This window comes from Melospiza georgiana, chromosome 9, assembly GCF_028018845.1.
Source record: "Melospiza georgiana isolate bMelGeo1 chromosome 9, bMelGeo1.pri, whole genome shotgun sequence".
Taxonomy (NCBI): Eukaryota; Metazoa; Chordata; class Aves; order Passeriformes; family Passerellidae; genus Melospiza; species Melospiza georgiana.
In genome coordinates, this window is record NC_080438.1 from 23,514,900 (window position 1) to 23,585,114 (window position 70,215).

The 70,215-nt window shown below is 45.4% G+C and overlaps 3 protein-coding genes across 3 annotated transcripts; 1 reads left to right on the forward strand and 2 right to left on the reverse strand.

Annotated features, from left to right (window-relative positions):
• Window positions 1-1,008: 1,008 nt before the first annotated feature.
• Window positions 1,009-10,102, reverse strand: TAL1 (TAL bHLH transcription factor 1, erythroid differentiation factor). The gene is made up of 4 exons (XM_058030222.1): window positions 10,089-10,102; window positions 7,005-7,433; window positions 6,166-6,257; window positions 1,009-2,010 (listed from the first exon to the last, which is right to left on the reverse strand). Exons 1-4 carry the CDS (start codon window positions 10,100-10,102, stop codon window positions 1,592-1,594), a joined length of 954 nt encoding a protein of 317 aa, XP_057886205.1. The 3' UTR covers window positions 1,009-1,591.
• A 3,525-nt stretch (window positions 10,103-13,627) lies between these two features.
• STIL (STIL centriolar assembly protein) lies at window positions 13,628-31,047 on the reverse strand. Its single transcript, XM_058030067.1, has 15 exons — window positions 30,941-31,047; window positions 30,497-30,612; window positions 30,208-30,395; window positions 28,995-29,242; window positions 28,117-28,200; window positions 27,919-28,005; window positions 26,137-26,284; window positions 24,913-25,022; window positions 23,993-24,107; window positions 22,152-23,204; window positions 20,717-20,867; window positions 19,760-19,985; window positions 17,722-17,914; window positions 16,872-17,125; window positions 13,628-15,087 (listed from the first exon to the last, which is right to left on the reverse strand). The coding sequence occupies exons 1-15, from the start codon at window positions 31,030-31,032 to the stop codon at window positions 14,274-14,276; spliced, it is 3,879 nt and encodes a 1,292-aa protein (XP_057886050.1). The 5' UTR covers window positions 31,033-31,047; the 3' UTR covers window positions 13,628-14,273.
• Window positions 31,048-32,650: 1,603 nt separating this feature from the next.
• Window positions 32,651-47,347, forward strand: CMPK1 (cytidine/uridine monophosphate kinase 1). Its single transcript, XM_058030022.1, has 6 exons — window positions 32,651-32,846; window positions 41,565-41,711; window positions 42,585-42,737; window positions 44,243-44,319; window positions 44,404-44,500; window positions 44,974-47,347. Exons 1-6 carry the CDS (start codon window positions 32,772-32,774, stop codon window positions 45,013-45,015), a joined length of 591 nt encoding a protein of 196 aa, XP_057886005.1. The 5' UTR covers window positions 32,651-32,771; the 3' UTR covers window positions 45,016-47,347.
• Window positions 47,348-70,215: the final 22,868 nt, after the last annotated feature.

Consider the following 70,215-nt stretch of genomic DNA (forward strand, 5'->3'; position numbering starts at 1 on the left):
CGAGTGTGGTGGAAGGTGTCCCCACTCAGAGAGATTTATTCCCTTCAGAAGGAGGTTTGTGTGTGGGTTTGGGGTTTTTTCCTGCTGTATCATGGTAGGGATTTCTGTGCCCTGACACGTGTGCAGGGGGACAGGATGGGTTTGGGGCAGTTGCTCCATCAGGCTCAGGAGATGGGCTGGTGAGAGGTGGCCTGATGCAGCAGGGGTGGCAAGGTGTGGCTCTCAGCTCCCACTGCAGCAGCAGCAGCCTCCTGCTCCCCTGCTCTCCCATTTCCCAAACATTGTCCTGAGGGGCAGCAGGGTCAGGGGATCAGCCAAGTCACAGAGATCAGCTTTGCAGCAATTTTATCACTCAGGAGTGCAGGCTAATCCCACCACTCTTTTACTGCTTCCCCCAAGATTCAGCGAGGCTGTGGACTCCCACCAGCCTCGAGAGGAGAGGACCTTCCTAACACCAGAATAAATCCAGCACTATTGTCCACACTGTGGGCATTGGCACAGCTGAACCACCATTTCACAAAATAAAACCAAAAAATTCAAAGCATACCATCAAAAAACCTTTTTATAACCCTATGTACACGCACACTGTTGATACATCATTGACTCCTTTTGACCTTTTTTTTTTTGCTTTTTTGAATTTAAAAATCCCCCAGTCCAAAGAGATACTTCACTAGCAAATATTTTCTTCCTTTACCAACTCTGAAATTCATCTTTCTGGAGAGAAGCTCTGGCCCCACAGAAACCACTGGAAAAACCCTAGAAGACCACAGCAGGTTTGAAATTCACCTGCTGAGTGTAACCAGCAGAAGAATCGGGGACTGGGAGGGTGGCAGAAAATACCTATGTACCTTTTCATTCATGGATATTGCATGACAGTGTTAAACGGAAGTAATCCCACATCATAAATACAACAAGCCCAAACAATCCAAAATCAGATAGAAGAGAAAGGAAGAAAGGGAAGGAAAAAAAAAAAAAGAAAGAAAGAAAAAAGAAGAGAAAAAGAAATAGTCTAAATCCTTTTAATAGTTCTTTTGCTGAGGGTTATTTTTTCACCTCTTTAAAAAGATAGAGTCAAAAGCTCTCGGACAACGGGAATATGTGGCCAAGCTCCTGCTCAGACCAGCTGGATGTGCTCAGGCTGGAGGAGCGCTGCAGCACTGGTGTGATGCAGCAGTTTCCAGCACCACGTGGAGCTGGAAAGCGCCGGCGGCCTCCGCGGGCAGAGGAAGAGGAGTTCCATGCCTCACCCCGATGGATGTTTGCAAAGAGACGCTCACCAAGCGGTCTGGGAACCCTCTAAATGCCGGAGAGGCGCCAGCCACGTCTCCTTCCCCTCCTCAGAGTCCCATCCCGAGCAGTTCTGTACAACAAAGACGACCTCAACGCTTTTCTCCTCCGTACGGTCGCGTACCTAAACCCCCAACGTTCATCTGGGCTGGGCTGGTCCTCAGCCAGCGCGCTGGGCTGGGCTGGGCTGGGCAGAGCGAGCTCCCGGGGAAAGGCAGAGCCACAAACCCCACAGGCACAAGTTCCAGCCGCTGCACAGGCCCGGCCTGTCCCCCGTGGCCCTCGGGGAGCAGCGTGGGTGTCATCACCGCTGCGCGCTGCCTTCTACGGGGAGGATGGCGTGGTGCAGGCTGCGCGTGTGCTTCGAGTCCAGCGCCTCGTGCTCTTCCGTGAAGCTGTCTGGGCTCGCCGCCCCGTCCAGAGAGCTGCCGCAGCTGGAGTTGGGGGACAGCATGTCCTGCAGGAGGTCTTCCTGGACTATCCCCGAGTCTTTGCTCACCTTGCCCCTTTGGTTTCCTTCTTCCTCCTGGTCGTTGAGCAGCTTGGCCAGGAAGTTGATGTATTTCATGGCCAGGCGCAGGATCTCGTTCTTGCTGAGCTTCTTGTCGGGCGGGTGGGTGGGGATGAGCTTGCGCAGCTCCGCGAAGGCCCCGTTGACGTTCTGCTGCCTCCACCTCTCCCGGCTGTTGGTGAAGATGCGACGAACCACCTTCGTGTGAGGGCCTGCAACGCCAACCACGCACAATTAGGAACTGGGTTCAACACGTATTGCTTTGCAGAATGGGTCACTGCTTTGCAAATTAACTAACTCACTAATTTTAGTGAGGTTTAATCAGCAAGGCAGTGAAACAAGAGTTTCTAGCTAAGTGGAAGCTGACCCCATGAGCTGAGAATGCCATAACTTCTGTTCAATTCAGTGGAAGGGAAAAATGGAGTTGCATCTCTTTGGATGTCTCCTCAGGTATTGAAATTTACCTCTCCAAGGAAGAAGGCTTAGGCCATGATATGTGTGCAGAAGACTGCTGTAATTTTAGAGTATCTCATCTCATCAACAAGGATAACTCAGCAACCAGGGTCCTATTAAAAGTTTATCTTACTAGATGGCTTTATTTTCTACCTCAAAAATTGTCTAAAGAGCACACCACTGGGATGGGAGGAAATCAGCTTGAGCAGAGGTTCTGACAGCTCTGAGATCCAGAGGTCTTCCCTGCTGAGAGACACCAGGGGGTTGGAGCAGCCTCTGAATGAAATGGGGTGGTGGGATTTGTCCCATAGCAATGAGGACAGGTAGGAAATGACCACACTGACCACAGAGTGGAGGCAGTGTCCTGCTGGAAGGGTGATCCCTGTTTGGAACAGATTCACAGCTGACCTGAGGGCTGCCTGCTCTCTGTCATCACTGCCACAGGGCAAAAACTCCCTCTGACAATGATTGGAGAAGGGGCTTCAAATTGCTGGAGGTGTCTGCTTGCCCTAATTACGTGTGACCTCAAATTACACCTTGAAATTTTACATCCATGTTTCTGAGAGGGAATGCTACACAGGATGAAGGCACAAAGCACACCAATTCTCCTTTCAGCACATCAGGGCACCTCCTGGTGTGCATGAGAAAAGCTTTGTCTCTGTGCTAGGAGAGACCCAAAAGCACATCTGCTGAAAAATACTGTTCTGCAGGAGCAGCAGTGCTGCAAATCAGGATTGCAGGTCCTTAGGTCCATGGAAACCAGCTCACGTGAGGGAACACTACCACAAGATGCTTTTATTATTACATCCTTCCCATCATCTCCTCCAGGAGACATCAACAATGGAAGGTCACATCAATCTCATGAAAATCTGGAAGAATGACCAGGGCAGAAACTCCCATGGGATAGGAAGCATCACATACAATGAAAAATCACCACAGAGTGGGAAGCAAAGCCTTGCAGGTTACATATTGGTGAGATTTACCCCAAAGGACCATGGAATTCCCATTCCCCCATCTCTGTCCTGTATCCCCCACTCTGTGACACCTGCCTAACTTCTCCCTCCCGGTGGGAGCAAGTCCCTGGCCTTGGTGAGCAGTTCAAGCCACAGTTCTGACATCACACAGCAGAACCAGCCCTGCAGGGCATATTTAAGCACCTTTATTCTTTTCTACCAAAACTCCTGGCTGCCTTGGCTGTGGCACAGGATCCAAACAGGTGTGACTTTTTGTGAGTATCCTGGGCAGGCTGTACCTCAGCAAATCCCACCTTGCACAACAGGAGAAGTGGAATCCCTCATTCCAGCAGATCAGATACCATCAGATGCCATCACACTTTCCTGTCTTTGGGGGAAGCTGAGTCCCTGCAGCCCAGCGCAGCCCTCAGAACCCCCTGCCCTGCAGGGTTTGCATGGGAACACACTCCCAAGCAGCCAGTTAAAGCTGCCAGCCTCTCCAGTGCGTGAGCAGCCTCACAACTCACTCCTCCTCACGGTGTGCTCAGAGCTGGGAGTCCCCTAAAGCCACAAAAAGCCCCTGGGACAAGCTGGGGCATGTAGAAATGGCAAACACCTCCTTGATCTCTAGGATTCCAGTGTGATGCTTCAATAAAGGCAATATTCACCCCCAAACAGCCCCTAATGCCCTCGGTATCAATTTAGGTACAAGAGCTCATGCAAAGGGAAGGTTTTCTGTCCCTGGTGTGTCACAGCAGTCTGCTGTGCCACAGGATTGTGGGGAAGGTGACAGGGACCGAAGGGACCTCAGCAGCACTGCCAATTAAGCAGTGAAGAATGTGATACATCCTACTAGAATAATATGACATTTTTATCACTTTACTGCTCCTTCCAGACAAGACAAAGCAACTGGGTTTGAATCCAGATGGAGATGGAGTTCAAAAGCTATTTACTCCCATAAGGGTATGAGAAATAACCACACCTTGGATACTGCTCCTTAAAAAAAAAATCCTCAAGAGGCTTTCAGTCTTCAAATATGTGTTTCTGTTCACTGAAAGTTGATAACTAAAAGGCATCTATTAATAAATTGGTCAGAAATCAGAAAAAAAAAACAAAAAAAAAACAAAAAAAAAACCAAAAAAACAAAAAAACACCTGTTCATTTTCATCCATAGGCACCCAAATCAAGCTTCAGTATATATAAAACAAATTCTAACACCAGTCAAATTCTTGATTCATGCACCAACTGAATTAAACATATCTTTCAGAAAGAGATCAGGCTTTGGCCAAAACATGTCAAGCAGTGGAGGAAATTAAAATGCCCCATAGCTGTGTTATAATAGAAAATCTACTTCTCATTAAAAAACTTGCCTCATAATTAATTCAAGCAAACAGATGAGAATTTTTGCCTGGATTTTGTTCTAATGGATTGACTGATGCTTTTTTTTTTTAAAATTAGAAATATGAGGGAAATTAATAAAAAGAAGATCTTCCAAAGTTCCAGGATGTACTTTTTTAGAGATACTTTTTTGCATTTTTATCCTCACTTCTGGATATTTTAAGAGAGATATTAAATGGAACAAAATTTCCATAAAATAGATAAAGAACTACTACAAAAACCGCACCACTTATTCTCTCACAGGAAAAAACGAAAACACAAAGTGTCTGGGAAGACTTTCCTGCCCTTCTGCAGCTCCCAAGGACTGAGGACCCTCGAGAGTGATGCTCCTGGATGTCACCCATCAGGTGCCCATCAGAGCAATGAGCAAAGCGCCTCAGACCACACAGGTGCCTCAGCATGGGATATTCCATCCCTACAAATTATTCCTGTTTACACAACATAATCTGATACCCTTTTTGCCCCTCAAAAAATGTTGAGTCCAATCTTGGAAATTCACACGAACCAGAACCTGCAGGATTGGGCCCAATCTGTACGCCTGCATCAAAACTTTATGTGTTCAAAAACTTGGTTACAACCGAGTATTTCTGTAATCCTTAATACGTAATTTAATAGCAAGTGCAAAGCTTTAGTCAGGCACCGAGATTTGATGGACTTTTCCCCATAAATGCTAAAACCCAGACAAAAAGCCCTTCTTGCACTGGGGCTGTAACATGCCCTGTCCCACGGGGCTGCAGTCTGAAAGGAGCGGGAGGGGAGAGGATTCTGATTAATGCCGATAATACCCTGAGCCTGTCATTTCGGGATGCATTATTTTAGACTGATGCACGTTATGATTCGATCTTAGATTAGCTGGGTAGAAGGGAAGGGACAGCTAGCTGGATAGGAGGAGAATTAATTGTCCAGCAATTGAAACAAAGTGTTTCCAATCGCTAAAGATCAAACGTGTTTCAGCGAATCTCGCTGTTAACTGCAGAGATAAACAGGCCGGCCTTCCACGTGCAAATCGTTCTTGCGAGTGTCCCTTTGCGTGGGCAGAGATCCCCTTGCACACCCCAAACCTGCTGCCAGTAGCAGGCAAACCCTGAAACGCGAGCAGGATGCCCAGGAGCTGGTTCAAAGGCAGGTTATCCTTTCTGCCCAGGGCTGTGCTCTGCAGGGCGAACGCCTCCGGGCTGGAAGGGTTTTACAGACCCAACATCTCACCGCAATGGCAATGGCCCTGATCCGCACCTCAACAAAGACACGCATTTATTGTCTTCTTTCGGATTTAATCTCTAAGTAATTCGCAGAACGGGGATGTAATTAGCCACAGGCATCGCTGGGTGCTGGGTGAAGGCAAACTCGGCGAGCACGCTGCTGGGGATGGCTGTGGGCTCTGCTTACCGGAGAGCCCCCTGCCTCCCTGGGCATCCTACTCGCGTTTTACGCTTTGGGGTTTTGGTCCATTTATATTTCGGGTGTTTAGTCCCAGAGCGTGGCATTGTGCAGGAACTTTCCCCCCATGGCAGACAGAGACACCCCTTCCCCCCAAAATGCGGCGCAGGAGCGAAATTCTCTCACCGTCGGTGATCTCCATCTCGTACGGAGAGGGTCTCCGCTTCACCCGGTTGCTGCCGTACATGGAGAAGGAGTCGGGTTCGCCGAAAAACCCGCTGCAAAGAGAGGCGGACAGGCCGTGAGGACACACCGACATCCCCTTGGCCCGATGGGGCTGCCCAGGGCGGGCGGGAAGCGGAGCCGCTCCGTGACCTCGGGGCGAGAACGCGGCTCACGAAGCCGGGCCGGGGTCGTGCGGTGGCAGCACACGCGGCCAGCCGGGGACACGCAGCGAGAGACGCCAGCCCTGCGCGGGCAGGGCGGTGTGAGCGGCGTGGGGAGTCCAGGATTGCGGATTTGGGCAGAATCCCCCCATTCCCGGGACTTCGGGCACGCTCGGTCCCCCGACCGACCGCAGCTTTCCCCGGGAGGCGAGGTGGGGTCCGTCCGCACACCCCCGGGATGGCTCAGCCCCTGTCAGAGCCTTGCTGTCCCTTCGCTCATCTGCGGGACTCGTCGGAGAACAGAGAGAGCCCGGGGAGCTTGGCAGAGCTAAACCGGTTCTCGTCCGCTTATTGCAGGACTTTACCCCTCAAATTATTTTCCTTCGAGGAACGAATTTTTCGTTTCTTTTTTTTTTTTTTTTTTTTTTTTTGATTTCCCCCCGCATTTCCCCTTTCTCTCTTTGCAAAGTTTGCGTGCAAACCCGCGATGATTTTAGCGACGAGCCCCGCGCAGACGAAAGGATGCTGCTGCTTCTGCCCCCGCATCTCCACCCCGCGCCTCCCGCCGCTCCAACACCGCCCAGGACACCCCGGGACACCGCTCCGGGGTGGGGATGGGACAGGGGGGGACACACGGACCTGTTGATGGTGGCCAGCGGCTGGCCCAGGTTGTAGAGCATGGCCCTGCCGGGGGGCTGCAGCGGGAGCGCGGGGGGGCTCAGCTGCACCATGCGGGCCTCGCAGGCGGCCTCGGCGGCGCGGCACGGCTCGGCTCCCGGCGCTCTCTGCATCGCCTCGCCCGCCGCCTCACGGCTTTTTATGTCCAGGGAGCCCCCCCTGCGCACCAGCTCGATGACGGGCACGGCGGCGGCGGGGGGCCCGGGGGAGGGCCGGCCCGCCTCCTTGGCCGCCCCGTTGAGCAGCAGCTGGGGGTCCGCCGGCGCCTCCATGCCCCCGCGGCTGCTCTCGGGCTCGCTCGTGGGCTCCGCTTCCGAGTCGTGCCGCCGGGCGGGGCGGGCATCGCGGGGGTCACTGGGGGGCGGCGGGGCGGGCGGCCTGTCCATCGTCCTGCGGAGAGAGGCAGCGCTCAGGGCCGGCCCCTGCACCGGCACCGCCCGACGGGGCCCGCGCCTCGTCGGGGAGAGACGGGGGAGCTCCCGATCACCCCAAATAACTCGGGGTTTGCTGGCGGGGGGGGGGGGCGATCTGTCCTTCCACCCCGCCGAGCCGTGAGGTGCCGTGACGTCACGGGGCGCCCCGGCCCTGCCGTGACGTCACGGAGGCTGGCGGAGCGGAGCTTTGACGTCTGGCAGCGCCCCGTTCCCGCACGGTGGGGACGGGCCGGAGCCGGGGATTCACAGCGGCACCGACGGGCAGAGAGCGGGCTCGGGCAGCGCCCGAGGGTGCGGGTTAAATTGTGCGGCCAAATTGTGCGGCCAAATTGTGCTGCCAAATTACAGCCGAGGCCCAGCACCCATCCCCGCTTTTCCGGGGGTATTTCTCCCCGTTTTGGGGTCCCCCATCCCCGTTTCGGCGGTGCTCGCTGCCCTGCGCAGCCAGCCCGGTCACCGCCCGGCCTGCCCGTAGCGGCCTTATCCTCACGGGCGGCCCCTTCTCCGCCCATGATTATTTTTATTGTTATTTATAAACTATCGAAATGAAAGCACTTTTTGGGGGAGAGGGGGTTAACGCAGCCCCTAACGGAGTCAATCCCCCCGTGCATTCGCTGCCGCAGGAAGGAGGAAGGGGCCCGGCCGCGGCCGCACGCTCAGCATTGTCCCCCTGCTCCCGCAGAACAAACGCTGTCGCGACAGGGCACCTCGCGCCTCGGGCACATATCGCGATTATTTCTATGCTTTATCTCCCACTTACGCCCTCGTTCGTTTTTGGATTTTTTTTTGTTGTTGTTGTTGTTTTGGTTGATTGATTATTATTTTCTATTTAAATAAGGAGCTTCGCGGAGCAGAGAGCTGCCACCCATCCTTCTCGCTCCTTTGCCCCGGGTTATTTTTTATTCCGTTTCTGATAAACTGACTCGCGAGGAAAAACAAAAAAACAAAAAACCAAAAAAACCCAAAAACCGAACACAACCAAAACAAAAAACCACTTGGCTTTTTTTGCCATATATCGCTATCTCTCTGGAAAATAAAATAAAAATAATTACAACCACCCAACCTAAAGAACAAGTTCTCCTCCTTCCCTCCGGCCACCTTCCCGCCAGCCCTCTAGAAAGAAAAATCTAATTGCCTATTCCGATATTGTATAGGAAGAGATTACTCACATGTGTCATATTTAAGTAGGGACACCGCAAGTCTCTCCTGTTTCAACAAAAGCGCTCTCAGTGTCAGGCTGAATTTACTCCTCCCACCTCAAGGTACTTACGACTTTACAGAGAGGAAGGACACCCGCATCGGGATAAAACTGCTAAATCCTGGGAGGAAGAGAAGGGGGGGAGAAAAAAAAAAAAAAAAGAAAGGAGAGGGTGGATCTCGTGGGTCCGGATTGCCGGAGATCAGTGGAGGGAGAAAGGTGCAGGGGAGAGGGAAGGAGGGGACAGCACCCCGGGGAGGCCCCTGGGAGAGGGGACAGCGGCCACCCCCTGGTCCCCCCCCCGCCGCCGCCGCCTCGCACACGGGGCCACAGCGAGCGACGGCCATGGCCTGGCGTGGAAAAATAAAAATAAACAGAGAAAAAAAAAAAAAAAGGCGTGAAAAAAGCGCCCTATATTTGGGGCGAATTGGGCGGTTTTTTGGACACATTGCAAGCCCGGTCTTCCCGGGAGGAAATCACAGACGGGGCCGGACACGGGGTTGTTTTTCTCCCGATGGGCTCGCACGAAGCGGCGGCGGCGGCGGCGTTTCTCCCACGTCCGGCTGGAAAATTTAATTCCTAAAGGGGCAAATGAAATTCCTCAAGGGGCCGGTTACCGGCCGAGGAACCAACCGAGAGAGCTCACACCGGCGGAGTGAGCCCGCTCCCCGCCGCCCGGCCGCAGGAAGGTGAGGCCGGCTCAACCCGCCAACGAAATCACGAAAAATTAGGTTTCCCCTTCGTAAAAAGACGAATAATCCCGATGCCGTCTGTTCCCGCATTTGTTAAAAAACGAAATACGCAAAACCGCAATTATATCAGCAGAATTTTGCCTTAAATTGGGGTGGTTTCGTTTAGAAAAAAATGGAGGGGGGGCATTAAATCCCCGCCCGCTGGTTTCAGCTTCGCAAAATCCTTTTGTTTTCCAGCAGCCGATCGGCAGGAAATTTCCAACCCTAAAGCGCACCTCTCCTTTGTAGGGAAATCGCCCCAAAACGAAGGGGCGGCGGGGAGCGGGGTATGGGGGTTTCGGGGAGCAGCGCTCGGGTTGCGGCCGTGGGCCGGGCCGTGTCCCGCTGTCTGTCCCTGGGGAGGGCAGGGGCAGCCGGGCCCGGGGGTCGCTTCGCCCTCAGCGCCCCCAGCCCGACCCTCGCTGCCGCAGCCCCGGCGCCGTGGGGCGGCCGCACCCCGCGATTTCAAAGGGGAAAGCGGATTCCCCTCCACACCGGCCCCGCATCAAAGAATAAAACAGATTAAAACCCAACCGCGGAAGAGATTTTGTGTTTTTTTTCTCGTCTCTCATGTGGGGCAGAAGCCCCCAAAAGCTCCCTCGCTGCCTCCGGAGCCCCCCAAACCCGCATCCCGCCGCCCCCAGCGCCCAGACTCGTGCGGAGCCGATTCCTCTTTACTCACCATTTGCTTTTCATTGGGAAAAGTGAGTGGAGCCATTTTGTGGCCTACGCATCGCGGCTATATTTGTAGTAAGTGTTGGGTGGCTTCAGCTGGGTAGGCTCTAATTCCACATCACGTCCAGTTTCCTATTTAGTATGGAGAGCGGAACACTACTGCAATGTGGCCGAGAGAGATAAAACCCCAGCAGTGGCCCGCCTGCCCTGATAAGCTTCTAAACCCATTATTTATGAAATGATTCATTATTATTTGGCAATTTTATCGAAGGAAAGCGGAAAATTATTGCAGGGATATGCATAGGAATAACTCCGGAATGCATGCCTTCTAGCTTTTTATGTGTGTGTGCTTAGATGCTCTTAAAAAGACACTAAAAAAAAAAAAAAAAGAAGAAGAAAAAAAAAAAAAGTAATAAAAAATTGCACTGTGGCTGCCCGCATCTGAATAGCGATTCTTTATTTTAGTCCTCTTGGAGGTTATTATGCCCCTAGGTTGTTGTTTTTTTTTTTTTCCTTTTTTTTGCTGTTTTATTTTTTATTATTATTATTAAATATGGAACACCTACTCCGTTCTTAATTAAATTTAATGAGCCAAAATAAATTGTTAGAGATGTTGAGAGAGGGGGAAAGGGTGTGGGCTGCTTTGGGACAAGAGGAGGTAAATAAAGCACATCGAAATGAGATGTTTTGGAGAAAACCGGCCCCAGTCACCAGCCTTGCCCCCCAGTATTGTGTATTTTTGCTGAAGGGCTGAACTGGGGCGAGCTCCCTGTCTCGCCTCCCGTTCTGGGGTGGGAGGAGGCCGAGCCTCCCTGCCGAGCTGGGGGATGCTGGGCACCGTGAGCGGAGCGGGCGCCGAGCCGGCACCTCCAGAAATTTGGGGTGTTATTGGCGGACCCTGGAGGAGAGGGGCTTGGGGAAGGGAGAAAAGAGCCCTGGCTGGGCCTGCAGCAGTGCGGGGATCCAGCGGGGCTGGGGCCGGGCTGCGGGAGCCGGAGCTCGGGGCCGGCTGCGCGCCCCGTCGGGGCAGGGGCTCAGCCAGGCCCGGAGAGCTCCGGGCCCGGGCGGACCGGGACCCCCGGGCTGGGCAGGGACCCCCGGCTTGGGCAGGGACCCCCGGGCTGGGCAGAGCCCCGTGCCCCCGGAGCGGGCGGTGCGGGGGTCGCGGTGCCCTGCGCGGCGGTCCCAAAGCGACGGGAGGCGTGAAAAGCTCCCCGAAATGCCCGAGGGACCCGGCATGGACGGGGCAAGGCAGGAGTGGCTGGAGGGTCCCAGCCCCGCTCCTCAGGGCACCCGCGGGTAGCGCGGCCCCAAAGGCGGCGGCGGGGAGCGGGTTTGGACAGCTCGGGCACCGGGAACCCGAAAATCAACGAAATCACGGCGGGCGCGGGGCGGCAGGGAAGGGGCCCGGGCCGAGCCCCTCCCGGGACACCCCCGGTGCTCTCTGCGGGGCCCGGGGACAAGCGGCGGCCCGGCCCGGCCGCACCTGCCGTGGAGCGGGGCCGGCGGCGGGGCCGGGGCGCGGGGGTCGCCATTGTCTCCCCGCCACCTGCGCGCCCGGCTCAGGGGGAAATGCCGGAGCTGTTATTCTTCCTTTCACTCCTTCCCCTCAGCCTCCCGCTCTGGCCGCGGCCGTGGGAGAGGTTTGCACGGGCTCGGGCCGTGTCCCGGCCGCAGGAGCCCGCACGATGCCGGCGGCGTGCGGGGGGCGGCGGGGCCGCGGCGGTCACGACGCGCCGGAGAGCCCGCCGTGCCTCCCGCCAGGAAACACGACCGCGCTCGAGCCGGCTCCTCGCGGCAACAGGAAGCGTTAAAGATAGAACAGCCGGGGCTGGGCGGCGGAGATTAGGAAGCCGAGCATCTTCTGAGCACCGAGGGCCATTCCCAGCCGTGCCTGGGCCCGCTGCGCTGGGAGCCGGGCCGTGCTCAGCCCACCTCCGGCCCGCATTTTTATTTTATTGAAGAGGGATCAAACCCTTCAGTCAGGGTGGGGAGCACCGAAATGATCCCAGGTGAAGCAGTCAGTGATGCTCCGAGCAGGCCCAGCACCTTTTCAGCTAGCACTATAAATATCTTCCCTTAATTATAATAAATAATAGCTAAAAACAATTTAAAAAAAACAAACCCCAAACCCAAATCAATAAAGCCTTAACATTGCCCCATTAGCCATGCCATCACCTCACAAGCCAGCTCTAGAGCTTGGGCCTCAGTGCTCAGTCAACAAAGCCAGACCTGGCTTAACGTGTATTTTTTTACCTCAAATTGCAGTGGATGCTTCAGGGGGAAAAAAAAATCCAGACATCTTGAAATTACTCAGCACCATACTAAGAAAGGAAAATGCTGCTTAAAGGGAAGGGTGTTTTTTTTTGTTTTGGTCCAGTAAATTGACATTTTGCTTGCTTGGAGGTTGCTATCCAGGATTATATGCTTTGTGTAACTTATTATAACACCACACCCTTGTCCTGAGCTGTGTGCAAGTAGTTTGGCTTTTGTTTTCAAATTGTTTCTAGCCCTTGAGCATTTGAAGAAAGTCTTTAAAATATTAACCAATACAGCTGTCATCTTCCTGTGTTTCCAGACATTTTACAATAGGAAACAAAGAACAAAACCCTGCAACAATAGCTCAGAGGTATGAATTGCCTCATTCATCTCACTGGAATGTTCAAAAACATTAACTATTTTTTGACTGATTCAGCAGAAAATGTGCTGGCAGATAATAAGCTTATGTCTGATCCAGGGGAGATTCAGGGACTGAGAAAGGTTTTATTTTTCAGCACAGTAAAGCAGCACCTTTCCTGAAAGGAAGCAAATACCCTTGTTGATGGAAGAGGCTGCGTGAGAGGAGAAATTCTGGCTGAAAAGGAGCTGCTGCCTTCCTCTCTCTGTACTGCTTCAAAACAGCACATGGTTTATCTCAGCCCAATTCTGTAATAAATTAATTAGCAATCAGTGCCCACTCAAACATACCAAGAACACTGCAGTCCCTAGGATGTGACTGGGAAAGGCCCAGGATTTCAGGAGAGGGTGTTTTGATCTCTGCTTTAACACTCAGAACAGGAAAGGCAAGGTCAGCACCAGGCTGAACTGCTGCTGAGACAATGCCATCACTAAAACAAAGTTTGTTCCAAAGCCTGTGAGAGAATGCTGATGCACCTAAAAGGGCAGTGAGAAAACACATGGCTCCACCATCATCCCACTGTCCTCCCACCAGGAATGGTGGGAATGGGAATGAATCACCACTTCCAGCCAATTCTTCACCTTGTGCAATATTATCATCACAAGGTTATGGAAAAGAGCTGCTTCATTAATAGACTGGAGTCTTGGTGACAGAAATTTATGTGTTCATTCAGAACAAAGTAAATTATTTCTGCTTATCCCACCACCCAGTATCAGACTCCTGATGAGTTCAGCAGTAGGTGAACCACTGAACTTCAAGTTAACAATTTTTAACAATGACTGGAAAGCCACATGTGTCTTAAATAAAGGCAGCATTAGTCAAGTGAAGATTAATTTTTTTTAATGGAAACTTTGACCTTTATCAGCAGTATGTAATTTTAAATAAATAGAAAACAGAGATGAAAAAAATTACAAGTCTTAAAAGTGCCAGCTTTCCCCTGTTTCCTTCAAAGATTTCATGATACAGAGAGTTACATGTGCCATTTTGGCTGAATTCAAAATAATTTTATGCAAAGTAAAGCCAAAGTTATACTTCCCTTCCCCACAGACACAACCCACAAACAGGAATCCAACCATTTCAGCAAACTTCTAAAAATTAGTGCTTTAGATCTGTTACCCCTGCTCTGCCACACACATTATCAGTGGCTCACAGTTGGCACAAACATGGAAAAAAGTCTGTTTTAAAAAGTTAACAAAAGAACACTTAAGTAAAAAATCACCACTGTTAAAAATTATATAAAAATACATCTTGGGCTCAGGTTGATTCACCTTCAATATGCTCTAAAATCACATTTAGCTGTAAACAAAAATGCACACATATGTCTGTGCTGATCAGCACTGCCTCAGCCAGGCACTTTGAGGTGGCTGTCCCTGAGCTGGCTGAAAGTTCTGCAAGTTTTACACTGTACAACAGAGTGACCTCTTCAAAGAGAGCTCAATCTGTGGTTTCCTGTGCTCCTTTACAGAGAGGGCCCTCTTGATTTGAAGCAGTGGTTGCAGCCATCTCAAGGGATGTTCAGAACAGCTTTGGTAATTGCCTGAGTTGTTTGACATCAAGAATGGTGCCAACAGAATTGATGCTGTTTGACTGGTTTAACATTTCAAGGGTTGGAGTGTGCAGATTTCCACGAAAGGCCTGAGTATCTCCTTCATCTTTCCTGACAGGTTGTTCAGTGAATTCAACCCTCCCAGGTAACAATCTGGGTTTTGATTTTAAATCCTTCAGGAACTGAAGTGGGTTTTCATTTGCTTGATCTGTTCTGGGAGGGAAAATTTCATTTGTAATGTTTCTTAACACAGGGTTGTTTAATTCTGGTGAAGCATTAGCCAACTCTCTGCTGTGACTTTTTAGGTGTATGGGAACCCTTCCATCCACTCTTTTGGGTAATTCAGTCTGGTGGCTGAAGCTGTCCAATGCAGGGGCACAGTTTTTGTTTGGCATGCTTTTGCTTTTGGCAGTGCCAAAATTGCCATCTTGAGCCTGCAGCTCCTCTTCATCCTCACTGCTGTCACTGCCCTGTATCAGCCCATATCGCTTCATGTACTTCTTGGTTGCAAAGGACATGTTGTTGGGAGAAATTAAACTCAGACCCACCATGCTCTTGTCTGCATTTGTTTGCAGGATGTCCTGGAAGGAGAAATCTGTGGGAGGGTTCCGGCCTGAGCGGCTGAGGGACAGCCGGGATAACTGATTCTCACTGAGGTACTTCAGGGCTATGGCATTGGCCTCCATGCTCAGATCAACAACGTTGGGACACACGCTGACATTGGCAAGTAACATGGAATTTAACCCAGGCACCACTGCTTCAGGACTTATGCACGCCAAGATGCTGAAATAAAGCAGCAAAAAGTTACCTTAGCATTACAGGAAAAGCATCAATTTCACAGTTTTGCTCACTGTACTGATTTCTCCTTTTTTCCTGAACACGGCCTCATCAGGACTGAGATCATATTATCTGCACATAATTAAATCTAGCTACTCACCCCCATAAGTATCTAAACACTGCCAGAGGATGGATGATATTCCCTTCTCCTTCAATGCACACTACTCTCATATGAGCAGTCACCCATCTCTAGCAGGTTACAGTGCTGGTTTTTGGTTTTAAAGCAAGTTTGAACTCTTGGTCTTTTCTCACCAGTGAACGAGACATTATGTGTGTCTGATCCTACAACTCTAAATTCTACCATTCAGCCCAAATTTTATAGCTAGAAATACAAGCCAAATGACTGAGACCAAGAATATCTTTCCCAATGCATGGTAATTCCAGGATTTTTACAGAAACTCTGACATAGCATCTGTTTCCAGAAGCCTACAAGGTTCTAGTTTTTGAAGTACCTTCAAATGAGGAATGTTCATTTGTTCTGTTGCCTGGTGCAGCAATTTCTTGTATACATATCATGTGTTTGAAGACCAAAAGAACAAGCTCTGGTGCACCAGTAATGGTTGTAAACCATTGCATTTAGCTCACACATCATATATTAGTTCATAAACCTAAGCTCCTCATATTAAGAATTAAGAGGCTTCCTATTTCACTGAGCACAAATTCTGAAGTTTGCCCAGGGAAAATAAACTGGCTCAGCAACAACAACCACTTATTATGCTATGGAGCTGCACTGTTGTTTCCTTCTCTACTGAGCTGTAGATCTTTTCTCAGAATTGTTTATCAGTCTTGAAAGTGGCAGAAGGAAGAACTCCACCCCACTCCCCAAGTTTGAAGGAAAAAACCCCAAGAGTTCAAGTTTTGCCTTACAGGTTCACATGTTAGCATGTTATTCACATTAAAAGAACACTGACAGACTCCAGCCAGGAAGGCAGTCCAGAAATCCCAGAAAATCACCCAATAAAACACAAGTGAAAAGGAGAGAAAAGAGGTTAGAAACTGTATGACTACAAACAGCTTTTGACACATGGCTGAAGAGAAGATTAATTAGGAGGTGGTGAGATTTTTTGTTTACATAACAGCTACACACTAGGATCAAGAAGACAATAAGGATGAAAGTGAAGCTGTACCAGGCAGTCAGCCTATGCCTACACAGCTATGCAAGTAAATTCCTGTGCCTAAAAACCCTCCTTCAGAAGTTACTTCTCTGTTCCTTCCTCTGTTTCAACAAGGCTGTTGCTTCCCTCCCCAGCACTTTCTCTGCTCAAGGCACAGCACCCACAATAACAAGCAATTAGGACAGAACCAGTTTTGATTAGATACCAAAGACACAGTAAGAATTTCACTGGTAAAGAGCAAGACAAAGGTTAAGAAGCAATGACAAAATACCAGGTCCAGAGCTGCTCTGGAATACTTGGAGACAGACCAAAGAATTGCCCATAGCTTCCTTGTTATTCTAGGGAATTCCCTGCACAGCCCTTTAAGAATCACCAGATGCTCTAACAGCAAGAGGGTTGTGTGCTATTTAAATATTCTGAGTTTTTCTAGCAGATCTCTTAAACCTATCTGAAATGCCCATAGCATGAGCCAGCATTTCAATTTTGCAGGAAATGCAGATCAAGGTGCACCCAAATCCCAGTGGCAGTGAGCAGTCTTCTTCTGACTCATTGAGCCAAATCTTCATTTTCAGTTGGATCTGCACATTACTACTCAAAACCACCAGCATTTTTTACCTGGCATTGTCCACTTTGTGTGTATTTTCCTTCATACTGCCAGGTGAGTTCACAGTCACTCCAAGGCTCCTCAGCTGTTTGAGTGTTGCACTAAGGACACTTTCTTTGTCCACCTCTCCTGTGTGAGTCTCTGAAGCCACTTCTGCTGTACCATCAATATCCTGATATGTAGGACCATCATCAACAACAAATTCTGATTTTAAAGGCAAATGATCTTGCTCTTCTGAGGTCTTTAAGAGGTGGTTTACTTGGCCCTACAGAAAAAGGAGCACATGGCAAAAACATAATGACATACAGGGACTGTCAAATACAAAATTCCTGACTACACAACTTCAAATACAACTTGATGGATTAATAGCTTATTCTAACAAAGAAGGCAAATTCAGATATAGTTCAGATGCAATCACTTAAACTCACAGCAGTGTAGTCAAACACTGCAACATCTTACACTTCAAGCTTTCTAAAAGAGTCTGTTCTGAATTTAAACACATCACATACTGATATTCTTCAAGATGAAAATATCTGCCCTTTAAGGGACTTGAAGGTAAAATGCTGTGTTATTTTAAAGGCCACTAATTTGGGAAGTTATCAGCTGAGGCCCTTGAATAAAAAAATATTATTCATTAGATAATAGAAAGTAATCCATGTATGCATGAAAGAGAAGTACAAAATAACCACTTAAACATTCAAAAAAATTGAAGAACCACAAACTCAGAGTTTTCTGTAGAGCACAATGTGAATCTGAAAACCACAAGCAGCTTTCACTCCTGCCAACACCACATCATAAGTTCAGCAGGGTGCTGTTCTGACTGTTGCATTCAGTGCAGAATATAAAACGTGCATGAGTTACCAGTAAGTCCTGGTAAAGCTTCAGCTCCTCTGAGGGCTGCTGAGGCAGCAGCGGGGTGGGTGCCTCCGAGCTCTGCTCGCTTGTTACCACCACCTGGCTCCTGGCTCCCTCCGATGGCTCTTTCTGTAAACACACACTGGCACTGTCCTCCAAGGATGAGCCATGAGCAAGTGCCTGGGAAACGTTTCCAGTTCTGGAACAGAACACCAAGATAGCTACATATTTCCTTGAAACAGCAAAAGCATCGTTATTACTATATGTACTTAGTTTGTTCATGAACATCAGAAGAGGAGAACAATCGATCCTAAGGGGTTTTAGTTTTGCCTGCTGCTCAAGGCTTTGCCCCTTTCTGCAGTCAAAAGTTTCAAAAGTAATTTGAAGACTGAAGAAATAGACTTCCAACTGTGGAACTACAACAGCCTGACTAGTTTTCCAAAACATGATTTGAAAGTGGCAATGGCATCTCTGGACTAGCCAAAACTCAGTGACACACCATGACTTAAACCTGATGAAAGGAAAATTATTAACAATTTGGAATTTATGTTTTCAGCAGACCACTTATAAGCCTTTAGAAGCAAATATCTTCTGTATGCTCTGACACATGACTTATTTAAAAAGCTGCTTTTACCAAGGTACATAACTTCCCATGGGATTCCTGTGGCAGTTTAAAAACCTCTCAAAGACAGTTACAAGTACACACATGCACACTGAGCATCACAAACACCTAGCTGAAATATTTTTCAACAGGAGATGTGCAAGAGGAGCTACAAAGGCTAAACACTGAATGAGTTACAACACAATGCTCTGCATGCCCCTCACTGGTGTGTGCATTGCATAAGCCTTTGGAGACCAGACATATCAATACTACTATCATCCCAAGAAGATCCTCAAGCAACCTCCTCCCCCTTCCTGTTCCTCCTGAGGAGACAAGTGTAAGATAAGGGAATTTCAGAACTCAACTGATCAATTGCCTGTGTTGAAAGTGATAAGATTTAAAGCACGTGACATACCAGATAGTCAATGTAGGTTATCAGCTACTGTTACACTAGCAATTATTCATCATTCCCAAAAAAGTTCCCCTCCTCCTCAAAGGAATCTGGGTGATGCTCTACATTCTCACAATAAGATACTTTAAAGCTATTTTACTGGTTTATGAATCCAAGTTGAAGAGAACCTTAAGATGGCATTGTCCAAAAATACAATGTTCATAAGACTGATCTGAATCCATAAAATTTCTGGTAGCAGTATATGTTTGCAGACAGCACTTTAATCAAGGACTATAAATAGTTAAGTTATAGATTCATTACTATCATTTTTCCCAATAGGACCATTTTAGGAGCCTAATTTAACTGGAAGGGCATTCCCCCTCCTTTGGCTTTTTATTCTTAGGCAATATTAGATCACTAAAGTGCTAAATTGTTGAGCTATCCCTACATAGAAATAGCATGCATATAGATAATTAAAAATATTTCAAAAACCACTTCCCAAATTAGTCTGAGATTAGTCACTGCACTATAAAGCAACTGAGCTCAAAAATAATTAACAGCAGTGAAGTCAGTATCTGCATGCACCACTCACAAAGTAATCAGGCATAAAATAAAGAGAAATTCAAGGAACAGCCACATATAAACACCTCATCCCAAGCCCCTCCGAACTGGAAAGGTTCTGAATGCTGACAAGGAAAAGCCACTGTAGGAAAACAACTGAGTATAGCAGCATCCCCTTTTCCAGTCAGGATTTAAGGTAAGAAAAGGAATGCTGCCAGCACAGTGCATGCTTTTCTAAGTTAAAGGCTTTTGCCATCAGCTGCTGCTGACAGGTAGCTAAACCTGCATGACTGATAAATGCAGACTCTAAAGGCAGATGTCTTTGGTGAGCTGTACAATTCAAAGCATAATTAAAAAATACAGAAGGGAGAGAACACAACAGCTGAGGTCAGACTATTTATAACTCCTGAAGGAAAAAATATTACAGAAGTAATAACTTACATAAGGCAGTCCAGCACATTATGTGAGCACAGGGTGTTTCTGTTACTTACTGGGGAGTGTTCTGATTAGCTCCTTCTTCCACAAGGTGAATACTCTCTACAAAGCTGGGCATGTCAACCACCCTTAAGGATGAAGCAATGCTTGTATTACTTGCATCTTGCTCAGCATTAATTGAAATGTTTATGTCCTCCTTAGAAATCTCTCCATCTTCTTTTTTCCCTCGTGGTATGGAGTTGCCTTGTTTTTCGGAGGCTGTATTCCAAAATAAACTAGCACCTAGGACAAAATTAGAGGTTTAACTATTTAGGAAGAGTCATTACTTTTTTTGAGACTCTTTGGCTTTCTACAGCTAGAGGAATAACTTTCTCCCATTCATGTTTCTTTCACTATTTAAAAAGTGATCTACAGTTTAAATCAGCTAAAAGCTGCCAAAACATCATTCAAGTCCTAGTTTCTTCCAAAGTATACTTGATGAAAATAAATGGTTGCATTAAATAACTTTAATGCATTGACCTTGAGCCTGTTTCAAAGTTTCCTCCAGACTAAGCACAACATTTCCATGGATTTAGCAGGAGCCAATATGTTAATATGCAGCTGTACAGACACAGCTGCATAACTCTCCTAAACTAAAGCAAATACAACCTCCTCTTCATGCATGATTTACAAACAACATCAATAATGTATATATTGGCATAGAAATGATTACTTTACAAAACAGTGTATTAAATAAAAAAAGATGTGGAGTTACACGTCAACAAGACAACATTTTAAATAAAACAGCTTTCTAAGCCTATTGGAAAAATAACTCTTTCAGTGATGGCAATCAAAGACAAAAGTAACTCCAGCCTAAACTTGCAAATAACACCTCAACAACTTAGGTGTTTTTTGGATCTAGGCGCATGTTTGCACAACTCCTTTCTGCAAAAACATTTCCTTCATGGCCCAAGGAAGCCCAGAAACGTCCAGAAGGAAGCGGTGCCAGTCTGTGCTAACGAATGAAGCGTTACCTGTGCTCACGGCAACGCTCACGCTCCTCCTGGGGCGCGGTGGTGGCGAGGTCTGGGTTTCCATGGACACCAGCTCCCCGGCCTTCTCCCCCTTCTCAGCTGCCTCTGAGGAACCCTCCTGGCGAGCCTGAGCCTCCAGCAGGCGCTGGATCTGTAACAGTCACCGCAAAGTTAGCATCTGCACAAGAAAATATCAGCTGTGACAGGCAAAGGGGAATTAATCGGGTTCTGCTAAGATCTGGATTCAAACAGGCTGCGCTGCCACAGCAGCCTGAACACCTTCCAGCTGTCAGCAGTGCACGCAGCATAAATCAAAACACCAATTTTGATGTTGGCAGAGGTAGCAAAGAAGATCTTTAAGCACATTGGCAGAGGCAGCACCAAGACAAGTTGGGTAAAGCCGGTTTGCACCACACTTGCTGGAAGTATTCCCTCCCTTTCATTCACATACAAAGCCTATTAACCGACTTACCAGCCAAGCATTTATGTGCCAACTGTCCCTACACCAACTTTGTATTAATTACAAAGCTAAGCAATTAAATGATAAAATTAAGGTTGCCAGGCAATCTTCTCTTAGGATTTTCATCCACCCTGTTCAACGATTAGCTTGCAGCTCCAGGGAGAAATACAGTAACAGTGAAGGCTGCAGTAAGGAGGGGTTTCCCACATGCACAACCCATGCTTCAGGAGCTTGACTTTACAAACAGGAACTATACCAAAAACAAATTCCAGCTGTCATTTTCTAGTTCAAGTACTGCAAACTTTTCTGTTTGTATTATTCATCACCAGCAGCAAAATTTAAACTCTGTCTCTTCAGCCCCAAATCATACCCTGCAAAATACAGGGCCAGTAGGTTCATCAAGGGACTGGTGTTTTGAAGAAACTTAACTTGGTGAGGCAACAGAGCACAGCAAGACCCCCAAGGTCCAGTTTTCCAGCATAGAAAAGATCTCGTGAACCAGGAATTGATGTAGACAACTTAAGTTTTCAAAGCAACAGCTCAGGGAGCTGCTGGTTTGAAGGTGGAAAAAGCAACATATGAGAACATTCTGTGCTTCATTATTTACAAAAATTCCAAAGCCTATAGTCGATGCAATATTTTTTTTACATGGACAAGCATGAAAGCAGAAAAGCATTTATACAGAAAGTGTATCAGTTTGCATTACAAACAATCTACTAAAAATAAACGTTCATGTTGTGGAAATATCACAGAAATAAACGCAAAATTTAATTAGATAAAAGTAAAATAATTTTTAAAGGGACATCAGTTGGTAAGGCTAATTAAGTCCCCTTTCCATGCCCAAACTGCAGCTGGTATGACAGGCTCCCTTGTTCCAACACGGATAGACAACAGTTAATTTAATTCCTTTAGCAGGGGAACTATCAAAGCATAGTCACTGAGAGGGCAGAGGAGAAAGCTGACATTTCCACAGACCTGAGCTTGCAGTAATTTGAGTTGTCTGTCCTGCTGGGTGAGGAGCTGGAATGCATCTGGAGATAATCCCATCATGCCATTATCTGATGGAGCTGCAGGAGCAGGCGTGTGCAGGCACGGGGCGTGGGCTGCACAGCACTGCACGCTCGAGGGGCTCGCACTCGATGCCATCCTCATCCCAGCTGATAAGCCATTGTCATGAGAGCAGCTCCCTGTTTTCCCAGGATATCTCACATTTATAGGGCTGCTCGTGGCATACGCTGGGTTGCAGCAAACGTTTGGGCAAATGATGTTTTGATGGAACACTGCACAAGGATTTTGCTGAGCCACCTCCGGTGGGATTTCCGCTCCGTGACCGGGGCTCATTTTCCCAACTCCTTGCCATGGGGTTATGGGATTGTACTGGACAGAAGCAGTGCACTGACAGCTGCATGCTGGACAGGAAGGCGGCACTTGAACTGGCACCTGCAGGTCTGGTGGCTGTCTGCAGCTCTGTGGTGACAAAGCAGAGTTGTGCAGGACTGGCTGTGTGGCAGCAGGAAGCTGCTTGGAACCAGACACTGATGCTCTCCTAGGCAGAGGCTCTCCCTGTGGTGTGACACTCTCAGGATTTAACACAAGTTTTTCCAAAGGCTTTCTGGGGTGGTGCACAGACGCATCTGGGGAAGGCCCACTACAAGGAGTTGAAGGAGAAGATGATCCTGAACTTTTTCTTGATTGGGGGGAAGCCTTTTTACACTGCACCTGCTGCTGTAGTAGAGCTTGATTTCCTCTGCAAGGCATTGAAGCTGGAATTTTCTGGTTTATAGGATTTGGTAATCGTCTCAAAGAGGGATCTCCCACATTAGCAGGAAAGTTCTGCCTGTCTTCAGAGTGCTGGCTGGGGTGACACGTAGGTCTCATGCAACACTTCTTTTTCACAGGCTGATTTGGCACTGTGGGCAGACTTTTAGCACCTGAAGTTCCCACAGGCTTAGATGATTGTCCTGGTTCTATGAAACTCCCATCCAAAATAAGTGACAGCTCTGGCACTGAAGGAAAAATTCTGGTAACCTGCAAGGACAATTACACACATAGATGATAATTTAAAAATATTGTCTGCTCTTTGAATGCATAATTTCCTCAAATAAAATGTTTTCATTTAAAAATCAATATATGATGATTATCAGCTTCCAAACCAAACACAAGTCAAACACATTCCTTAAAGACTGGAGAATCCAGAAAAAGCAGCAAGATCTCTAGGACCATTCTTAAAGGAAAACTACTTTTATATAGTGTAACAGCCCTGTCAGCCAAATGAATGCTCCATGTCATTTGGGAGTACATGTCAGAATATGGATATTTCCCTTCTAGAGGTGGACTCTGTGTCCCTTCTTACTACTCTCAGATCCAAGAGATAGCTGCAATAGGACATATTTTATACACAATTATCACATCCTTCTAGACCTATGCTGTACAAGGGCTGGTATTTATTGTATTTGTACACATTTCAGTGAAAAAAGGACAGAGCAGATCTTTTGGGTAAATGAAATAAACCACAAGAGCTGGCTGTCTCTATCTCAGACACTACAGCTCTTCCATTCAACAACAGTGAGATTCCTAAAATAGAAACTACTCTGTTTCCAAATCACAGCATGTACAGGAATTTAAAATGTCTAAAATCCTGGAAAATGGCAGATTAGCTACAGGAGTGGGACCCATGGTTAATTTCTTTAATTCTGCTTTCCCTTGCTAGGACATTGAGAGAGAGAAGCTTTTCTCTACAGTTCCCTTACAATAAGTTTTGCTGCTCTAAGTGTCACATCTGAGATACCCAGAGCAACTATTTATTATTTAGTTACCTGTTGACTCACTGGGTGAGGACTTGGAATTGGTCTGGGGGATAAATCCTCATCTTCCACACCAGAGTCATGATCACTTGCTGACAACTTGCTGGGTGAAGAGCCTTGGGGAGGACTGAAACCAAAATAAAGCAAAGTAAAAATGCCTGCTTGTTAGAATTGGCAGCAGTAACATGAAACTTCACATTTTTCAATGTGCCATCTACAGTGCATAATGTTTTTAAGAAGCAGCTGCTATCCATCTTCTCCCTGGTTAGCTGGGGAGTTAACCAAGCAAACCGTTCTAAAACCAAACAATGAAAATAGAAAAGCTGCTTTTGGGCAAGAAACCCTCCCTCCCCACAGCATCACACAAACACAGCTTTTAAGTGACATTCTAACAGCAAAGCAATGATATATAGTAAAAAAATAGGAGGTGTTACAGTAAAGATTTTAATATTGTTTGAAGGAAAATAAAGGCCATCTTCTAGTCATAGATAAAAATTTGATGGATAAGCCAGGTTCTTAAAAAAAAAATCACTAAGTTTCAAACTATCCAGGTCTTGGAGCTCTGAAAAGTGAGAAGGAAAAAAAGAAATTTTTTTTACTTAAGTAGATTTCAATTAGAGATTTGCTTCAAAGGACAGAGCTCACTTAAAGCTTAATAGAGTGAACTAAGCCTCATCAGTGAGGAAGCCTTTTTAGAAACATCCACTGTATAAATTAAAACCACCAGTACCAAGTAGTTTTTTTTGGAATACAGACATCTTGACCATCTTACTTGAAAAATACTAACTCTAGGAATAAATAAAAGCACATACACACATTTTAATGCAATAGAATGTATGCACAGCACAACTGACACATAGCACAGATCAGATCAAACTCCTCAACCAATAAATATTTAATTTTTGCTCATAAATGGCATTGCAGAGATTTACCTTTTGATTGGAAGTTTCTTGCAAATTCTGCTGAAGAACTCAGTTTCTGCATTTTGGTTTTCTGCACTCAACTCAAATTGGATAGGGCTCTTGTCTGATGCTTCAACGTTCTGGAATGAGATGTTCCATATTTGTGAGGCAGGAAACCTTCAGACTTTTAATCAGTGAGGTACTACTCCCAAAGAAACAGCTTTAAAGACATTTATATGATTATTTGCTGCTTGTCCCCTACTTGCAAATTTTTCAGCACTACAAGGAAGCAGACAACTTCCCTTCCTGTTTAACAGTGTTCCCCTGCTACTCTGTAAAGTAGTTGGGCTAATTATAGCCATGAGCAGATGCTTCCTCACTGTAACTGCTCAGATACTCCTCCAGGGCTGCCACCACTACAGGAAACAGCAAACGTTCCTGTACTGCCTCACACACCACAGCTGGGCAGCTCCTGGAGACAACAGCAGTGAGCTTCTGTGGAGAGATGTGTCATCTTAGAAAGCTGAGCTGGCCCTAGGCTAAAGGGAGAAGGCAGCCCTGACAAGGAAATTCAGTTGGGAAGAGAGCTGAGCACACAGCACAGCACACACATTACACTCACTGCTTCTGACAGAGCATAGCAGCATTTACTGAGCAAATTAACAGCTCAACTTCATGTTCTGCACAAGCCTTGGAAAACACATAAGGAACTGAGATTTCCTAGAACTTCCTCAAGCCTTACTAGCCATCTCCCAGACTTCTACCATCAAATTCTTTCAGAGAGTTACTTTGCACAAAGATAAAATTCTCCATTAGTAAAACCGATGAAATTAGTAACCTCTGAACTCCTTTTTGCATTCAATTTCAAGCAAAGCACGACACTCAGCTTTGCTCTCCAGCAAGCATTACCCACAGCAGCTGTCAGATGTGGCCAAGCTGAACACAGCACATCAGAGTAACAAATGCTGCAGGAAGTCTGAGTCTCTGCTCACAAGGCCAGAAGGTCACTAGTAGGAAGGAACACTAACCAAGGCCAACACAGCATGATATACTTAAAAGACAGATGCTTAATGCTATTAGAAAAGTGAGCAGTGCTGCCTTTGGAAGTAATTTCGCAATTTGAGGGACAAATGATGTAGCTTTATAGAGCTACATAATTTTCAAACACTGCAGATCCATTTGGGACACATCATAATGACTCTTTTAAGGCAAATTTTGAAGCACCACGGTGCAGGAGGAAAGCAAGACACTTACTTTGAACAGGTGAACTGTTTCATGGCAAGTTATGATCTGAAACCCCAGCTCAGTCTGCCCACTGCATGGAACACACTCATAAAACTCTGGTTCCTTGTGTGTCAATGAATAAAGCACAACAAGAAAACTCCTAGATTCTGAAAAAACCCTAAAATAGAAGAAAAACACATCTTTAAATAACTTAAACATGAAGAAAGCCCTTAGATTTACAATACAGTGAACAAATTTTCACATAGTTTAGCAAATTGGTGAATCATAGCATTTTGAGTGGTGCTTAGCTAAAGATAGTGCAAAGGGATTTATGACTGTAGCCACATGCAAGAACCAAAGAAAAGTAGAGAAATAGGAATAATCCAAGTCCTTTGTATTTCAAACCTTTACTATCACTTAGTACTTTAAATGAATTCCTGGAAGAGTTCAAACATAATAGAAGAAAACATCTGTAAGAATGATATTGTGTTTTATTTTCTTTTTAGTTTTCAGTTAAGATGCATTATAAAGACACTTAATGACTCAGTTACCCCTAAATATTCAAAAAACGTTAATTAGCAAAATGATAATTTTTTTTGGAAAATTTTATTGAAGGGTTTTTTTTCTATAAGTTGAGACTAGTGAGTAACAACAATCAGCATTTAACACAATTTCAAGGATAATGACAACAATGTGTGCTTCCAATAAAAGGTAGGACTAATTTCAGAACAGTTTTTCTTTTTATAGTACTTGTAACATGCTTGTTAATGGCTTTTTTTGTTTGCTTTTTCATTAAATAATATATGCAATAGAAAAAGCAGTAGAAACAGGATGCTTGAAAAACACATTCATGCAACTTCAAAGTTTACTTACAACTTAAAGAGTTAAAAATGTATGATGCACAGATTAAGCAGTTAGCCTGCAGAGGTTAATGCTGTTTGCATGGTTCATCAAATCCCCCTAATCCACTTCCATGATGGCATCAGTTAAAGTTAATGAGAGTCAAGCATCCAACTTGCCTATCTAATAATCTAATTGGTCTCTTATCTGTGTTTGGACATATTTCAGTTGTTAAGGGAAAGAAGTCTATTTTGTAATTGCAGACACATCTGTTCAGCAAACATGGTTGCATTTCACAATTTAAAAACAAATATGGGCAATCAGAAGAAGTGCTTATGCATACAGCATATTCTAGAGTCTCATTTACCTGAGGTGCAGTTTCAAACTACTAACACCTGAACTCTCTCCCAGCTCCACACAAATAGAACTCAGCAAATGTTACAAATGAGAAAATCTAGACAGTGAGGAATGATTATGCTCTAACATCACAATCAAAAAATACCCCAGAATGCAAACACTCTTAAAAAACAACCTGAACATTTAACAGGAAGTCTAACAGGATAGCATAGGTAGCAAACCAATATGTTTCAATATGTTGGTCAGACACAACCAGGAAGACAACTTATCTCAAAGAAAATACCCCTAAGAAAAGCTCAAAAACAAAACCCCATCACTGTTCAAACTACTGTTTCCTGCTTGTGGCTTCTCATTTAAACCAAAATGCAGTGACCTCAAGGATATTAATGTTCACCCTCTCCTGACTTTGGGATATCAGCTCAACTTTTCAACATTTCAGTCACAGAAAATTTTTATGCAGAAGCCAAAACCAAAACTAACATTTAAACCAGACAGCCTTACCTCTATACAACACAGAATTTCCTCAAATATCTTTGAGCAGAGCCTATGCTGTCATGCATTTCTGTGGAATACTTTTTTAGGTACTTCTATGTTTTACCTATAAAAGTGACTTGCCTTTCTTGGATTGAAGAACTGAACAAATACCGCAAGCAACAGGCCCAGACTTGAGGACTATAGATATGAGTAACTCCACTCAGCCAACTAGAAATAAGAAAAAAAAATCTAATTAGAGACAGCTGTGGTACCAAATTTTTGCTATGTAATCCCTCAGATACATCTCAAATCAATGTGTGTATTAATCTGAACACTTACACTCCAACTAATGGCAGAGCATAAGCCTTGGGATCAGACTCAAGCAGTAAAATCAATTTCCTTGTTTGGTCCATAGTAAGGTAGCTGAAAGAAAGCAAAATTTGGGTTGTTTTACTATTTTGGAAGGCAGTTTTTCAGAAAAAAAAAATCTTGAAAAGTACAAGTTTAGAAAATACTGTGAAAAAAATAACAATTAAAGATCAAAACTATTCTTACTCCACACTTCACAGCAGCTCCCCAGCTTTTCAGCAATTCCCTGTGTGTCAAAGAGTTATCAAGGACAAAACTTACATAGTACTATTTGTAGTATTTTTGTGAATACTAGAATTAGTGTTCATAACAAATCCCCAAGTACAAGCCATGTTAAATTTGAAGAGTAATTTGCAGAGAGGCATTCATAAAGTCCCTGTCCAAATAAAATGACATTCAGTTATTTCAAATTATTTCCCTGATCTACCCCTGGTTCATCCTCTTAAATTAGTTACCAGTCAGAATGATGACTTCTCAATACCATCTCAGAAGCACAAAAAGAAAGCTTTGGTTTGCATTCATCTGCTTTTCATTGTAGGGCAAGCACCTATGGTGTTTAAAAAGCTGGAAGCCATTTACATTTATTATGTTAACTAGAGGTGTGTTCTGCCACTTTCACTGAAGCCAAAAGAATTTCTACTCAGCCAGTTAATGTTTTTGCTCCACCCCATTTCCTGTTTCTTGTTCATAATTTTAATACATTTCCAAGGCCAGAACACATGCCGTGTTTATGCCAGTTATTTTACTAAAAAGCAAAGTACAGTTGAAATCTCTCCTACCCACCTCCTTTAGGAAAGGCAAGAAACTGACAGGCAACTTTTACAGCTTTAGCACCACGCTTTACTCACCCACATTTGTAAGTTCCTTGAACTTGTGCAATATTCATAGGACTGGTCAAATTTCTTGCTAGGGCTGTTGGAATAATCGGGACAGACTTCACAGGGGTGTATTCCAAAATATTGGCCAGAGTAAGAGAAGCCCAGTAAAAATTAAAGTGTAGATTATCCAGGTTTTCTGTGAAAAAAATGTGAGCTCTAACAGTGAGCAGTTTAGAAAGATCCAGAGATTCTTTACTGCACAGACTCTGCTGCAGACCCTAGAAGTAAAAAAAAAAAGAGAGTTAAATACATTAAATTATTTCTATGATTATCATGATTCAAGATGCATTACACTAGGAATTCAAATCATTCATCACAGCTATTATTGCAGTAGGTACTATACAAAAACCCATTACCCCAGGTCTCCAAAGCTCACTGCTCTAGTGAATATAATGAATAATGCAGAATACAGTTGAAAATTAGCTATGCACACCTCAGCATTGTTTTATGACGTATTAGAAAACATGGGGTTACTAAATGCTATAAAAATTAATATAATAACAGACAACTGAAAAGCTCAAGCTGATTTTCCAAAGTTTTCTTACTTGCATTCAAGGAATATGTAATTTAATATCTGGATGTATCATCATGAGAAAGTGCAGATGTGAAGCAGGCTTAATTTGCATTTTAAATACACACTACAACAACAATAGAGAAAAGTCTACAGGAGTGGAAAGCATATTTAATAGCTTACAGCAGAGCACACATTTCAGCTATGGCTGTTAACCTACATAGGGCTCCACACGTTTTGGGCGGGTCACTTGCCTAGCAACACTTCAGCAACAACTGCCCAATACTGCAACTGATTAATGATAGTTTTGAGGGGAAAAAAAGACAAAAAAAAAAGCTGTTTTCTCTTGTTTAAGTAAGTTTCCTGCAATTGCTGTTGCTTTGCTGGTTTTGGTGGTTAGACCAGCTGAAACACTTTGGTCAGCCAGCAAGATTTTCATCCAAGATTAACGACTGTGTGATCCTTAAACACCTGTGAGGATTAACTGACTTTACCAGTTTCCAATACACTTTTCAATGACACTCAAGCAGCTCATTTCACACAATTAACTACATGGTCTTGGTTCAGCCCTAACCTTGCTGTGCTGGAAATCAAGCTCTGTGCATAGTCCAGTGTCCTCCTGGCAGAGAGTTCACTGCTTGAGAGACCCAAAAGCTGCTGAGAGCTGCCTACCTTGAAAGCCAAGCTGATATCTTCAGCACTGTGCACTATTATATTATCTGAACAAGGTCCCCAGGCATTAACTGTACATGGAATCAAGAAGTCTCCAGGAAGGGATGCAGTTGGGATTTTGCCTGATCCATCAGCAACTTCTCGGCCAGGATCAAAGCGATCTACTGTCAGCGTTACGCCTTCCCCATCTTCAAAATAAAGAAATAAAGTCAGAGTCCAAGAGAAACAACTCAGCTTAACTACAGCTTAATCAACCAACACTGCCTGTCTACCTCATGTCTAGAATTACCTTCATCTACTGTCAGGGTGCCAAGCAAAAAACAGGACAAGGATTTCTTTTCATTCTGCTTAGCATGGCGGTAGGCAAGCCGCAAGGTTTTCTCCACCAGACATATTTTGGGGTTTCTAAAAAAGAGATAATAAGCAAGTTTAAGTCACAAATTCTTTTTAATGTTTTTTTTTTAAAGTATCACTTATCCATATGGGGAGAAAATAGAAATAAATTTTAAGTTACTTTAAATTGATGCACCTTCAAGCCACTAGACTGTGTTACACAAAGGAAAGGAAACTGAAATTTTTCCAGAGAAAATCCCTATATGCTAATAACAAACACACTGCTTCATCTTCCTTTGGGCCTTGCCATAGAACAGACTAAAAAGACAAAATGAGGCTTTGCATCACACACTCCATAATTTATTTTAAGCTTTAGCTTGCCCCAAAAGGGTATCAATACCTGTAATAGGTGATGTGTGTGCCAATGACATCGCCCATGGGGACTGGGTCCCAAAGTGCACACTTGGACAGAGGGAAACTGAAAGGGACCATCCTTTAGGGAACCAATCTGGGAAGATCAGAGATAAAAAAATGGATTAAGGTACATTGTTATCTTATGATGTTTAAAAGAAGGAAAACAAAGGCATGACACAGTAAGAAAATCAAGAAATAGGATACATAAACTGTTGGTACTTTTTTTTGTTCAAGTCCAGGCAAACAAAGCAGAAACTTTGTCCTATGAAGTTGTCAGAGTTACAGTCAACACAAAACCTTTACTGTCCACCTGACAGTTTCTCTGTGGAACCTTGGAAGACGTGTAGGCCAAAATACAAGCTTGCAGATAAAGCTTAAGGAAAAACTACTTGGATATAGTTTAGGGAGAAAAAGAGTCACCACTGATTTAGCAAATTTAACATTAGATCAGCTTCCCAAAGCCCTGTTTTAGTCTCTGTATTTCAAGTGAGCATTCACACCACTTAAACTTTGAAGATTTCTGAAATAAGGCCTTGGCCTAACTCAAATAGTAGACTTCAAAGAGCCCTGAAGAAATCACTATGTAATCACATTAACTTATTTACACTATCAGGATTAGATTTTCTTGAGGTGCCTAAACAAAGCAACATACAAAACAACTGACAGCCCATATAATTTGGCAAATACCTCAATACCTTTTAGCAAATAAGCAACAAGTCTTTTTGTAGTTATCTCAAGCATGAAACTTTGCTAAGCAAAGGTGCTTCCTCTGCATTTAAACTTGCCAGGAAAGAACTTTACTATAAAGGCAGCCTTCCAAGGAACCAGCCACGATGCTTCCAGCAGCAGTTAATTAACACCCTTTAAAAACCAAATGCCAAACAAGCCTTAAACTTAAATTTGTAGAGGAGGACATTTTTTAAAGCATCAGTGTCTCAACTTGACAAGCACGAAGCAGAAGCCCTCTCTCCCTCCCTCAGCTCTGTATACCCCGAGCCGTGCGCGGCGGGGCCGGAGCGATGCGGTACCTCAGATCCGGGCAGGGCCGCAACTCTGCCCGCTCCTCTTCTCCCTCTCCCCAGCGCGGAGTCCGCCCGGTGCAGCCCCCGGCTCGGCCGGGCAGCGGCCGTGAGAGCGGAGCGGCCCCGGTGACAGCGGCCGCAGCTCCAATCCCAGCGCAGCCGCTCCCGCCGCGTCCCGCTCGCCCCGGCGCCTTCTGCAGCCCCGGCCGGCCCCCTGCCCCCGCCGGCCAATCAGAGAGTTGAACCCGCCCCCGCTGCCTGACGCAACCCAATCGGCTCGCGGCGGGGAACGGCTGGCTCGGCCAATCAGGGCGCGCCCCGGGGAAACCAACCGCCAGCGCGCGCGCAGGGGGTTTAAAAATGCCAGGGGGCGGGGAGTGCGCAGGCGCAGTGCGGCGATGCGGCGGCGTTGCCATGGCAGCGGGGGCGCCGCCGCTGCTGCCGGGCCGGGCCATGCCATGCCGGAAAGGGCGGTGGCGGGGCCAACAATGAACCGACACTCCCGGTCCCGCTGGAGCGCCGCGCCGGCCTCCGCCTTCCCCAGTCAGGGCCTGAGACCGTGAGTCCCCTCAGAGCCGCCGCCGCCAGCCCCGCGCCCACGTGCCCGCCCCGCCCCGCCCGGACCCGGAAGCACTTTCCCTCCGCGGGGACAGCGCGGCGGCAGCGGTGCCTCAGTCACAGCCCCGGCCTCGGCCCCGCCGCTCCCCGCCCGACCTCCCTCCCTATCGGCCGCCCCACGGCCGCCGCCCCGCCGCCGCTGTCCTGCTGCTGCAACGCCGCCGCCTCCTTCTCCTCATGAAACCCGTCGTCGTCTTCGTCCTCGGCGGGCCCGGGGCGGGCAAGGGGACGCAGTGCGCTCGTATCGTGGAGGTGAGGTGCAGGGGGTGTGGACCCCGGCCGCGGGGGCCCTGGGAGTTGTAGGATCCCCCTGTGGGGCCCGGGACCCTATTTGGGGCGGTCGTCTGTGGGTCGTGTTACACAGACAGGGGTGGCGGGACCACTGTCTGCCTTTCGATCTGGTCTCTTGTCGAGTCTCCATCTATTCTTTGCTCCTTCTAGGCGATAAATACAAATAACTGACTCACATCTCCCCTTTAGCAGGTGAAGTGATGGGGCAGCCCTCAGTCTAGCCCCTCGGTTCCCCTTCCACCCCTGTCAGGCCGCCTGGCCCTTTCCCTTCTCCTGCCTTTTCCCTCAGCCCCGCGGGGCCACACACTGCGAGTGGTTCCTGTGCCGGCATCCACCCTGGGGACACCACTGGGGTTTTACATCCACCCCGGGGACACCACTGGGGTTTTACATCCACCCCGGGGACACCGTTGGGGTTTTGCATCCACCCTCGGTGGTCCGGAGCCCGCTCCGGTTGTGCCGGGGCCGCGGGCAGCCCGGCGGCCCGGCAGGATTCGCGGTGCCCGGGAGGCGCTGCCCTGCCGGGCCGGTCCCGCAGCCCAGCCCGAGTGGGAGGCTCCGTACACGTCTGCACGGCCACGTCGGAGCTGGGGCCTGGCAGAGGAGGTGGGTGAGGTGTCTGACAGCCATTGGGATACGTGTGCTTCAGATGGATCAAGGTCCGCGTCCCCCTGAGGCCTGTCCCATAAATGTTACAGCTGGCACAGCAGGCATTGCAGGGTGTTGGCTTTTTTACCCAGTGCCATCTCAGTAAGTTGTGGAAGTAATATGTTAAAAATAGAACAAATTTTTTTTTTTTCTGTGACACAATGTGATAGAGGTCAAAGGAAATCCTGATCCTATAGATTGTTCATCTTGTTCCTTCTTTTTAAAGAGCCTAAGACTGACAGTATAATTTGACTAAACTTGCAAATTTTCAGTTTTCCAAATACATTTTTTCCAGCCTTTTGAGACAACAAATATGTAAGAAAGAACGGTGGATGATACATGCTGTAGTACTGTCCTTTTAAACACCAAAAACCGCAGGGATAATTACAGTGTGTCCAGGTGGATAATTACGGAAGTAGTTAGGGATGAATGCTTCCAAACATGTGCATATGTTGAATTTGAAACAGCTCTTTTATCTTTTTTTCCCCTTTTTTTTTACTGAGCAGTTGCATATACTTTTCTTATTAAAAGCCGTATAGGATCAAAGCTTATGCATACCCTCATTGAAAGATATGGCTAAGAACTGTGGTGATGGCCATGTTCCTGAATTTGCTGGTGGGAAAGAACCCCAAAACTCCTGGAACAGCCACGTTGTGTGTGTCCTCTGTTCTGGGAGTGCTGTTACAGTTTATCCATGCTGCTGCTACATCCTAGACTTCAGACTTGTATAACTAAGTTAAGTGAATTTGGTCCAGACTAAAAAATGCCGTTATGACTTTAGTTCTGAAGGATTTAAACCTCAAATTACAGACTTGCGTTCAAAGCAGCATATTCATTAAATTAAATTGTGGCATGGAAGGTTCACAGTGCTCATAAAGCCTTTTTGGTAAGGTCAAATTCAGCCCCTGGCACGTAGAAAATAAATGAGCTTAAACTATAGGGGAACCTTGTAGACTGTCATTAATGGCTTTCAGCAAACCATCAGTGTGGCCTCGGGGCTGAAGTACCTTGTGTGGCTGCTGGCCCTGTGTTTAGAAGGATAAATGCCTATGGCTGGATAGGCTGATATAATTGGATAAAGACCATTTTATTAGGAGGAGTTCAAATGAGCCATTGCTATTCAAATAGTATTTCCAGCTAGAAAGGAAAAAAAAAGAAAAACCTTGCTTACGCAGTATTTATTTTCTTCTCTAAGCCTGGAAAGGGAAATCCAAATTCGGAATGCAAATTTGCTTTAATTCTGCTAATCCTGTTCACTACATGGAAAGAAGTTTATTGAAGTCAGTGAGCTGACAGTAGAGAGCACTCAGACCTGTTGAATACAAAGAACAACCTTCCTGCTGGCTCAGACACCTCCAGGAGAGTCACTGGCTAAACTGGGAGGCAGAGAGGGTCTGAGGTAGTTTAAAGAACAGTTGGACTGGTGCGGGTGTGCTGGAAAGCTTTAAGAAAAGGGCACATGAGCAGGGAAGTGTGGGTGAAACACAGCAGACGTACTGGAGAGCAGGAGCTTTTCTAAGCACAGATCCTCACCATGGCCCCTGGCAGCCCCCAGAGAGCTCTGCTGCAGGCAAGTGAGCAGCCTGTGTGCAGTCAGTGCTGCCTTTAGGTTGAAAGTGTGTTTTTATTTGTGTTTGAAGCCCTGTTGGCAGTTTGCCACAGAGAAAAGGGGGCTGTAGCTGAGTAATAATAAACCTCATTCATCCTTGTTGTAAATGGATGGAATAATATTAGTTTACATTTGGAATGAATCTGACCCAGTATCTTACTGTAGAGCTTGAAGGTTGTGCTGAACAAAAAGTCAGTATGAGCTATAAATATGTCTTGGTTGCTATTCATACTGGAGATTTGGGACAGAGCACATCACATGTGGAAGAAGTCTCATTTGGCTGAAGTGAGCTCTTGTATGAATTTAGCATCAAACTATTTTTATTAAAAACCAAGGGTGTCTGTGTTTTGTACAGTAAAGGGGATATTATGTACTTAGTACCTGGGAACAATTTCTCAAAGAAGTTTTGTAATTTTTTTGCAGACTTTTGTGCTTTACATTCCCAAAAAAGGGAGATGGGTATCCCATGTTGTAGGTGAAATATGTATTTGTTAAATACTAGTGTAAATCATAACTACTCAATATGTGTGTGCTGGAATCCCTAAACGTGGAGAAGGCACGTGTGCATGCCAAATTTGGACACAAATGGAGAAATGATTTGAGGGAAGACCTAATAACAAGTGGAAATGGGTATTGACACAGTGTAAGAAAGGGAACAGTGGGTGAGTGATTAGGATTCTTTATCTCCACAGATAAGGTTGGATGAGACAGCTGAACCAGACTGGTTTTCTCCGATACGGAGGGAAGACTCGACTCCGGTGTGTTCCACAGACACAGAATTGTCAGGGAAATGCAAATCAGCAGAACTGCTGCTGTTCTGGAGCAGTTCCTCCTATTTAGGGAGGGATGAAGCAGAATTCCCTCTTAAGTTCTTATCCTCTCCCTTGCAGCCCTGCAGATTAACTCCTGAAACCTCCCACAGCTTTGTTAGGTGGAGCTTGCCATCATCTGGGACTGTTGCGTAGCTGTCATGTGAGGCAGAATATTTGAGCTATAGTTGAGTGATGTCATTTGAATGCAGGTTCTTGCAGTAACCTTCATGCTTTCCACAGTGTCTCTTCTGTGACTGTGAGATAATGGAATGTGCTTTATTGCTGACTTCTGAACTTTGAGTATAAAATCACTACGGTAAAGTCAAGGGAAAAAAAATGCTTTCAGCAAATCTGCACAAAATATGCTTTCTTGTGCTTAAATTTTAAATCCTTACAACCTCTGCTTGGGATGTAAAGCTCTTTGGTTGTGGGAAGAATAATAACGAAATCATTTGTCTTTATTCCAAGCAAGATTTGAGTTGTACTTTTTTGTCTGTTTGTTTTGGCAAGGTGATCTGTAGAGCTTTGGGCTATGCAAGGCATTGCTCTCTGTGTACCTAAAATATAATTCACCTCCACCACAGCCCTATCCTGTATGTTTGTGGTTAAATCTAAAATTAATTCCACAAAGTGGGATGCTGAGCCTTCTCAGTTTTATAAGAGCGTAAGTTGATATCCAAATGGAAAAAGCTGTTAAGTTGCTTTGGGATATATGATAAGGAGATTTCCTAGGGTGAAGGAAACAATGCAAAGAAGTATTCATTGTATCAGAAATGCTCCTCTGAAAGTAGCAGAGGATTTAGGTTTTGCTGTCATGTGTTAATTGTCTTCTAGAAGTCTGCTGAGATACAGTGTTAACTTCCTTGAAGTAAAAACAGGGTTTAAATTGTTTGCTTTAAACTCAGCTTCTGAAATCTCTTTAATGAATGTCATGTATTGGTATTCTACTTAGCCTTAAGTTCTCATAGTTGATTTTTAGAATATAAATTTATATTTCTGAACTTTGGAGCTTTTTTAAAAAAACATGGTGAGTGTTTAAATCTACCCCCTGAAGAATTATCCCTGAACATTTCCATTTTGCATAACACTAGGCATTAAACTTTGCACTTTCCTGAACATACTGGGTGCCTTGTATTGTGTCAGTGCTCCTGAAGCACCTGGGGTGCTCTGTTTGCCCCCTCTTCCTTGGAGACACTGTGGGATCTCCACTGTGTGTTTTGGTTTGTTAATCTGGGGTTTTGTTTGGTTTTGTTTCCCAGAGACAATAACATATTTCAAAGTAAGAAAATTTCTTCAATCTTTTAAATTGGAATAAGCAGACAGAAAGTCTATTACTGCATTGTAACCTGTACCCCAAAGATTTAATTTCATGTGCTAGTAGGACAGACAAAAGCTTTCTAGGCTAAAAAAACCCTGAAGGCTGCAGGCTTTGCACAGTTCTGTTTTTATTTTTACTAGTTCTCAAATGGTGTATGTAAGAGATTTTGGTTGTTTATTAAGGTTGCCCAAGATATGACAGGTCAGAACCAGGGCAATAAAAGTTTGTATTTTATTTGTTTAAATCTTAAGCCCTGTGACTTTCATTTTCAAACTAACAATGATAAGCCAAGATAGGAGTCAAGGTCAAAGCAGTAATTTGTGTTTCTCTTGCTCCTTGGCTTCTGCTCTCTTAAGGAAGTCTCAAGCTGTGTGTTTAGTGGGGAGATTTGTTGCAGGACCACCAGGGCTGAATCAGAAATAAAGCCCGTGTCCCTCGGAAGGGGCTGTGAAGGAGTCCCAGCGTCAGCTGCTGCTCACCCCTGATCTCTCCTGACTGCCGACACTGCTGGGCACGCTCCGCCTGCTTCCAGCCCGATGTGACTCACGCGTTTCCATTTCTATGCATCTGTTTGTTGTACTTACTGAAAACAAAGCCTGTTCTGTCTGCAGAGTGAAAGTTGCAAATCGGCTGGCAGAAGGAAGCTGGAAGGGCTGGAGGACAGGGCAGGGAAGGGCAGCCCGGAGAGGCTGCAATCTCGGGCTGGAATTTGGAGATGTGGAGCTCACAGCTTGTGTGACCCAGTTTGTCCTGCTGTGACTGACCAGGCAGAGGCAGACAGCAAGTGCTGTTCTGATCTGCTCTGCTCTATCCACTGCTGCTCTGATGGGATTGATTGAAACTTGAGCTCACCTTTCCATTTCACTGGAATTTTTAAAAATTATTTTTATGTTTTATTTTTTTAAAGCAAAATGGGAGAATGTCTTGAGTGGTGTTGAAGGCGGCACTTTTTCATTCACAGTTGATTTTTGTAAGTAATATTTGGAGACCCATACTTCAAAAAATTAATTTTGAAAACAATGAGAACTTGTGTAATAAATAGATGTGATGCTCACGCTACTCTTGCCAGTTTTAGTCAAGGTGTTTAGGGCACAAAATTTTCTTTTATTTTAGATGAGAGAAACCATCAGCAAGTGTCCTGAATTGGAGCAAATCATCGCAGCACCAAGAGCTTGCACTTCTTGTGTAGTAATGAGAACTTGTGTAATAGTAACTTACCAATTTAATCTTTTTTTCTTCTTCTAGATCACACCAGTCTGACAGCATAGCAGAAAGCATTATCTCTAAAATACATTTTAGAATAGTTAATTCTGTATTTTCCTTTTTCTTCTGTGTAATACCAAAATCTCTCCAGATTTTAAGTGCTTGGCATCCTAGTATTTGGAAATTGTTTTTTGACCTCTTTTTTTTTTTTTCAAGTCATCCTTTCAGTCTGACATTATGTGCCTAGTAAGAGCTTGGGAAACTGCTTTTTCATTATTTGGCAGCCACAGTCCTGCCCCCTGTTTGATTGCAGAAGAGAGTGCAGGAGTGGCAATAAGTCGCATTCTGGGGATTGCATCGGGATGTGCTTGGCACTGCTGGAAGTCCTGCTGCCACAAGGCAGAGCTTGTCCAGACCTGAGTGTTTGACCCATGTTTTGTGCTGTTACATCACAGTCTCTTCTGCAAGCCCTTGGCACTGCAATGATTTGCTGCAGCTCAGGACGCTTGCTGAGGGTTTCTATGACCTAAAATGAAAGAAAACTTTGTGCCCTGAACATCTTGATTAAAGCTGGCAAGGGTAGCAGGAGCTCCACATCTCTGCAGCAGCAGCCAAGCCATTCTCCCCCCTTGTTTGCATTGTTTAAACCCATGTGTTTTCTTTGGCTCTTGGCTCAGCACAGTTCACAAATAGATGTTTTGCCCCTGAAGGAGAGGTTTGTTTTTCTTACAGCCTGGTTAAGCCATTCTGAGGGTTAGTCTTGAATATAATTTATTATTATCTCAAACAAGTCTATTTGTACAAAAGCACTTTTAAACACTTCTGTCTTTGCTTTCCAGTTCAGCTGTTAAAAACTACTTTAGTTTGCTCTTGCAAAAGATGGAGAATTCAGAAAAAATTCTGACTCAATTTTGTTCTCATGCATGAAAAGGAAAATGCCAAGGAAAATTAAATGGTTTGGTAATCCTCTAAAACCTAAGGGATTATATTTTCCTCCTGTTTTCTTCTTTGTAGAAACCTGATGTTAAAAAAATCATCATTCTATAACTTTAGCAAGAAGAACTGCATGTTAATTTAGCATTCAGCAGAGTAATGTTTCTTGCTTATAAGGAACAATTTATTCTGGTTTATGGCTTCTGTAGGTTATAAATATTTAGATTTGCAATTAGTTAGGCATATCCAAATGCAATGTACAATAAAGCAAGAGTACAGTGAGCTTACAGAGGATGTCTGTGAAGCTTTTCCTTCACACTTACTTACAGCAAAATCTTGCTTCTGTTTTTTGCCAACTGGGTACAGTTTTGGAGATTTAAGTAATTATATCCCTTCTTAAATTATGACTATGGCAGAACTAACTTTCCATGCTTTTGTGGGTGAAATTGGAAAGCAACTGAAATGTTTTAAAGTCACTTAGTGGGTTGTGTAATATTTCTGTTGTACTTAGTTCAGTAGCCAAGTTTTTAAATCCAAAGTTCACAGCCTCTCCAAGTGTGTAGTCACATTTTTATGCCTCTCAGACACCTTGTTTGAAATTTGCTTTGGATGTTGCTGCAGCCAAACTGATAACCCTGAAGTTTTTTGCTGCTGCTTTTGTTTTGTGTAAAAACTTCCAGATGAGAATGTATGTGTGTGCTGTTTTGGATGTAGAACTAGCTTGGGTAATACCAAGGAGATGTATTTATTGCCTGTTTTGATGGACTTATATTTGGTCAAGGAGCATAGTGCACTTTGTTAGTTTTTTTGCAGTGTTAAACGAGCTGAGAAAATGATTATTTATAACCACGCATTTCTCTTTGGTAGGAATGTATTTGTTTGCTTGCACTAGGTATCTATTTACAATGATAAATGCCTGAGAAATTCATGTCTAATAAATACTTCCATCAGTATTTTTCATAAGTGACAATTTCAGCTGTAGTTTGAGGTGAAGGAGCAATGATGTGTGCTGTTTTCCTGCACGCTGCTATCATATTGATGGATCTGAATCTGACCTCTCTGTTTCCTCTGTGTGGTGTGGCAGAGGGTGGAACCAGTGTAGCTACTGACTCTCATCTACCACGTCATCCTCAGGAGAAGTCACTGCTTTTCCCCAAGGGCTGCTCTCCGTGGTCATCCCAGGGAAGGAGGTCGCAGGGGCAGGGGGACAGCTGCTGTTTGTGCAGCTGCTGTGTTATAGGTAATTTCACCATGCTAGGGGAGGAAGCTGATGCTAGAACCACAACATGAACATAGAGATTTCTGATTTAGCCTGTACTTGGGACATTCCTCCAGCTCCAAAAGACCTGCAGTCACCCTATGTGTTTTCTTTCAGTAGGTAATTTAACAAAATTCTTGTCTTGTCTTGTTTCTAAACATAACAAAATTGCTCTTGAAAATGGTATACAGAAATACCTGACCCAAGCCCTGTTGAGCATTTTACCCAAGGATGCCCAGTTCTGGGGCCCTCACCTCAAAAAGACATTGGGGTGCTGGAGTGTGTCCAGAGAAGGGTAATGGAGCTGGTGAAGGGTTGGAGAGTGAGTCCTATGAGCAGCAGCTGAGGGAGCTGGGGGTTTTAGCCTGCAGAAAAGGAGGCTTGGGGGAAACCCTGTCATTCACAACTCCCTGAAAGGAATTTGTATTAAGAGTCAGCCTCTTCTCCCAGGCAGCCAGCAACAGGACAAGAGGACAAGAGCAAGGGAGGTTCAGGTTGGACATCTGGAAGAATTTCCTCACTGATATGGTTGTCAGACACTGGAACAGGGAGGTGGTGGAGTCACCATTCATGGAAACAGTCAAAAAATTACTGCATGTAGAACTTAAAGCTTTGGTGTGGTTGTCACTGTGGTGTTTGATCAAAGCCTGGACTTGATGATCTTGGAGGTCTTTTCCATCCTTAATGACTCTGATTGTTACTGTGTGTGTTGTGTGCAGAGTGTGCTCTACTATCAGATTGCACACTGAAGATGGAACAGATCTGTCACTAGCAAGATGCTGTTCACTGGGTTGTTCTGCTGCAAAGCAAGGATAAACAGGGCTGGCAGTGCTGGCTGGTGTTGGGTTTGCACAAATGCTCTGTCTGAAGGGAGCCTGTGTTTGCTTTGCTGTTGCAGAAATACGGCTACACTCACCTTTCTGCCGGTGACCTGCTCCGGGACGAGCGGAAAAGGCCGGGCTCCCAGTATGGAGAACTCATTGAGAACTACATTAAAGAGGGGGAGATTGTGCCAGTTGAAATAACAATCAGCTTGCTGAAGAGGGTAAGGAAAAGGCTATTTCCTTGCAGGGTCACTCCTGCAGAGTAAGCAACAAAGCAGTGGCTGTGTTCTGGCAGAACTGCTTTTCCTCCAGTGTGAGCAGTATGAATGGGCAGACACGGAGCTGCTTCTCTCAGCAATCACTTGTGTTTCTTTCTGACTGCTGGAGAGCTGATGACCTCTCTGGGGATCTGTGAAAATGGGTTATTTTTATTTTTCCTTTATTTGTTAGTAGCTCTAGGAAAAGCAGTGAACCTGTATTTCTTATTTCCCTGCACTAGCTTTTGCACCTCTTGGTCCATTCAGTCATATTTGATTGGAGGTCAGAGGCCTTAAAGACACTAAGATTTGTAAGTTTTGTCAAAATAGATAGTCAGGTGAAAGAGGAGAACACCTACTGATGTTCTTGTGAAAGGAGAAGCTCCACCCTCTATTGGATGTTTCTCCATGAAAACAATGGGAGTATCTACTTTAAGTCAAAAAAAGGCTGCTGTTCATGGCACTAAATTTTTCTGGAGCTTTTCCCTTCAAATTAACTTTAGATCAGGGATATTCTGATGTCTTATTGTGTAAAGACACTTCCCAGTATCTTGTAAAAAATAAGCTTTAAAGCTGGGATTTATTACGAGATTTGTTTGTTATGAGATTTTTGAGCTTTGTGAAAGAATTGATTCAATTTGAACAATAGTTGTGTTGGTGCATCAGTGAATTAACCAGTATGCATTGAAAGTGAAACAAAAAGCACATTTTGTAAATCTGCAATAATCCTAAAATGAATGCTTCTCAACTTACCATGTCAACATCTTGGGGGTAAATTAATAAGTAGATAAATCAGCATATGTGCAGGAGATTGTGAATTGAATTATCTTTTATCAGGCCATGGATCAAACAATGGCTGCCAATTCTCAGAAGAACAAGTTTTTGATTGATGGATTTCCCAGGAATGAAGATAATCTTCAAGGCTGGAATAAGACTATGGATGGAAAAGCGGATGTCTCCTTTGTTCTCTTTTTTGATTGTGACAATGAGGTAATGAAGTGTGTAATTCTGTAACTTCCTTTCTTGCAATATTGTGGGAATCATTCAAGAAGAACAATTAAACTCTGACAGGGAGAATGGACTAATGTAAGAGTAGAAGGAAAACTTGGCCTGGGTGTTTGAAGGATTTTTTGGCAACTTGTTTTAGCCGATGAAAAGCTGCCTGTTTATTGAAATAGACAGCTAATGACAATTGGTATAATCATATGGGAATAAATTATATTGGGGAAGTACTCCAGGCAATTCCATTCTTAAAGAAAATTTATCAAAACTTTAAATACATTTTACAAAATTATTTGGTTACTTTTCAGAAAATATTACTCTATATACTCTTAGTAATTTGTTGTTTAGTCCAAAATTACCTTGGTGCAATGTCTGCTTTAATTCTGAAGTGCAGCAGCAATCTTTATTTTCATACTTATGAGCTGTGCTATGGGATAGTCAGTAATCAACATTTTATTCAGCAAGTCATTAAATTACAAGGGCATTTTGGCAGTGATGCATTGCATTCATTTAACAAGTGCCGTGGTGTGCTGTCTTCTTAATTTGTCAGTGCCCTTGAACATAAAAACTGATATGAGTATCCCAGCACCTTAAGCTGACTTTTTTCCTGTTACCCCTTTGCCCAGCTTCCTGAGATTTTGGTGGTTTTTTTTTTTTTTTTTGGTTTTTGTTTTTTTTTTTAACTTATTTGCAATCATTTTGTAATCGTAAAGAGCACATGAGGGATTACGATTTTTCTGTTAAAACTTTAAATAAGACTAAATTAATTTTTTTACTTGCTGGGGCATTAATTTTGTGATTCTAATTTTTTACTAGATCTAAAAATACACAATGCCTAAATAATCTTTACTATGATTGTACTGTGGAGGGAAAATAATTTTTAACCGTTGTCCTCTTGCATGAGTAGGATAAAAGTACTCATGGAGTGCACATGTGTCAGCTTTGCTTATTTAGCTAAAGGTTTAAAAAACTTAATTCATTGGGACATTTCTAGCTATGGTTAGTTCTTTATTTTTTACTTAGATTTTGAAGTCTTCATTATAGCAGTGTCAGGTAAGAACATTTTAACTGACAGTAACTTATTATTGTCAGTTTGCCTTACAAAATTCTTGAGAGAACATACAGTGACTTTCCTTTAGTGCAGACATATATGAATAGTCCCATTTGACATGCTGCTTTTCAGAAAGCTTGAACACATCCTTGAAAATCAGTTAATTTTCTTTTTTTATGTCTCAGGCTGGGGATTCAGTCAAATCACAGAACTTGATGCTGCTTTTACTTCCTCTGACCCCAATCTCATTTTCATAAACTGGATTTTGGATCATCCTTCTCTAGAAGACACTTCCTATGTGACTTCTGGTTACATCCACCAGTTCTGGGCTGTATTTTGTGTGCCAGGCCAGTTTAGATTTGCAGGACATTTGTTAGTTCCTGCTCTCAGGATGGCAGCTGGTGCTCCTGGCTGCAGTCATGCTTGTGGTGTTTTTTTGTAGATCTGTATCGGCCGCTGTCTCGAGAGAGGCAAGAGCAGCGGTAGGAGCGACGATAACCGGGAGAGCCTGGAGAAGAGGTACAGTCCTAAAAGCTTTTCTGGTCCCTGCTCTTGACCCTTTTCTTTGTAATGTGGTTTTATTCTCCCTGTGCTTTCTCTTAGAATTCATACATATCTGCAGTCTACCAAGCCTATCATAGATTTGTATGAGAGAATGGGAAAAGTCAGAAAAGTGGATGCCTCCAAATCTGTTGATGAAGTAAGTATATATATGCCAAAATATGGGGATGACAGGGTGGCAGGGTGCATATTTCTGGCATTCTTCTGACATGTGTGTGTGAGATTAGCCTGCTCATTAAGCACTGATGTTATTACTCAGGGATGTTGTGGAGCTCTTGATTTGACTCTTGAAGGACCAAGTAAGATGTGAATAACTTGAGGAAATTGATCTATTCTGCTTGAGTGTGAATTGGCCTAACACATTTCCGGTGTTTCTGTGTTTAACAGGGTCTTGCCTTTTACATTTTCATGAGCTTTTGCTCTTCTCAAGTAGTGTTGCTCTTCTGTCTGCTTCCCAAAATTGATGCTAGTCTCACTATTAAAAAATTACTAATGAATGTTCTAAAAAACCCCTATATATTTTTTAAAGTACTGTCAAATACTGTTTAAGTTGGTTTAACTTGGAGTAACTGTTAGATGAATGCTTCATAAAATTCTTCTTTATCTTTTTAGGTTTTTGAAAATGTTGTACAAATTTTCGACAAAGAAGGCTAATTCCCAGCTTGAAACTCCATTTCAACTTGTGCTTGAATCTTGCTTGAATAGCTGCTACTGCAGTCCACTCTTTGTAATTATTTTAAAAGATTTTTTATTTTTTTTCACATATCTAATGATGATTGGTAAAACAGTTGATTAGAAATGGATCTGTTTTTTAAATAGGAAATCATTTCTTGTGGCTATAGTATACAAGTTTCAGGGTTCTCCATTAGTGCAAGTTCAGTTACTCACATGGCAGAAACACAGTTAATACATCTTTCTGAACAAACTGTTTATTCTGTCACAGTTCTGTGCCTGTCGTGGGCAGTCCTTCTTCTTCCTTATTGCTTCCCTTATATAAAAAGAAAGTACACCTACTTTCTTTTTAAAGATCAACTGAACAGCAGCATTAATCAATGAAGGACCCATAAACCTTGGGTTTTTTGGATTCTTGGACCAAATTTAGCAGGTTTTTTTTTAAGTATAATTTTGCCCCAAATTCCCTTATATCCCCAGACCTGAATTCTCTAAGTCAAGCTACAGTTAGTGTGAGAATCTGTTTTAGCAGTTGTCAAAAAACGATGAAATATGCTTTTCAGGAACAGACATACAAAGTACTTTATGAAAAGTGGTGCTTCCTTATGACTCTGGATGTAAACTGTCTTGCAGGTTTTTGGATGACATGACCCTGGATTTTTCCTTGTTTTAATTTGCAAAAGGTTAAGAAAGTCAGTTTAACATTTCAATACTCATTTATCTTAAATGATAGTTATGTTCTTAACTACAGCATAGTCTTCACAAGATGGCAAAGTTCTTTAAAAGTATACAGTAGGCAAAATCTGACAGTTCTGTCTTTTGTAACAAGTGGAAGGGTTCTTCTTTATTATTATTGAAATACTGTGTTACCAAATGCTTTAAGGTTTGTTACCTGAGGAAATATTTTTATGGTTAAACTAGTGAATATGTTTCCCTAAAAATGTGTAATTTTAATAGCTGTTTGTTTGAGAAGTTTGTAAGTTATTGCACTTTTGTTACAATGTGGTCAGCTGAGGGGAAGATAATTGCTGAAAAAAAGTTTAATTCCCTGAAACAGAGTCCTGCTTCCCCATGTTCTCTTGAATAATCCAAGTGCAGTCAGCAGGAGGAGCTGGGGTGAGCAGGGAACTGGTTGAAACAACCTGGTGGAAGCGTTTGCACAGATGTGGTGCAATTTTGTCTTTTGTTTAAGCTTTCCTGTCCCCTATATAGTATGCATAGGTCTGGAGGGGCCCAACCATGCATTCCTTTTGTGCCCTAAGCTTCCACTGATGGCATGAAGATGAGAGTGTTAACTGATTTTAGTGCTAGAGTGGTTGTTCCTACATTAACTGACACTCTAATTGCTTTGTGACATGCTAATTACACAGAATTGCAATTTGGAAATCTCGATGCTCAGCTTTTCTTTAGCCATTACTTTCTCTATTTAGGAGAAGGTTTAAATTAAGCTTAGTTTTTAATTAGAATCAGATGTATTGGTCCTCATCTTGCAGTCAGATTTGTATTTTCAGGAATTCTCACCTCGCTGAGGTTGTTGAGGCTCCTGGACTGGGCAAGAGATGGGTGCAGAACCAAGGGTAAACTGCAGTAGCTTTTCCAGTCTGGTAGGAGTTCAGGCAATGGAATGGCCACAAATAGCTGTTTACTACTGCTGAATATATGGACCATGACTGCTTTTGTGAGTGTGGGGGGCCAATGCTCCCACTTTATGAATTTCTTGTTTAAAAAAATAAAAGAAGAAAACCTGTTAGTGTGGGAGGCCAGTGCTCTCACTTTATGAATTTCTCATTAAAAAAAATAAAAGAAGAAAACCTGGAATTTAACTCTTCCTGTATAAGTATACTGACATGGATAAGATCCAGCAAAACTGCACGTTTTAATATGAAGGTTAGAATCAGGGTTTTTCAAATACTTCCAACTGGGTTCTTTAATCCAATTAGAGAGATTTCATTAACTCTTGCTTCTAAGTTACTGCTTTTTACAAGTTCTGTTCAGAATTTTCTCTCATCATACACTTTTCTGTGTATTTAAGTGCTGAAACAAAAAGACCCCAACCTCTGAAGCAAGTTTTAGAAAAACTCCCAACAATGTTTTGAATTGAATTTGGAGTGGATTGTAATCTGTCTGTGCAAGGACTAGATTTTTTTGTCATTTTATTTATTGAAGATGCCATTAAATGTGTTACCACTTCTTTCAAGATGGACTTACGATTGAAATAAAAATTAAAGGCAATATGTGAATGTGTTTGTCCATTTAGCAGCAAAACTGTATAAAGAATTTGAGGAGATCCAATAAACTTTGTTCTGTGGCTTAATGAGTGCTTGCCTTACAGTTATCTGTCACAAGGGATATTTTTCAAGTATATCCATCTATATAAAGTAAGTATGTATTAGAGTTAAATACTTCACGTGGCTACATGCACAGGTATGTGTATAAAAGTTCAGTTTTCACCATCAAAACTGAAGTCCTGAAGATCCTTTTAGGCACAGGAGAAGATCAAACCTTTGCCTGTGGCATTGATACCTTTTCTTGATTATACATGTTTATCAAATGACTGTGTTCATATAGTTGTGCAGTGATCATTCATTTGGCACACGTGTGAAAGGAAAGTGACTTGGAGTGGTGTAGGAAACACAAACCTATTGTGCACCTGCTGTTGGAGACATTTCTGGCCTGGATTTCTCAGGATTCCTTGCTCAATCAGCAGCTGATCCCCTGACTGCCATTCTCCTGGCTCCACATGTGTACGTGCTATACTCCAGGCTGTTCTTAAGGGAGATTTGCACAGCATAATATTCTCTAGAAAAGAAACTGAGAGGCTGCCAGGCTCATTTTAAAATAACCCGTTTTATGTAAGGGTCTGTTACAAAAGAGGTTGTTTTGTCATGTGTAGCTTCCCATTAAACAACTTGTTGAACTTAAAATTATAGAATCATTTGGGTTGGAAAAGACTTCTAAGGCAGAACATCCCTTCCAACTTGAAACTTTACACTGGAAAGATTTGCAGAGCTGGTCTGAAATGTGTGGGGAAGAGCAGGGGATTTTTCAGTTGTGCCAGGTACCTTTCTGCTGGGAAATCTGCTGAGACTAAACTTTTGCTGAAACCTCACCCTGAAGTTGTAGCACCTCCTCAGGGATAGGCTGAAAGGGGCAAAGCTGCCCATTGGATTTGCACCTTTTGGACAGAGATTTTGAGTTAAGATTCCCACTTTGAGAGCAGGAGCAGGCAGAGAAGACCATAAACACACACTTGAGGATTGCCTCAGTGTAAGATATCCCCCACTAGGAACAATTTTTCCTTAATAAGGAGAGGTGGCTCATGAGGGAGTTGTGAGGTCTCGTGGAAAATCCTGTCTCTTACAACAGTGGGGACGTGTGTGTGCTGCTGCCCCGGCTGAGCTGGGGAGAAGGGGAGAGTTAAATGGAAAAACCACTCAGCTCAGAGCAGAGCTGCCAGCTGTCGTTACCGGCTGGCAGTTCCTGGCTGCCAGCATTTAGGAAAGTTGCAGCTTAGGGGATTACTTTCCTCCTCTGGTGTGAGCTCCAGATCCAGTTCAGTCCCTGCTGTGGCACAGATGTCTCTGAAGGCTGTGATCTGTGACAGCCCTGCTGGCCTTCTGCTCTGGGGGGCAACACTTGGCTCCTTGGCGCAGGCAGGTTATTCCTTCAAGCTGTGGTGCAGCAGGACTTGGAGACCCAGGGCTGTGCCCTTGCCACAGTCCAAACACCTCAGGTTTAATGAAAACTGCGAGACAATGTGAAGAGGATTTGCCTGATCAGGTAACAAAAGAGACGAAACATTCAATAATATAAAAATATTAATACGTGGTTTCATATAGCAGCAATGCGCCCACTCTTGTGATCTGCAGACCTTTATAAGCCTTCCAGTGAAGATACGGGAGCATGGAAGAATTTAATCTTGCATCTCTCTGCTATTTTTCATGGATTGCTTAATTTAAGATGGTAGGTTTCAGCCTGTGTATTTGTAGAGTATTTCTGTTGGTAACAATAGGTGTCTTTATTGAGTCTTCTAATCTCCTCAGCTGAGGTATGCTCTATCCTCTTTGCTTTCTGCCTTTTAATGCCTTTTCGTTACCTTTCTGAATTGCAGATGCTCTTTGGGATAGGAAAAGGCGTGCTTTTGCCAATCTCTATCTGCTTGCTAAATAAAGAAAACCTTTAAACCTTCCTCTGGAGTAATCTGAACCTGTTTCTGACATGAGCTTGGTACATAAGCTGTTACAAAACCAATATAAAGCACATTGTTTTGGGGGTTTTTCCCAGCTGCAGGAAATCTCTGTGTAGTACCTCTGCTCTTTTCTCCTGTGTGAGTCAGATCAGCTATGTCTGCCTTGCTTCAGCACCGTGCATGAGAAAACCTCCTCAGGCACTAGGTGTTAAACCAGCTGTGATGAGCTGTGCATCAGTGGAGGCAAGTGAGATGGTTGAAGAGGGGAGAGAAGATGCTTAGAGAAGCTTAGTCAATTCTGCTTCACTCCTAAGACTTCAGCTTTAGATAAATACCTGTTTTACAGGGCAGCAGTGCTTGTGGAGTCCTGCTATTTCATCATTGTGCTGGATAGAAATTATTGTAAAAGCACTCCCTGCCTACAAGTTCCTCATCTCCTCTTGTTGAGCTTGCCACCTTTAATGCCAGGAGTTGTGGAGACAGAAATTTTTCTTCAGGATAACACTGTAGAAACTAAACTGGGCAGGATGAAAGCAGCGTGAGCCTTGCATGTGAGGTGGGAAATGCACAGTGGATTTCACTGTGGGCAGCAGTGCCAGGCATTTTCATCATCCTGGCTTATAACTGCATTCAGACAGCAAAGCAGAAATTTTCTCTTCCCCCTCAAATGTTTGGCAGAAAGCTTGCTTTTGTCTAAAATGCTTCTTAAGCCCTGTGTGAACCCTTCAGTCCTAAACCAAATACCAGTTTGAGCTGTGCTTTTTCTATACAATTTGCAAATAGGAGGGTTTGGTTTAGTTTCTTGTAATAACTGCTGCAGTGAGACAACTCTTGGAAAATACAAGGCACCATCCCAAAAGATATTATCTGCTTTACTCTGGAGGGCTTTTCAGCACAATGCTGTTTCTGTGTGGTGAGAAATGGCACAGATTGCTGTGTGACTACCAAAGTGTGATGGGCTGGGTATGGTACATGTGAAAATGGTGTCTTGGATAACTTCTATTTAGTGCCAAGAGGTATAAAAAGAGATTTGGGGATAGAATTAGACTAAGTTTTAGGATTAAAACTTAATCTGTGGTAGAGGTCTTCAGGATGTGTCAGGGTGTATGGAGGATGTAATATGTGGTGGTCCTCTCTCCTGGCTGAGCAGAGGGCAGCTCTTTATGTTTCTGTTCAGGGCATTATTACTGTTGTCCTCTTAAACCAGAACCAGCTGAAGTTCCCAGCTATGGTCACTTAAGTATACTGAGTGTATATTTAACTCAAATACCTCTGTTCTGTCTGAATACTCCCTCCAGCTTCTTTTGGATGTGATGGAAAACATCAGGGAGAGGGAGGACTGGCACAGTTAAAGCTGCTGCTCCACCTCATGTACCACACACAATTTTTTATGAGGGTGAGATACTTTCTGGGAACTGCGGTGGCTTCCTTACTTCCATTTTCCCTTCCAGGCCATGCAAGCTGGATGCACAGGAGTTCCCAAGGCACAGCAGTATCTCCATACCCTGAGAGGGGAGGTGGTAGTAGCTGGGCCATGGAAGAAATCTTTTGGGCAGAGAAGAGAACAATAGCATGAAACATCCTGGGTGCATTTTTCAAATGAAAGTATAATCAGGAACCACTTTTTTTTTTTTTTTTTTTTTTTTTTTTTTTTTTTTTTTGCTGGTTAATCTAAATCTTTGTGGAAAAGAAGCAGGTATGATTTCACCATGCTCTTTCTAATTTTAAATTTTCTGTGGAAAGAAAGTGCATTTGACCACTTCCTTGCAACAGCAAGCACAGGGGTTTAATTGCTGTTCCTGAAGCAAGCATTGCTTTTGGCTTACTATGTGTGACTCCTTGTGAAGCTTCCCTGGGCTCTTGGATGCTGCTCTTGCCAGCAAGAGCAGATTGCTTCCAGCAATAAACATCCCACAAAATTATGTATGTTCTTTAAGAGAAGCACCAAGATTTTCTGCTAATTGCAAAAATACATAATGGATGCTTTCAGCATCTGTTATTTATTCTCTAACCAGCTTTCATCCAAAAGTAACCTTTAAACAAACATTAAGATTGAGAAGTGTAACTGTTTCAATGTGTCACACATTTCCACTCCCTCCAGTTTAATGATGTTTGAAACGCGTGCTTAGAGTTGACTTCTAGTAAGAGCAGAAGTTGTTTATATCTGTAGCTCGGAGACGTTCGCAACATGGAGAAGGTGGTGCTTGGTGCCAGAGATGATGGATGTCTCTGTGCTGTTTTTTGGGAGCCAGAGCCCAGCAGAGAGGATTTTTCTCACACGACAGTTGCTCCGATGCACCACAAGGAGGGGTGCAAGGCTCGCGGAGATGCAGCTTGGAAGGGGCATTCTTGGGATGCACAGTATATTGAAAGAACTATTTTTTTTAGTTAAAAAGCCTGACTTTTTTTAACGGTGTAACTCAAAAAAAAAAAAAAAAAAAAGAAAAGAAAAGAAAAAATCCTTATAAAGAAATAGATTTTTGATTCGTTTCTTGTTGCACTGAGATGGATATGCTATGTTGGTAACTTGACAAGAGTCATTGCCATGCCTCTTCTTTTTTTTTTTTTTTAATTATTAGCAATTTTATTTAATTGCATCTAATGAGAAAACAACTAGATGGGGACAACTTAATTATTTTGGCTGTTCTATGCAACTACATTCGTGACAGCACGGACCAAAATGTAACTTTCTCAGATAATCTTGAGTGAGAGTTTGCCACTAGTGAAGGAGTTTGATACCTGGTACCATGGCAGAGAAATATTTCTGGTGTCTCTCCATCCCAGAGTGCCTCAGAAGTGAGGTCTACCCTGGGATGGCAGAGGGGACACTACAAGTGAAGCTGCTGGGAAGAGCTGAGTAGTAAGCACCTGATTCCCTTCCACAGGAAAATTTTAGAGATAAAAGACAGTAGCAACACAGTCAAAACCTTAATTGCTGTGTCTGTTGATAGATGTTTTTTTGTCAAAATCTTCTAGTTATTAAAAGATATTTATATTAATATTCTATTATTCCATAGAATAATATAATTAATATTCTATTAATTATTCTATTATTATTCTATTAGGATTCTCATATATCCTATTATTCCTTCCAAATGACTCTGGTGGAAAAGCATGGGCTAGTTTACTCTTCAGGCATGGCTGTGCAGATGCTACCTGAGTATCCTTCAGCAATAACAAGCCCAGGCTTTCCCAAAAGGACCCCAGGATAGGGGAATGGGAAGAGACAGAATGGGGTTGGCATCTTGGGCGGTGCAGGGCAGGAATGAGGAGCATGGAGGTGCCAGCAGGGTTAGACTTTGTTTTGCCAACACTTTGTGCTGGGGCATGGCCGGTCATTCTGACTGTGGGGCACGAGCAGGACTGGTACCAGCAGGCATCCCCGGGCAGGCTCAGCATCTCTGCTGTTCCAGTGACATCTGGGGTGACATCTGGGTCTTGTGGCACTCCCCAGTAGACAGCAGAGCACCACTGCTGCCTAGGGCTCAGCACCATGGAGTTTGCAGCCCCTCTGCAGCAGATCTGTTCCTCTCTGCTCAGATGTGTTCCCATTTTCTGAGCAGCCTGTGTTACAGACCAGGAGATCATTGTACAAAGGGATTCCCAAATTTGACAGAAGTACATTGTACATGTCTGGCAAAAGGAGAAATGGCCTTGGCAAAGAGCAACTGCTCAAATTTGGCTCCTAGCTCACCACAGTTAGCAGGACAAGGTCCCTTAAGAAGGGCAGGCTAATTGGGGTTTAGGAGAATTCAGTGCATCTCTTCAATTTGCCTCCAAAGTTAGTCCGGGTGTTTAAGTCAGGATGTTAATTCTGCTGTTTTTCCAAAGGACTGAGAGGAGAGGGGTTTTTCCCTGGGAAAACTTGCAATTTTTAGAGCACCTGCTCATGCTGGTAGAGAAATGCCTCAAGAACAATTTATCGTAATTGGGGGCAGAGAGAACCAAAACTAGCTTGGATGTCCAGTTGTCCTTGAAGGATGTGATATCTGTCAGCAGTCACATCCAGCCTGCTAAAGCCCACCTGCCCTGCAGAGTAAAAGAGTAGATAATTTTGTTTCAGATGACGTGCGTTTTTAAAAGTTAAAAACATCAGTTAATGAGAAGGATAAGGCACAAGTGACATAAGCATCAATAATAATAAGTAAAAGTCTTAGCCTTAATTTCGAAAATTAGGGTAAAATGATGCCAATGATGCCTCCATTAACTGGCACTGTGATAGAGACTGCTCTGGAGAAGGGAGATTTGGGGTCTCTTTGAGAGAGTGGGTAGGTTTCTGCTGTCTGAGCAGGCTCAGGGTCACCACAACAGCTAATGAAGGTTGGAGGAGGCACATGAAGACCCTTAATTATCTGGTTGTTATTCTTCCATTACGAGCAATTCATTAACTGCTGCCTTATCTAGGCTGCTGTTCCCCGAACTGCCCAGTCCCTTAACAACCGAGCTCGGGGGGAAAGGGGGACATGGGAGCCCCCACAAACAGCACCGGAGATGCTGACGGCGGGGAAACGGGCAAGGTCTTCGGCAAACACCCACATGTGAGAGTCCTTAGCACTAACGCTGATGTGCTGCTAATTGCTCTAATTGGTTCCAGCAGCGAGCCCAGCCCAGACGGGTGAGGACAGGCATTTACCAGCGGGGCTCCTCCTGGTCCCCAGGATTAGTGCGGAGCTGCTGACAGGACATCGCACACAGCGGAGGAGAGCTGCTCGGGCAGCCCCAGCCTGGGGTCCGGGCGAGGAGCAGAGGTGAGAGCTTTCGGTTTGCTTTGCTTTGCTTTGCTTTGGTTTGGTTGGTGCTGAAGGTTTGGTTGTTACTGGATCCGTGTGCTCAGGGGCAAAGCTGCTGAGTCCTTTGGGCTGTGTGAGTGTGGTCTTGACCAGTGCCAAGGAGCTCCATTTCATAGGGCATTACTGGAGACAGGGTGCTCACTGGGGCCCAGAACCTCGGGATTCCTTAGGCAGACGTCCTTATCGAGCTCAGGTCTTTCCCGTGCTCCCGGCTCCTTTTCCCCACCAGTAAATGCCCTAAAGTTCCCAAGCTGCTGAGGAGTTTGATGACTGAGGAGTTACTTAAGGGGAGGGCCTTTGGTGCCCCAAAACCTTCGTGACTGGAAAGCCTGCCAGGCACTCATGGAGCATGAAATCCAGTTAGAAATCATCTGAAGCTTGGGTTGGGTTGGTTTTTGTCTTTTTTTTTTTTTTTTTTCTTCTTTTTTTGTTTCTTTTTTGTTGTTGTTGTTTTTTGGTTTGTTTCTTTCCAGTAACCACAAGGAGTAGGAAAGATGGTTTGCTTTTTTTCCCTCTCTTTTTAAGTGGACTCAGATTTCTGTATCATCTCTTGGAGCTTTATTTAAAGGGAAAAAATCCTACCCAACTCCCTCTGACTCTAGTATTGAAAGCTTTAAGGAAGCATGGCTAGCTCTATTCAGCGAGAAAACTTCCTTTGCTGTCTCTGTACTGCAGACTTTAAATTTAAATGGAGAAAATGAGTAAAGGATAACAAGTGAACATTTCTAGCGTCCCATGAGGTTCTGGGGGTTGAAGCCACCACCAGCAGAGTCCAAAAGCCTTTCTGGAGGTAAATAAAGCCCTGAGCTCTCCTATTCTTTTAAAGAAGCTGCCTCCCACGTGTGACCTTGGGTGTGTGTTGATGAGGGCCTGCTGCAAGGTTTTAGTCTGAAACCAAATCCCCTCTCCCTCTGCCTTTCTCCCTGAAATGGGAGCTGTCATCATCCTGCTCAATCTTTTAAGTCAGCCTGAATGCTGATTGTCTCTCTTTACTAAAAGGAGAGGCTGGGATGCTGCATGAGGCTGTGGCTCTGTTTTCAGGTGTGCTGTCACTTGCTCTGTGGCATTTGCCTGGTCTCCTCTGCCTTGTGGCTCCAGTGAAGGTGCATTCCTGATGAAAGGTTTGTTTTAGTGAAAGTGGGGCTGCTGGGAAGGCTAGCAGTCTGTGAACAGACCTGTTTTGGGGTCACTGTGGTCCCTTAGAGCTGTTGGTAGGGAGGGGAGGAATGACAGACACCCAGGGTGGCTGCAGGTCCCCCACGCTCTGTGGGTGACAGGAACCCTGGGGTCACCCCTGTCCTCATGGGTGAGAGCACAGCTCTGGGGTGGGTGAGGATGAGGCAGGCAGAAGTTGGGGTCCTGCTGCTCCCTGATGGAAAACACAACCATGAAACAGCTTGAAACACCCATCATGAGTAACAAATGCACCAGCAGCTGCCAGGAAGCTTTTGGGGATGGACCAGCATTGGGATGCTCTCTGCTGAGGCCTGGCTTGAGAGCATTGGGCTGATTCAGCGGGGAGATGATCTAGCCCAGGTGAAACATAATCCCTCTGACAGGGATGGAATAAGCTCTCACAGCTTTTCCTGCTGAGTGGGGTCTGCTCCCTTTTTGGCCCCAGACCACAGCCCACTTGACAGGGCCATCTTTAACCGTGTCAGTCAAAGGCAGCGGAGAAGGGAAGGCAAACAGGAAGAGCTCAGTGGAAGGGCAAGTTTGAGTGACCTGAGCATGGGACACAAACCACTGGAGCGTGGGTGAAATTAGTGGCTCCAGCTCCGAAATTCTCAGTCTTTCAGTGAACACAAGGAGGGAAAAGCTGTCTGGCTCCAGGACAATACCTGGTGACTTGTGTAGAGGAAGAGCTCTGGCACCGACCGATGCGTGAGGCTGATGAGAAGTGATCTGGGCAGGTCATTCAGAAAATCTGGTTTGCTGGCCTGGGAAGGACATAATCACCTGGGGCTGATGTTATCTGGGAGGTTGTGTTGAGGAGGAAGCAGTGAAATGGGCAGGCAGGAAGGAGCCTCTGGCTCAAAGTCAAGCCTTGAGATCCCAGGGAGGGGTGATGCTGGTGGGAGAGGGGATTTGAGATTGTGTTGTGGTTGCTAACTTGATCGTCCCTCCCCCAAAAGGAAATTTCATCAAAATGTGTAGTTTTTAAGAAAAGTTTTAGTTTTTATCTGCATGCACACCTTTGAAACTAGAGGCTAACATACCACAGATCCTGGCTGGGAAAGGGTGAGACTCTGGACATCACTATGTCCCATCACAGGTCCCAAATCCTACAAGATCCCAAATTGTGGATTTCAGTAGGAGCTAGGCATCCAACTCCTGATTAGTGGAGCTGAAGTGACTTTCCCAAAGATTCTGGGGCACAAAAGGTAAAAGCCTCCAAATATCCCAGCCAACATTAAAGCATCTTGTCTCTTCCTTAGCCTGCATTAACAGGCAACAAACTCATGGTTCTTATTAGCACAAAACCTTGTTCATATTGGCTGCTTTAATACTGAAATTGGTGTCTTTCTAAGTTAATCACAAAAATGTCTTGGTTTATTATTATTTTCATTGACATTCTTATTTCCAGATGGCAACGTCATGAATAGGAGGGGCCTGCCGAATAAACAGCTATTGCCTTTCTTTGTGAAGAGATTGTTTTGTTGTGCTTGCAAAAATGACTTCTGCTGCCATGTGTTGTCCTTTAAAAGCTAAAGAATAATAAATGAGCAAGAATCTCAGATACAGTGCCCATTTGGAAGGAAAAATCAGGTTTGGTATTGTGTGCGTCGTTCAATTTATTTTATGTTAATTTGATCTTTTTCTTTCTTATTTTGGTGTAGCCTGATTAGTTCCACATGTTTTCCCCTAAGGATTGGACAGTAAAACTGCTTGTCTGAGTCATCAGCAAGATAAATAATTGGCAAATTCAAGGTCTCATCTCCTAAATCATTCCACAGTTGCTTGTGGCCCTCACAGAGCTCAGTTGCTTGTGCTCTCGAGTCAGTGCTTCAGTCCCCCAGCCTGGGCTTTCACTGCTCCCAGGGGACCAACAAACCTCTGGTTACAGAGCCTCACATCAGCTTGTCTTGGCACATCTGCTGGAAGAGCACGGGGAGCCGCTGGGATCCCGTGGTCAGGGCTGGTATTTACAGCCAGGGCAGGGGAGCCTTCCCAAAATGGGCACCCTGGGGAGCACAGCTGGCAGCTGTGCCGCCCCCCTGCACGGGGCTGGGGTGTGGAGCTGCTGGGGCATCTCCTCCTCACTGCGCTTGCTGACCCACAGCTCAGGAGGTGCTGGGCTGCCCCCCAAGGATGCCAGGCTGCCCTCTGTGATTGAACAGGCTGATCCTGAAATGGGCCATCTCCGCATCCTTGTCTTTGCCAGCTGCAGGTGTCAGTCCCAGGCCCAGCTGGCCTCAACATAACCCCACTCATGGGTCCTTAGAGTAGCCATGAGATAGAAAATGAGAACATGAATCCCTGGGGTCCAGCTCTGTGTGAGCATTGGGAGGTTTGAGATGGACACACATGGACACATTGAGAGGTTTGAGATGGACACTGCTTCTTCATATGCGGTGCTTGTCTGGTTTCTGAGGGAAGCATGAATCCCTCTACTTAAGAGAAATGTTGGACTTCAGTTCCTCTGTCCCTGTGTGGGTTATTTCTGGCTTGGATTATTTTTTTAAGCGGTGCCACTTTTGTCTAGTGGAAGTCACATCCAAAGCGTAACCCCCACCACGGCTGGAGAAGTTGTACTGCTGTCCTGGGAATGTTAAAGGAGCTGAACTGGATGGTCCCTTGTCTGGATATGTTGTTTTTGTTGGTTAATTTTGGGGGAGGGAGTATGATTGCGTTTTAAAATGAAAGAAAGTGCCAAAAGCAGAATGAGAGACAGCTCAGTGGTGATGTCTGAGCTTAAGGAAAAACAGTGTAAATCTGGAACAGTCTTCAGAGTGGGCTCCAGGCTTCTTAGCAGCAGAGTCACAGTTTCTGCTGAATTGGAAAAATAAAGCAGCCCAAATGCCTCTCGTGAGAGGTCCTGGCCCCTTGGCTCGAGTCAGGCGTGTTTGGAGCATATCTGATGCCTTGCAAGGGAAGTCACAGAGCCCCAAGGAGACCCCTGGGGATGCTGGGCATGGGGATGCAGAGCCCTCCCCTCCTTTGGGTGGTGTTGTTAAAGGAAGTGAAGCTGAAGGAGAATGAGGGAATTGTGCTTTGCTGGAAAAAAAGGTCACCTTAACACAGTGCAATGTGTGCTGGTGACACCTGTGAAAGCTGAACTGGCTCACTGGGTTAAAGCTGAGCAAAGCTGTGTGCTTTGGTGTCCGTGTCCCCATCAGGACCTCAGCTCCCTTGGCTGCTGTGGTGGCAGGTTTGGGTGTGGGCATCCAGAGCCCTCTCAGGTCCTCCTCTGGCAGGTGCCTGGCTTGAACGCTGGGTGCAGGCACTGCTGACAGTGTGGGCACCTGCTTGGTTGGGGATGTGACCCAGATCTTGTGGTGGTGCTAAGCAGGGGCCAGAGCATTGTCCTTTGTAATGCTTACATTATCCCAATTAAAACAATGATGAGAAACTCAATGGGCACTTTCCTGCAGGGACTCACCTCTAGTCTCTGGTGGTCTGTCTTTGGTCCTCTCCTTGCTTCCCCTGTTGTTCCAGGAAGCAAATGGGTTGTGCAGCTGAGAGCTTTATTGTTGTAGGTCTTGCCTTTTTTTTTTTTTTTTTTTTTAACTATCATGATCTTTCTGCTTGGGGAATAGTTTCCTAAGAGAGCACACTGTGTGTCCATGTACAGCACGTACCATGGGGTGTCAGCATGGGGCTGGGGAGTTTCACCCCAGTTTTCTGGAGTTGTCTGGGTGCTCCCAAGAGCTCAAAGAGCTCATCAGCCACTCTGTGCCAGGGGAAAGGAGCTGAGCCAGCCCCTTTCATGGATATTTCCCACGCAAATGATGAACTACCCTGGCAAGACAACTTGGAGACAGCCACCAAGTCTCTTTTTCTTTAATCATTGTCTTACACTCAGTATAAGCTTTCTTCCTTCTCCCGCCCTCTTAGCATTTGAATTTGGGTCTAGGTGTAGCTTCTCAAGAACACAGCTGTCCTCTCTATCAGTGCTTAGACTCTTCTCATCCTCCTATTCCAGCTCAGGAAAAAATGGATTGGTTCACCTTCTTCTTTTGGGTCTAGAGGGTCCCTCCATGTACAGTGAGTATTTAGTGGTGCAGAAGAGGAAAAAAGCAGCAGAGGACTGGAACATACAATTTGGCAGTCAGTGCAACTGGCTGGCTTGAATTTCGTGCTAAAATTTTGCCAGTTGTCAGTGTGTTGAGCATTTTGTATCATTATAAGATTTTAGGAGTCCCAATGCAGATTTTCTATGTTTTGCTCTCTGAGATTTCTGTGGTTTTTCTCTTGTAGAAAGAAAACTTGCCCAGCAATTTGCTGCACACATTTATGCCCTTCTTTTTTTAATGTACAGTGGAAACACGCATCTGAAATCATTCTTCTCCTTCTGACAGCAACATCTGTAAAACCTTAATGCTGGAAGGAGGCAGGAACCAAGAGATTTATAACCCCCTGCTGAAATATTGGAACGACCTTATTTCCCGGCAATTAGCTCTGCTCAAAACATTTTTGTTTCCTATTAGAAGCAATCTACTAACATTTACATTGATGTGTTTAATAGTTGTTGGCCATGTCTGAACTCAAGCAGGCAAGGCAGGAGGAGAGGGGAGGAATATGCTTTGTAAACCCTGAGAGTATTTGTGCTGTATTGTATGTTGTCTGTGTTGGTAGTGGTGGAAACATCCATAGTGCTCTGCTCCAGAATGGGAATGACATTGTTTGGGAAAGGGGAGAGAGCTTTGGGTGCTGGCCCAAAGCTTCTCTTCCACTGCAGCATATCAGTTGCTGGAGAGTGGATCTTGATTCAGCTGCAGCCCCTGAAGAGTGGAGAGGTGAGGAAAGAAGAGGAAGGAGCAGCACCTACATGCAAGATGGTGTAGGAACGAGTGAGGTCAAATGGTGAGGAGTTGGGTTAAGGAAGGGGTGAATGAATGGATCATTCCCCTTCTTCAGTGGATGCATCAATCTCCAGCAGAGATAGCAGCGCCTGAGACCTCTCTGATGCCACCAGCAAGAACCAGATTGTTGAATATGTGGCTGAGTTTGGGTTTATTTGGGTTTTTTTTTCTTTGTGTGTTGTTTTTTTTGGTTGCCTTTTTTTTTTTTTTTTTTAGGATATTGAGAGCATGATGTAATGGGATGAGACTGAGAATCAGATATTTTAAGTTGAGTTGCAACATGAGGAAAGCCTTGTGTCTGAACGCATTGATAGCCTGTGTTGGAAGTGGTGGCAAATATTGTGGCAGTATTGTTTTGTAGGATCAGGGGAAAGAAATGCCTGTTTTCTCCTTGGCTTTGAGCTTCTTTGAGATCAGGAAGATTAATGTGTATCTAGATGAGGTCCCGAGTGGATCTGAAAAAGATGAATTGTTTAATTGTTGAAAAAGGCAATTTTAGGGATGTTGAAACAAAGTTGCACTTGAAATATTGGGGATGTTTAAGGACAGTGTCTTGTGTCTTTGTTTTGAAATTAACATGCCTTGAAAAGGGAAAGAACATAAAAATTACAGTTTTGGATATTGTTAACTGAATGTGGGATGTCCCTCTGAGAGGCAGCATGGAAGAGAAGATTCTTGGGGAGATGCTGTAGCCCTGCAGGTGATGGATGATCACTCTTGGCATTCCATGGGCTTTTGTTGTCTTTGCTTTCTGGAGGTTTCCTTCACCATGAGATATCATTTTAGGAGTTTGCTCCAGGATGGGCAGCAGATGGTGTCAACTCAATTTTGCTGAAGTCATAGATGATTCACTCACTTTGGCTGAAAATGAGCTTTTCCTGGCCCAGCTGCTCTCCCAGCTATGCCCCGGTTCCTCAGCCCTTAGGCTGTGTGGCTGTGAGTGTTTTATAAGGCCAAGAGTTTAGCCGGACACCCAAATGGTCTGGGTTAAAAACTAATCCCTTTTGGGGGTGTGACTGTGAGCTGCAGGCATTTGGGATGGTAACTTCTGAGGCTGGCTCTGCTTTGGGAGCCAAGGCTTTGCAGAGTTGTACTTGGAAATTCCATCATGCAGATGATCTCTCTCCATAAATCATCCCCATGGCCAATCCTCAGTCATGGATGTGTTGACATAAATACTTATTAGCACAACTAGAGGTGAAGAGGGTCTTTTGACAGCCTTGGGGAGCAAAGATGTGCGCCCCAAAGTGTACCTGCCCCCCTTGACCACCCTTGAGACACTGCCTGTGAAGTTTGGGGCACCTCTGCTGCATCTGGCTGCTGTGGGGGTGAGGGTTGCTATCTCTCCTTGTGTATCACATCCAAGCCCACCTGGTCCCTTTAGTCTTCATGGATGGCTGGAGCATGAAAAAGCAAGCTGAGGGCTGAGACATCAAACCTGCAGTGCTGTGTGGAGACACCAGGTGCTGAGAGGAGCCCACCTCTCCTGCTCTTTGCTGCAGAGGGAGGGTGCTGCTGTCAGTCATCACCTGTCTCGCTCAGGCATTCCTGGCACAAGTCCCTTCAGGTTTGCCTCTTTGTGCACAGTCTGGTAATTCCTCCTGTGAGTTTATTTGTCTTTGCTTTTTCTTTCTGAGAGGCTGGACCAACCCCTTGCTCCCCATCCTCCCCTCCTGAGGCACAGCCTGAAAAATTCTCCTCCTCTTCGGCTGCAGACAGAGTCCCTGGCAATGCCTTGGACTGTTCTGGACAATCCCTGCCCAGCCAGCTCCTGCAGCAGCAGGAAAACTTATTTAAGCACCAGCAGGAGCAACACTGTGGCTGAACACCCAAGGGGAGAAGGGAGGCTGTTCAGGAATCCTGGTCCACTCAGCCAGGGATAAACTGGCCATGGATCAACTTATTCTTTAAGGATCAGAAGGTGAAGAGCTGAAGCAAATTAGTGAAGGATCTGGTGAGAGGCAAAAAGTCAAGTGAGTTTTATGGTAGAGGTTGGTGCCTTTCTGAAAGGAACAAGTTGCCTTAAGAGCCTCTTTAGCACATCTTTCCCTGTGGAATTATTTCTGATATCTACCCCACACAGACTAATTGTTCCCTTAAATAGTGTGGCAGGGGAGCACCAGGGATGCTTTTTCCCCTTGTTACCAGGTCTGTGTCCCCCAGACTGTGAGTGCTGTACCTGTGCTGTGCTGCTGGCACCACGAGGGCAGTGGGAGGACCAAGCCAAGGCTGGATTGGGTTCTGGCAGCTGGTTTGGTCTGGATCTTGCTCCCAGAGCTTCATCTGGTCGCAAGGGCTCGGAGGAAGGATGCAAACTGCTCCCCACTCTCAGATAGCTGGAGGTGTTTGGGGAAGATGATGTGTGCATCTCACACATGGCACCAAGGACTCATCCCATGCAAAGCTGTTCTGCTTGCAGCTGGCCTGGGAGCAGCTTTCATATGTTCCCCCTCCATTTTGAGGACATCTCCACTGCCTTTCTCCTCATCTGCTGGACAAAGAGGCTTTTCAGCAGTGGAGATGCCTTAATTCAACTGGGTGTTTTAACTGAAGGATGTTTCTCTGTGCTTTGGGTGTTTCTCTGTGCCAGAAGCTGTCACAATGTGTGGGAAAGTCCCCTTTTCCTGAAGGACAGGTTTCTTTTCACCTGCCAGCTGCAGGCAGGCTCAGCACACAGATTTATTTAGGGCCAGGGATGTGTGTGTGCTTGTGTTTATTTTATTTTTTTGAAAGTACAATGTTGTGGCGGCCGACAGCTAATCCTAAATTTGGGATACCTGACATGGTATTGAGAAAACAAACCTTCCTGCACTTAAAATGAGTGACAGGCCAGGTTTGGCCCCAGCAACCTTCAGAACTGGTTTGACCTTGCAACCAGATCTCCTGGGCTGACTGACAGCTTTTTACAGCAGCATTAGGGCTGAGCTGACCTTGTTTATCTGGAGATTCACCTGGGAGACAGCAGGCATGCCCAGGGATATTAAGTCTCCATCTGAAAATGTTTGCTCAGGTATTAGGGGGAGAGTTAATTTAGGCTGAATGCCTCCTATGTGGCACCAGCCACTGCTCTGAGGGACACTGTGCCCCTGGCTGATGACAGGTTTAGACTTTCTCTAGAAAGTGGAATCTCCTTTGAGTGGAGCAATGCAGAGCCCTTCATCTCGCTCTGAATTTCCTTTCACATGTAATATTTTGGGGGTTTTGGTAAAACCGAGCCCAGGTGAAGGTGCAGGTTGGTTTTCTTGCAAAGGGATCTTGCAGCTGGCACCACAAACGCACTGGACCACGTGGGCTCACTTTGGTTTTGTAAAATGTGACAGATGTGAGCTGGCACTTGTCCCAGCTGTGGTTGGGATCCCCTTTAGCTGGTACCTGCCAGCTCCTCCTCCCCATGCAGGGGTGTGCTTGCCCTGCTGCAGGGACTCAGGACAAGGCTGAGGACAGCAGCAGCTCTTCATCTCGGCTTGTGCAGAGCCAGCAGGAAAGGACCAAGCTCTGGAGCTGCCCTCCCCTTGCACCCCAAGGATGGGCAGGAGAGGAGCTCCCTGCAGATGCTGCTCTGCCCTGTCTGCTCCTGTCTACACATTTGGGAGCACCCAAGGGATGCTGCCTGCAGCCTGGTCCATGCTGATGTCACCTGGGGAATGAAGCCATCCCAGCAGAATGATTCCATCTGCTGTGTGACTGGTTGCAGCCTTTGATTTCCAGCAGCACACAGGTGGCACAGCCCTCCTGCAGCCACTCCAGGTGCAGGCAAGACAATTCTAAATGCAGGGACACTTTGGGATTCAAACTTTAAGAAGTTATTTCTTTGGACTTGAAGAGAACAGCCTCAGTGTGTGAATGAGCTCCTGGCTGTGTCCCCTCCTCAGGAGCACAGGGCTTTGCTGTTCCCTGGGGTCAGCCAGGCATCTCCACTGCTGAGATTCTCCAGGTTTCCCTCTCCTGCTCTTTATGATGAATCACAACCAATCCCTCCTTTTCAGGCTCCCCTGGCAAGTTTCTTTTCCTCCTGCCATAATGACTTTGCGAGAGTGAAGGTTTCATGAGCTGGCATCCCACACGTAGGGGTCTGGTCTCTGCTGGATGGGGTTGGGCTCAGGGCTGAGAGTGGCTTGAGGGAAATCTGGAGCTGGTAACAACACAGATCTCCATGGTGTGGCATCCCTTGCAGATGGAATCCTTCCCTGGTGTTGTAGGGAAGATTTTATTTAGTTATATCCTTCCTGTTTTACCTGTTTGTAATCCCTGCAATCACCTCCTGCATTTCTTCTGCTCAGGTTTCACCTCAGCATGCTTGTTTGGGATTGTTGGGGTAGTTGTTTGCTCGCTGTAATGCATATTTCCACCTTGGCATTGGGTTTTTGGTCCCCAGCCAAGGTAAGAAGGTAAAATGCCTGTCTAGTGTGAGAGAAGACAACCTTGCCAGGATTCCTCATAATCAGCAGAAACTGAAATCTTCAGGGAGGAAGGCTTTAAAGCAGATTCCTCTGCAGTTTATGGAGGCAAGGGATACTTTTCTTTGACTGTCAGAGTTCCACAAAAATTTTGACGCCAGATAGGACAATTTAAAATCCCTGATTATAGTCTTGACTTTATCCAAATATCACATGTTGTGCTCGAGTGTAAAGTCAGCTGCTGCTCCAAGGGACAGTCAGCCATGGGGCCTGCTGTCTGTGCAGCACCCCAGAGCTGTGCCCTTCCCTCTGCACATTGCTGTCCAACCCAGGGTCTCAGGTGCCCATGGAGCCTCTCCTGAGACCCCAATGTCCCCAGGTAGAGAAGGGAGGAGGGCACAGGAGGAAAAGCTGCCAAGGAGGAGTAGGGTGTGGTGGTGCCTCCCACAACTGGAGATGAAGAAGCAAGAAGCTCACTGGGTTATGCAAGTGCCCCAAATCCTGAATATTTATTTCTCTTCCTGACCCACCTTGCTTGGCCTTCCTCTGCATCAAGGTCTCTAAAGGCAGAGAGCTCACATGAGCAGGAAAGGTTATTTGTATCAACCTGGGAAGGATATCCATACCAGCTGGTGTTCCTGCATGTTGCTCCTGGGATCTGGTGGAGAAACATCAGCTGAAAGTGCCCTCTGGATGTGTGGATCCTCACAGCACAGCACGAACACTGCTGTTGGTCCCTCCTGAATCATTCCACCCTCATCAATGAGCCCAGCAAAGAGGGGAAGCACTGCAGCAGTTTGGCCTGGAGGGCTGGAAATGTGGCTGCTGCAGTGTGAAGCCTCCCTGTGCTGGGGGAGCCTGGGATCCTGCTGCTGAGCTATTTATTTAAGAAAAAAAATATTATCATTTCAGGCGTTGGCAGCATGGGGTGTATCAGCCATTGTATCAAAGATGTGGTTTTAATGCACTTTCCTCCGCTTAAATGCTATTTGCCTTCTCCTTCAGGCAATTGAATTTAAGAAAACTCTGGTTGCCCAGGTTTTGTTGAACAAATTGGTCCCTGCACACACAATTCCCAGGAGGAGCCAGCTCTGCAGAAACTCTGGGAGCTGTCACTTCAGTGCATGGCTGGGATGGGCTGAACGGATTACCCAGCTCTGCATAGTCTGCTCTTTTATGTGTCTCAAAGCAGTGGGAAGCCGGGAATAACCCCTCGGGGTTCCTCTGAGCCCGGCAGTTTCTGGAGCCCGGGGTCAGATGACTGTTATTGTAGCCAAAGGTGTTTAACCCCAATTGATTTTGACAAGCCCTATTAGCCAATCCCACAATTGCTTATCGGGTTTGGAGGGGAACGTTGTCGATTTGAGGCTGGATGCTCTAACCTGAGTGCTGCTGACAGGATGCCATAGGTAGCAAAGCTCTTTCTGCAGGAATTGATGGAAAAAACTCCCTGTCAATCTTTGGGGGCCAAATTCTGGCCCTTCCCCAGGGCCCAGCAGCTCTCAGGGGTATCAGAGCCAGCCCTACAAGTGGCCAGGTTGGAATGGGATGTATGAAGCCTCCTACTGTGCAAAGTACAGGGCATCCCTGGGCTGGGCTTGTTGGTAGCACATCTCACATCCCAGCCCTGGGAAACCATGCAGACACCCCGGGACCTGGTGCAAAGCATAGGAGAGGCTCTGGGAAGCTGCCCCGAACAGGCTGAGGGGTGTTTGTGCTTCCCTTCAAACCGGCCTGTCCCCCAGCTTGGTCCCAACTTGTGGGGAAGGGAGCTGAGGGTGCCTGGTACCTGTGGCTGTGTGAGCAGGACACTGCTCAGCATCTTTGCGTGTTCAGAGCCAGGGTTTATCCCATGGGACTGGGCTCAGAGCCCCAAAGCCCTGCAGGCTGGAGCTGCTGCTGGGCAGGCAGGGGAACTGCCTGGAGACTTGTGTCTGTGAGAAATATCAAGTGATGAGTTCCCCGAGGCTCGTATCCCAAAGATGCCTGAGATCATTTGGATGTGAATGGGAGTTATGTGCCTGAGTAATCTCACAGGATCTGGGCTTAACAGCATTGCTGGTTTTTTTTTTTTTTTAATAGTGCAGCAACTGGGGAAATAAAAGCATGATCGAAAACAAAAAAAAAAATTTAATTAGCCCAATATTTTAACGAAGAACTATTGCCCTGCAGGTCAGGTGTTTGCAGCCGGCTCATCACCCATCCCCGGGCACAGAAATGTGATTGTCACTTGTACGAGTGCAGTTTAGCCCAGAAACTGTTTTAGGGCAGCAGAGCTTTCCAAGCAGCCTCTTGGAAGCCCTGCAAGTTTCACACTCGCTTTTGCTTGTGGGTTTCTTGGGGAGAGGAGAGGAGAGTCCCCTCTTAAGGAGAACAAAGAGCCGGCATCAGCGCCTGGCCGGGCTGGAGCCCCGAGCTCTCCGGGAGGTTTTGGAACAAACACCTTGTAAAACGCAAATATTTGAATGGCGACCTTCTCGGCTAATGTGCCAGGTCGAGGAACAACTGCTTATGGTTTTTGCTGGCTGTTTGAAACTTAAAGGGTGAAGGTAAGGATTTTCCAGAGACAAAAGCAGTGAATACACCATTTACATCCTCATCCTGCAGTTAGTGAGCAGGATTATAAACCATTTATTTAACAAAGAGACCCTAGTTAATCAGCAGTCTATTTATTGTTTCTTCATAATTTGGCAGTAATTCATAACTGTGTCTTGTTTTTCATTATGGGCACAATTGCACTAAGTGTGCTTGCTCCCCATGTACCATCTCTGAATTTTATTTTCCCTTTGAAAATTGCTCATATTCTTAAATAAAGGATCATATTAAAATGGAAAATATTTATTTCAGATGATTGCTTTCAAAAGAACCATTTCCTTGCCCTGTTTTGGATTATTAAATAATTTTCTATGTTTTATTGCAGGCTTTTTTAGCTCAGCCTTTGGAAACCTGGACGACAGAGGAGGTGGCTGTAGATGTTGGAAAGCACTTGGGGTCAGCTTTGCTCATGGATGTCCTGCAGAACTGGGTCAAGTCACTGAATGCCTGAAGGTAAAGAGGATTTTTATGCTGATTTTAGTGCTCTTATCAGTTATTTGGCAATGTGTCTCTGGTCTCTCTGCCTACCTGTGGGGTGTGAAGGAAGGCTGAGGTTGCTGTGTTCCTCCCAGCCTCACCAGCCTGCTCTTGGCTCTGGTGGGGTCCAAGCCTGACTGAAGGGACTCTAGAGTGGAATTTGGAGATCCCATGCCCCAGCCTGCTTGGCTGGCATTGTGGTTTTCACCTGGAGATCCTGAACCACCGAGGTGCTTTTACCCCTTCTCGGGCACAGAAGTCATTCCTCCTTCTCCAGCTGTTTGTGTGACCTCAGGACTCCTGGTTTCCCGTTGTGTGAGGAGAATGGGGCTCTTTGCCTGCCCCCACTGCCAGGTAGGGAGCTGAGGCAGCAGCGTGGCCAGGGAGCCATCCCTGGGCTACTCAGTGCCAGCACAAATCGGGCCATAGAGACCTGCAAAGCCTTGAACTCAGTAATGTCTCTTCTCCCACCCACTGCAATGTTCAGGGCAATGATTATATCAATTAGAACTCTTGCTGGTGGCTGGGACAGAAACTAATTACTTTCCCACTAGGAAAAGGTCATCTGTGAAATTTCATGGACAGTTCCCCCCACTTGTTAAACACCCCCTTCCCTCGGCTTTTTTTTTCTTTTTTAAAAATTTTATTATTATTATTTTTTTGGTGTGTAATTGCGTGTCAGACCAAGTGCACTCAGAATGTGAGCAGGGTCTGATACAAGGAGGGTGAAATGAGATAATCCATGTTTTCATCATCCATAGGCCTCTCTTTTCACGGGCCGTGGGCCGTACTTTATTAGGCTGAGCAGCTCTGGGCCTGCAAGAAAGAGGAGCCCTTTCTCATCCCGATGAGAATAGTGCAGTGAATGGATTCCAAGTGTTTACTCAGCATTTGTCTCGTGGTTTATCAAAGGAATGAGGAGGAGGTGCCGACAGACCTTTTGTCCTGCTGATGTGTTATGACAATGTTCCATGAATATGCAGAATGGCAGAAGGGATTAGAGCCAGTACAATTCCCCTCCGGCGCTTTTTTTTTTCTTTTTCTGCCTTTTTTTTTTTTTTTTTTTTTTTTTTTGCCTGGGATGTTCAGGGGTTTAAGAGTGACCTGCTCACAGTCAGGGCACTAAACATCAGATTTTCCTGCAGATAGGGGTGTAAAAATCCCACACTTGTCCAAAGCTGTTAGCATCTGACTTGAAGGTTGGGCTGCCTTAGTCACTCGCTGCTCTTTATGAAATTTTGGCTGGCAGGAACTGCCTGGCTGAAAGCTTTGTGTTTTGGGAGACATGGAGATATTGGGGCATAATTAAAACTTGAGTCAATCAGTGACACGTGAAGCCCAGGGCCAGTGGGGATGTGACTGCTGCTCTGTGTTAGTGCAGACTGGCAGTGGCACCTTGCTGTGCTTTCCTGGTGCTTCCCAGAGTCCTGGCCCAGGAGTTTGGGTGGGATTCACCCAACAGTGCTGACACCAGGCGTCTTCATGTGCTGTTTTAAATGGGCAGGTTAGTGAGAGAACCCTTGTACACGCCTCTGAGGTGGTGAACATTATTATCTCTGTTCTCAGAATGGGGTACAGGGGGAAGGTGGGAGCAGACATGTTGTTCCACAGGTGTAAACCCAGCCTTTGGTGTTACTGACTCCTCATCTCAAAGTAAATGAGCCATGGCCAGCAGCTATCTGCTGGTAGAGTGCTTTTTTAGGTGCATTTATGCAAAGATGTCCCATAGAAGAAATGACTCTCCATTGGTTTCCTGCATCCCAAGAATCTTTTCTGCCCTGATGCTTAAATGGTCTGCTGGGGAGTTCCCCAGATACACAAGGGGAATGATGACACTGTGTCCATGTTGGGCCTTATCCTGGAAGGAAGACATGCTCAGCACGGGTCTGATTCTTCTTGTTGAAGCCAACAGACCAAAGCACTGCTGTTTAACACACCTGAAATCTCCCCCAGTCCAACCAGAAGGTTGAAACTAGCCTGTCCCACCCTTGCCACACACATGTAAACTGATTGTTCTGGCCCTTCTGGTGCCCTTCTGGTCCTGCCTTTCTCTTTGGGATTTTGGTTGCTCTGTGGAGTGTCTGGAAGACTTTTGGTCTGAGACAGAGGAGAGGTGGGATGCAGTCTGCTCTCTCCCATTGAGCCCATGGGAATCACCCTGCCTGTGATGAGATCTGCTGTGGGGACATCCAGTGAAGGCCACTGGGGACAAATTGGTATTGTATCCTCCTTTAAGGCCACTCCACAAATGACCAAAACCTAAGATTCTGTGCAATGGCTTCAAAGTGCATGGTAAAGAGGCACAGGAGAAGAGTCTCCAGCCAGGACAGACTGGTGTTCATCACATCATTTCCTACTGAGAAGGGAGAGAGGGATGATTCAGACTCAGATCCGACTGGATGGGATATTAAAGGGATATTTGAGCAGTGATGCTCTGAAGGTGGCCAAGGAGACCAGGCTGCTCTTGGAGTATGTGCTGTGCAGGGCTGAGGTCTGGATCCTGCACAGAGCATCCCATGGCAGGCTTTACCTGTGGCTGCTGTTGCCACTGTTGTTTTCCCTGGAATGGGTAAGAATGGGGGGACTTTCTTCACAAGCACCAACCTGAACAAGGCCTGTGAGACCCTCTGGGGCATTGAGTTTCTGTTTGCAGAACGAGGCATTTGCTGAGCAGGGGGCTGGCAGGTTTGTAATTTGAGTATGTGTTG

Bases quoted from the DNA above. Each gene is read 5' to 3' on its own strand.
- TAL1 (XM_058030222.1), bottom strand. The intron at 6,258-7,004 runs GTCCGTGTGTCC...CTCTCTTTGCAG, and splicing joins CCGCTGGCCACCATCAACAG to CGGGTTTTTCGGCGAACCCG. The intron at 2,011-6,165 runs GTGAGAGAATTT...TTGGCGTTGCAG, and splicing joins CGAGATGGAGATCACCGACG to GCCCTCACACGAAGGTGGTT.
- STIL (XM_058030067.1), bottom strand. From the start codon at position 31,032: ATGGTCCCTTTCAGTTTCCCTCTGTCCAAGTGTGCACTTTGGGACCCA. The intron at 30,613-30,940 runs GTATTGATACCC...TCTCTTTTTTAG, and splicing joins ACACACATCACCTATTACAG to AAACCCCAAAATATGTCTGG. The intron at 28,006-28,116 runs GTAAGTGTTCAG...TCTTATTTCTAG, and splicing joins GCTCTGCCATTAGTTGGAGT to TTGGCTGAGTGGAGTTACTC.
- CMPK1 (XM_058030022.1), top strand. From the start codon at position 32,772: ATGAAACCCGTCGTCGTCTTCGTCCTCGGCGGGCCCGGGGCGGGCAAG. The intron at 32,847-41,564 runs GTGAGGTGCAGG...TTGCTGTTGCAG, and splicing joins AGTGCGCTCGTATCGTGGAG to AAATACGGCTACACTCACCT. The intron at 44,501-44,973 runs GTAAGTATATAT...TTATCTTTTTAG, and splicing joins CCTCCAAATCTGTTGATGAA to GTTTTTGAAAATGTTGTACA.